This window comes from Crinia signifera, chromosome 8 (genome assembly GCF_055691185.1).
Source record: "Crinia signifera chromosome 8, ASM5569118v1, whole genome shotgun sequence".
Lineage (NCBI taxonomy): Eukaryota > Metazoa > Chordata > Amphibia > Anura > Myobatrachidae > Crinia > Crinia signifera.
This window is the reverse complement of record NC_139224.1, coordinates 6,191,256-6,263,344: the sequence shown is the minus strand read 5'-3', so window position 1 is coordinate 6,263,344 and position 72,089 is coordinate 6,191,256. Positions and strand designations below refer to the sequence as shown.

Below are 72,089 nucleotides of genomic sequence, written 5' to 3'. Positions count from 1 at the left end.
TGTAATGTATGTGCTGTATACAAAGACAGACATGTATAACATATGTAGTGTTTGTGCTGTATACACAGACATGTATAACATATGTAGTGTATGTGCTGTATACACAGACAGACATGTATAACATATGTAATGTATGTGCTGTTTACACAGACATGTATAACATATGTAGTGTATGTGCTGTATACACAAACAGACATGTATAACATATGTAGTGTATGTGCTGTATACACAGACATGTATAACATATGTAGTGTATGTGCTGTATACACAGACAGACATGTATAACATATGTAGTGTATGTGCTGTATACACAGACATGTATAACATATGTAGTGTATATGCTGTATACACAGACATACATGTATAACATATGTAGTGTATGTGCTGTATACACAGACATGTATAACATATGTAGTGTATGTGCTGTATACACAAACATGTATAACATATGTAGTGTATGTGCTGTATACACAGACAGACATGTATAACATATGTAATGTATGTGCTGTATACATGTATAACATATGTAGTGTATGTGCTGTATACACAGACAGACATGTATAACATATGTAGTGTATGTGCTGTATACACAGGCAGACATGTATAACATATGTAGTGTATGTGCTGTATACACAGGCAGACATGTATAACATATGTAGTGTATGTGCTGTATACACAGGCAGACATGTATAACATATGTAGTGTATGTGCTGTATACACAGGCAGACATGTATAACATATGTAGTGTATGTGCTGTATATACAGATATGTATAACATATGTAGTGTATGTGCTGTATACACAGACAGACATGTATAACATATGTAGTGTATGTGCTGTATACACAGGCATGTATAACATATGTAGTGTATGTGCTGTATACACAGACATGTATAACATATGTAGTGTATGTGCTGTATACACAGACATACATGTATAACATATGTAGTGTATGTGCTGTATACACAGACATGTATAACATATGTAGTGTATGTGCTGTATACACAGACATGTATAACATATGTAGTGTATGTGCTGTATACACAAACATGTATAACATATGTAGTGTATGTGCTGTATACACAGACAGACATGTATAACATGTGTAATGTATGTGCTCTATACATGTATAACATATGTAGTGTATGTGCGGTATACACAGACATACATGTATAACATATGTAGTGTATGTGCTGTATACACAGGCAGACTTGTATAACATATGTAGTGTATGTGCTGTATACACAGGCAGACATGTATAACATATGTAGTGTATGTGCTGTATACACAGGCAGACATGTATAACATATGTAGTGTATGTGCTGTATACACAGGCAGACATGTATAACATATGTAGTGTATGTGCTGTATACACAGACAGACATGTATAACATATGTGGTGTATGTGCTGTATACACAGACAGACATGTATAACATATGTAATGTATGTGCTGTATACAAAGACAGACATGTATAACATATGTAGTGTTTGTGCTGTATACACAGACATGTATAACATATGTAGTGTATGTGCTGTATACACAGACAGACATGTATAACATATGTAATGTATGTGCTGTTTACACAGACATGTATAACATATGTAGTGTATGTGCTGTATACACAAACAGACATGTATAACATATGTAGTGTATGTGCTGTATACACAGACATGTATAACATATGTAGTGTATGTGCTGTATACACAGACAGACATGTATAACATATGTAGTGTATGTGCTGTATACACAGACATGTATAACATATGTAGTGTATGTGCTGTATACACAGACATACATGTATAACATATGTAGTGTATGTGCTGTATACACAGACATGTATAACATATGTAGTGTATGTGCTGTATACACAAACATGTATAACATATGTAGTGTATGTGCTGTATACACAGACAGACATGTATAACATATGTAATGTATGTGCTGTATACATGTATAACATATGTAGTGTATGTGCTGTATACACAGACAGACATGTATAACATATGTAGTGTATGTGCTGTATACACAGGCAGACATGTATAACATATGTAGACATGTATAACATATGTAGTGTATGTGCTGTATACACAGGCAGACATGTATAACATATGTAGTGTTTGTGCTGTATACACAGGCAGACATGTATAACATATGTAGTGTATGTGCTGTATACACAGGCAGACATGTATAACATATGTAGTGTATGTGCTGTATATACAGATATGTATAACATATGTAGTGTATGTGCTGTATACACAGACAGACATGTATAACATATGTAGTGTATGTGCTGTATACACAGGCATGTATAACATATGTAGTGTATGTGCTGTATACACAGACATGTATAACATATGTAGTGTATGTGCTGTATACACAGACATACATGTATAACATATGTAGTGTATGTGCTGTATACACAGACATGTATAACATATGTAGTGTATGTGCTGTATACACAGACATGTATAACATATGTAGTGTATGTGCTGTATACACAAACATGTATAACATATGTAGTGTATGTGCTGTATACACAGACAGACATGTATAACATATGTAATGTATGTGCTGTATACATGTATAACATATGTAGTGTATGTGCTGTATACACAGACAGACATGTATAACATATGTAGTGTATGTGCTGTATACACAGGCAGACTTGTATAACATATGTAGTGTATGTGCTGTATACACAGGCAGACATGTATAACATATGTAGTGTATGTGCTGTATACACAGGCAGACATGTATAACATATGTAGTGTATGTGCTGTATACACAGGCAGACATGTATAACATATGTAGTGTATGTGCTGTATACACAGACATGTATAACATATGTAGTGTATGTGCTGTATACACAAACATGTATAACATATGTAGTGTATGTGCTGTATACACAGACAGACATGTATAACATATGTAATGTATGTGCTGTATACATGTATAACATATGTAGTGTATGTGCTGTATACACAGACAGACATGTATAACATATGTAGTGTATGTGCTGTATACACAGACAGACATGTATAACATATGTAGTGTATGTGCTGTATACATGTATAACATATGTAGTGTATGTGCTGTATACACAGACAGACATGTATAACATATGTAGTGTATGTGCTGTATACACAGACATGTATAACATATGTAGTGTATGTGCTGTATACACAGACAGACATGTATAACATATGTAATGTATGTGCTGTTTACACAGACATGTATAACATATGTAGTGTATGTGCTGTATACACAAAGACATGTATAACATATGTAGTGTATGTGCTGTATACACAGACAGACATGTATAACATATGTGGTGTATGTGCTGTATACACAGACAGACATGTATAACATATGTAATGTATGTGCTGTATACACAGACAGACATGTATAACATATGTAGTGTTTGTGCTGTATACACAGACATGTATAACATATGTAGTGTATGTGCTGTATACACAGACAGACATGTATAACATATGTAATGTATGTGCTGTATACACAGACATGTATAACATATGTAGTGTATGTGCTGTATACACAGACAGACATGTATAACATATGTAGTGTATGTGCTGTATACACAGACATGTATAACATATGTAGTGTATGTGCTGTATACACAGACATACATGTATAACATATGTAGTGTATGTGCTGTATACACAGACATGTATAACATATGTAGTGTATGTGCTGTATACACAAACATGTATAACATATGTAGTGTATGTGCTGTATACACAGACAGACATGTATAACATATGTAATGTATGTGCTGTATATATGTATAACATATGTAGTGTATGTGCTGTATACACAGACAGACATGTATAACATATGTAGTGTATGTGCTGTATGCACAGGCAGACATGTATAACATATGTAGTGTATGTGCTGTATACACAGGCAGACATGTATAACATATGTAGTGTATGTGCTGTATACACAGGCAGACATGTATAACATATGTAGTGTATGTGCTGTATACACAGGCAGACATGTATAACATATGTAGTGTATGTGCTGTATATACAGATATGTATAACATATGTAGTGTATGTGCTGTATACACAGACAGACATGTATAACATATGTAGTGTATGTGCTGTATACACAGACATGTATAACATATGTAGTGTATGTGCTGTATACACAGACAGACATGTATAACATATGTAGTGTATGTGCTGTATACACAGACATACATGTATAACATATGTAGTGTATGTGCTGTATACACAGACATGTATAACATATGTAGTGTATGTGCTGTATACACAGACATGTATAACATATGTAGTGTATGTGCTGTATACACAAACATGTATAACATATGTAGTGTATGTGCTGTATACACAGACAGACATGTATAACATGTAATGTATGTGCTGTATACATGTATAACATATGTAGTGTATGTGCTGTATACACAGACAGACATGTATAACATATGTAGTGTATGTGCTGTATACACAGGCAGACTTGTATAACATATGTAGTGTATGTGCTGTATACACAGGCAGACATGTAAAACATATGTAGTGTATGTGCTGTATACACAGGCAGACATGTATAACATATGTAGTGTATGTGCTGTATACACAGGCAGACATGTATAACATATGTAGTGTATGTGCTGTATACACAGACATGTATAACATATGTAGTGTATGTGCTGTATACACAAACATGTATAACATATGTAGTGTATGTGCTGTATACACAGACAGACATGTATAACATATGTAATGTATGTGCTGTATACATGTATAACATATGTAGTGTATGTGCTGTATACACAGACAGACATGTATAACATATGTAGTGTATGTGCTGTATACACAGGCAGACATGTATAACATATGTAGTGTATGTGCTGTATACACAGGCAGACATGTATAACATATGTAGTGTATGTGCTGTATACACAGGCAGACATGTATAACATATGTAGTGTATGTGCTGTATACACAGGCAGACATGTATAACATATGTAGTGTATGTGCTGTATACACAGGCAGACATGTATAACATATGTACTGTATGTGCTGTATACACAGACAGATGTAGTGTATGGCATACAATCAGCGATACGTGCGATTTCGGTTTTTAAATCGCATGTATCGTATGAAAAACAGTAGTATAGTAAGCTACGATGCGTGCGATGCGATGACTGCGATGTATGCGTTTAAATCGCATGCATCGCACTCATCGTTTACTTTATTCATGTGCGATGTACGATGTACGCGATCCGTGCGATGATTGTATGTCGAGTCAATTGTATGGATTGTATGTAGTTTTATATGTACAATGAATGTGATGGGTGTGATGCAAAATACTAAAGTGCATAAACTTTGGTGTATGTATGCCCCCTATACGATTAAAAATTGTATAATCACCCTAAAGAGTGCTTTTAAGCACCCAAATGGGTGCTTGCGATGTTAAATGCAGCCCCCCACCAACCCCCCAATATAAACGTGAACCCGAAGCGTGGCGAGCGCAGTGAGCCCGCGAGGGGCGGCAGTACGCGTCCTACGACCTTTTCATACCCCCACTATCCCGAAGCGTGGCGAGCGGACGCGGATACCTTCACAGGTATCTGCTTCCTCTTGCGGGCTTCACAGGTATCCGCGTCCGCTCGCCACGCTTCGGGCTCGGCGGCTCGCTGCACTCGCCACACTTTCTATTCTCAACTCCACACCGACGTGGATAGTGGGGGTATGAAAAGGTCGTAGTACACGTACACGACTTTTTTAATGCATCAACCTTTTGACTGACGATTGACTATCAAGATACAGTCTACGTAATAATCCACACCCTGTTGGGCCAATATTAGATATTTGTCCAACATGTTCCACCCCCCCCCCCTACCCCCCATTTTATTGTACAGTACAAAATGGCTGCCTAGCTGCATGTAGGGAACAAGAGCGGGTTTACTGAGTTTTTAGTAGTATCGTTCCGAAATGGAAGAGCACTTTCTACAGAAACCCCGGGTTATTCATCTTATTGCAAAATAAAGAACTTTCCAGTCACGCTAATGGAAACGAGAACTCCTTGCCCCGTGGTTTTTAAAAACCGTACAAACTATTCTGAGAGGATTCTGTCACAACACAAATACCTCAGTAAATTAGCGAATGTTACAAAGTGCTCTTTGTTGAAGGAACAATTTGTATTTTGGATTATTATTTCTATTTAAATGTGTAATTAGAGAGGTGATAGAAAGGATTAGGAATGTAACTTTTAATGGACCGGTAAGTTCTAATGAAACCACAAAAAGTTTCATTGCAGCAGCAATAAAGTTCATTATCGCTCCTCTCCCCTCAGCGTACTTTGTGGCATATTTACCTGCAGGGTATAAGGTGCCAGTGTGCTGTAACCACTAGTAACATGGGGGGTTATTCTAGTCCATTCTTTCTGCCAAAATCCTTCTTAGATGGACAAAACCATGTGCACTGCGGGTGGGGCAGATGTAACTTGTGCAGAGAGAATTAGATTTGGGTGGGGTTTTTCTTCAATGTCTGTTGTTTTGTTGATGTATTTCTATTTATTGCCCTCCCCTTATATGTGTCTGTCTGGTCAATAAAGCTTCGGGCATGTGATTCTACCCTCCACACCCATAGTCTTGTATACTGTTGTGTAAATGTTACCGTTAGAATGCATAGTGCATAGTATAGTCTATAGTGTGAGTTTATCTTGTACTGTATTTTATAATATGTACTATACTGTATGCATGTGTACTGTGTTTTGGCTGTGCTGCGACACGGTATATGTGTGATATTTGTTATCGTCTGTTTTTTGCATTCTTTATGTACAATAAAGACCTGCTTTTTCAATCAAAAAGATGTAACTTGTGCAGAGAGAATTAGATTTGGGTGGGGTTTTTCTTCAAAGTGAGATCTATATTAAAGTGTAAAATCATGCAGTCAGTATTTTCCCTGCACATAAACAAAATAACTCACCCAAATCTAATTCTCTCTGCACATGTTACATCTGCCCCCCTGCAGTGCACATGGTTTTGTCCATCTAAGAAGGATTTTGTCAGAAATAATGAACTAGAATAAACCCCATGGACACACATATTTTTAAAGCGGCAATCATTTACAATTCAAAAGCACACTGGATCGTTGTTAAACATATAAAGAGAACAGGGGCTTAATTTGATGTAACAGGTGTTGGGGTTATTAGTCATTAAACTAGTTCCACCTCCATCATGGCCTTGCACAATAATTCAGACAGAAAACAACGCCTCAATATCCTGGTCTGGAAATGATGCCGGCGGCGCTAGTGGCGCTGATGAGCTGCAGCCACCTCCCCTTTCTTCAGGTCCTGATGGCTCCACGGCCCTCCTCCAAATGTGGCCCGCCTCTCTGGGTACTCACACATACTGTGCCTGTCAGACGGCGTCCCAAGGTTCCACTGGCTTTCATTTTCATCTTGGCGTATCTTATGTCATGCCATCACTGCCACGGAGCCACTAAGAGTCTCTGTGCATACTGACGACAAGGTGAGAGGGGGCTGGAGGGACACAGAGAGGCGTGAATCTGCTTGAGGGTCATAGGGTATGCAGCTTGTGGAGGGCCATGGGTGGTGAGCTGCTGGTGTGACAGAGGCAAAGATGTGTATAAGAGGCACTACTGCTGGGGCATTATATGTATAAGGGGCACTACTACTGTGGGCATTATATGTATAAGCAGCACTTTTGTGGGCATTATGTGTTCAAGCAGCACCTTTGTGGGCATTATGTGTAAGGGGCACTACTGTTGTGGGTATTTTGTGTAAGGGGCACTACTGTGGTAGGCATTATGTGTATAGCCAGCACTATTACTGTGGGCATTATGTGTAAGGGTCAATACTACTATAGGAATTATGTATAAGGGGCACTACTGTGGGCATTATGTATAAGCAGCACTACTGTGGGCATTGTGTATAAGCGGCACTACTGTGGGCATTGTGTATAAGTTAACTACTAGGGGCATTGTGTATACAGGACACTACTTTGTGTCATAACATGTATAAGCAGAACTACTGTGTAGCATGAATAAGGGGCACTACTGAGTGGTATCACTCCGGTAATGTTGGGTTAATGGCTACTTATATTTGCAGTCAAATCAAAGAACCCTTAATTTTCTATGTAGGATTTACACAAGTGAATCTTATGAGGTTACTGACTCTACCCAGGTTTAAAATTGGTAAAGAGTGTAATAACAGGAGATATTTTGGAGTACAACAAAACAAGTAGTTATGTGACCGAGTTGGGTGTGCTAGTATAACATCTAGATAAAAAGGGTACTCATTGAATTGTTTCTTCAAAAATACTGTCTCAGAAGCCATGGACATTACCAACATGATTATATTATATTTACAAACTTAAGGTTTCTAAATGGTTACAAAAAGGATCATATGGTATATTAAAGAAACACACTTATTTACATTATCCCAAGTTTATAAAATTGTGTTTGAATTTGTGAATATAATTAAAATATGGTACAAGCATCACAAATACTAAACTGATGGTGACGTTGAAAGGAAAGTTGAATTAAATTATTTGGGTTGAAAAAAATGTAGTTTATTGAACAGGTGTGAGTGATGTGATTCCCTACAGTTGGTTTATTTGGTTGAACCCCAATAACTGGTTCGCATAAGTCAATGTTAAGAAGTTTAATGTTTAATGTTTTTGCCAAGATAATATTATTGATTTTTCTGTATACTAGTGAAATGCTTCAAGAAGGTTTTCCGATGTATTAAGAGAGAAACAAATGATGCGTTTTGCAAGAGATATGAACTTTCTTTGGAGTTCAGAGGATGGACTGTTAAAACAGAAATAACGTATCAATAATTCTATACTTTTGTTATACTCTGTTTTCTCAAATATTGTTATTTATTGCTGCAGGTGACTTTAGCTTGTTGCACATGTACTATTCACTGCGTATGAGGCCTTCCCTTTGCGCTGAACAGTTATAATATGTCAGAAACGGCAGCCATTTTGTTAGGCATGACTTGCATAATAACATTATAAAATGGCTGATCATTCAGAACAGTGCTGTAAAAGTGATTTCTTATAGAGAATTGTTTTTGGTTTTAGAAGCTTAAGAATGTGATGTTAACATTATAATGGAGCAAGGACAGAAAGCTAGACTCCACAAACATCAACTATATGGGAACAAGGCCACACATGCGTAGACCCCCAAGGCCACTGAAGTTGGGTGTTGGGTTAATTATGACATCATGATTGAAAGCAGAGCTTGCCAATAAGACTTAATGCTTATGAGTAATTAATTAATTAATGTGATTAAGGTTTAAATATCAGAGTTAGAGAAGGAGGAGGGAGGCAGTTGAGGAAGAACAAGGAAGCACAGGGGGCTGGAGGTAATTATGAAGGAGGGTTAATCATGGCTGATCACTGTCCTTGAAAGGTGTCCATTTTGATTTGATTTAGAATTACTGTTTAAGTATTAGCTAATCAATTTTATGTTTCTTGTGTTAGTCTGCATTTGCAAATACCTGTAATGAAGCTATTCTTTAAGTAAAGCATTGTCATACATTTTATAACAAGGTTGTGTGTGTGTGCAATCATTTCAGCGTTGCCGTTATATTTAAAGGTAATAAAGTAAATATATACAGGTTTGGGTTATCAATCATATCTAATCTTATCAAACAAATCTCTGCGTTATCACATGAATAAGGGGAAATGAGTCGCACTACCTCTCTAGAACTACTTTAAGTCCTGCATAGTGCAGCATAATACATAGCGCTGGACGATTGAAATAAGACATTTTTCTAAATCACTATTCCTGGCTGCCACTTGGTACCAAGGACATCATGTTATTTCCATTTTTTTATCTAATGTTGATTTATTTTATTAAATTATTTTTGACCAAAACTGTGATTATGAATGTAAATGATTTAACAACAAGCCACTGTTTAAATATCTCAATACTTTATTTTCTAAATACATTATTTGTCCACTTCCTTTATAACCTGAAAATATCCTGGACAGCGCAGCGGCCTGCAGTTACGCGAGGAATGCCGTGCAACATTCCTGTCCTGCCGCTACAATGGCTCCGGAGGTCTCTGTGTGCACCCTCCTGCAACTCTCAGCTCGTTCTCCATTACTGTAGGGTTCAGGGCTATTTCAAGATTCCCTCCAGACCTCCAGTATGGGCGCAGCCATGTTGGACTTTGTCACCTGACTCAGAGCGCAATTTACAATCAGCTGATTGCAATGGCCAATCAGCACAGACTCTACACTATAAATTCCATTTTCTGGCTGGCTCAAATTGCCAGTATAACATCGCTACCACAGTGTTTGCCCCCATGTACTGAGCTCCACGCTATTATATCCTCAACTAGGATTCTACAGCTCCCCAGTCCGGTTATTCCATTGCTTCGGGTCGACTGCTAATCAGGCCTTCTACAGCTCCCAAATCTGGTTATTCCTATGGTTCCAGTCCGGCTTCTGTGCAAGTCTTTATTAGATCTTCCTATTTCCAGTCCGGTTACTTCACTATTCCAGTTATCCAGTCTTCAAATCAGCTCCCAATTCCAGTTGATATTGTGAATCCAGTGTGTTCTCCATTCCAGTGCCCCATTTATCATTTCAAGTAACCATTTATGATATCAAATATTGATAATTAAGATACAGACCTTTCACACTTTTGGGCCTGTTATTATTCCAAAGGCCAATTCACCATCTCTAGTGTTCCGTACTCCATGAGCAAGAGTTGGATCAAACCACCTCGCCTACTACTACAACCAGGGGTGCCGACAGCATCGCTGGGCCATGGTAAAGAAGGGGTGTGGCCTATGCCCCTGGCCTACAGGAGGGGACGTGGCTACGCCACTGTAAAAAAAAAAACTCAGAGAGAGAGCTGCAGCTGCCGGAACTGTAATTGCACCAATAATTTTAAGCCGTTTTTGGTAGCCCACTCACGATTGATGGGGATAAGGTCCTGCGCTGAATTGCAGAAGATGATGCGACCCTTTGGAGTGGTGCCAATTGCTCTTGGTCCTTTTTTGCAAACAGAGTTTTCTGAATGGTGCAGGTGCAGTCCTGGTTCAGGAATCCAATTTGTAATCGACAAAGATATGATGGAAGAGAGGTGTCTATAACTGACGCATTTCGCTGGGTTCATACCATCTTTTTCAAAGGTGGTTTGAGATGAATTGAGGAGGAATCCCAAACTGTTTTCTCGCCTAGGACCCCCGGTGATCTTAATCCTAGGCCTTATACTAGACAGCCTGACAGTCTCAGTTTCCCTAGAACTTGGAGAACCATTTATGGACAATCAACGCTGTAATATCTTTTCTACCATTTCTACATCTGCTACAACTTTGAATTCACTGTTATCTCTTGAATTGCGCTGTCAGTTTTGAAAATGACCAGCTGTACCTCTAATGCCTCCACCTGTCCTGCTCTTCCATTGATAGTAGGTGTCCCCCAACACTTTCTTCTTGCTCCTCTTCTCTCTCTCTACATGTCCTCTCTGGGTGAGCTCATTTGCTCACTTGACTTCCACTATCACCTCTATGCTAATCATACTAAAATCTACTGCTCCTTTCCTGATCTCTCTCCTTCCATTCTCACTCATATCTCCAACTGTCTCTCTGCTGTCTACTCTTGGATGACCCAGCGCTTTTTTAGACTTAAAATATCAAAGACTAAGCTGACCTCTTCCCACCCTCCTGCATAAAACCTGACCATCTCTCATCCTAACCTGTTTATGCCCTCTTCTTTCCCTTCTGTGTCACCACTGTCTGTCTAACCCTCCCCTTTAGAATGTAAGCTCTCCCAAGCAGGGCCCTCTCTCCTCATGTGCCTTTCTTATAAAACCTCTGCCACCCTGATAATTGCTTCAGTGTCCTGTCCCCTGATACAACTATCCTTATTTACCATGTACTTGTCCTAAACTGTCTTGTAATTTAATTTTTTATCTGTTTTTGCTCACTTGTGTATTGTTAGGCGCTGCGGAACCTTTGTGGCGCCATATAAATAAAAGATAATAATATGATAAAATGTCTTTATTGTACAATTCTATCCCAATATGAAGCAGCAGCAGCGGTGAAATGGTTAATGCAATCTAATTGGCGACGCTTACTGCAATAGTCAGAAATTTGCAAAGTCAGCCGTAGTGCAGCTTCTGTTTATTTAGCAAAATGGGGCCAGAGGCGAATGTTTTCAAGTTAAAATTCAGTTAATTGCAGCTAGTAAATATATGGCTTTCAACGTAACCTTGAAATGTTCTCATTATCTAGTGTTGCTTTGATATTTGTTTGGAATAAAATTAAAATATCAAATTTAGATTTCATTTTTTTACCACCTTCTTTCCTGCGGCATCGCTGCACGAAGTGACTTATGTTCTGTACCTGTGTTATGTATTATCGCTATGTAGGAATGTGAGCGAATGTAGTAATGTCCGCCGCGGATACTGCAGCTTTGCCCTCAGAAGTGTTTCTGTAATCTGCCTTAATTACAACGAGCATTTCTGGGATTTAGTGTCTGTGAAGAGGACGACATTTATAGGTGGTGTTATGTCTCGTCAGCAGGGGCCCGGGCCCTTATACACAATTTAAATGATGCATTTTTTAGAATTAGTATGTAGCAATGAGGTCCTTAATGGAATTTTTCCACCTTTGAAAAAAAGAAACTGCATATTCTGTAGTTATATAGCAGGGGAACCTGTATGAATTGAGCTTCCACAATGCAAGGCAGGTGACATAGGCGAATCTAGGGGGGTGGTCCGGGGGTGCACCGGACCACCCATTAGACTGCCCGGCGTCTTTTCCTTTAATAATTTTCATACCCTCTAACAGTACTGAATTTGCCGGTACAGTACCGTTTTTTAAAGGTCTGTACCCAGGGCCGGTGCAAGGCATCTAGGCGCCCTAGGCAAACCTACAGGATACCCCCCCCCCCCCCCCCCCCCCAAAAAAAACAACCACACATCAAATCCTGATAACACAGTCAGAATGAACAAAACCACCTTGTAAATGACTGCCACCATATATGATGCAGACTGTCTGCATCATGCAGACACACACCGCACCCGGCCACCCCCATGAGCAAATGCAGGTTCTTTTAAAATTTTAGATCCACTGACTCACTGTTTAACACACAGAGCCGGGACTATGTAAAAACCGGACCGGACTAAACTCCGGACCGCCGGACAGGACATCAAAATCTGCAGTCCGGAGCTTGTAGGGTCCGGTCCGGGGGGTGTCCTCTCCGGGGGGTGTCTTGTCCGGGGGGCTCCCTATTATAGCTATCACCAGGGACATGGGGTAGGGGAGATTACAGCCTCCCCGTGTGGTCCGGACCGTCCGGTTTTTGCTACATGCCCGGACCATACAGGGAGGGTTTATTCTACCCCCTCCTCCTCTACTTGGTGACAGGTGTGACAGGCAGCCCTCCGGACAGGACACCCCCGAACAGGACACCCCCCGGACCGGAGGCTACAAGCTCCAAAATGCAGAGTTTGTTGTCTGGTCCGGTGGTCCGGGGTTTTGTCCTGTCCAGTTTTCATCCATACCCCACAGAGCCCGCCCGTGTACCAGCTAGCCGCTGCGCTGACAGACAGACAGTTCTGAATCCCCAGTTATCAGGCCTGCCTGCTACAGCGGGAAACTTTGTTGCCCCTGTCAGTCAGTCAACTGCCTGTCAGCGTTACTTAATCCCCTGGCCGCCTCCCCACCCTGGACGGTCTGGACCGGACACCGACACACACAAGCGGGCGGCTGAGCAATGTACTGACTCCGGCAGGTGGAGGAGCGCCCGCCCACCCAGCCAGCTACTTAGTGAAACACATTCGCTAAGTAGCTGGGTGGGCGGGCTGCGGCGGCTCCTCCACTCGCCAAAGTCAGTACATTGCTCTGCCGCCCGCATCATCATGTGTGTCGATGTCCGGTCCAGACCGTCCAGGGTGGGAAGGCGGGCAGGGGATTAACGCTGACAGGCAGCTGACTGACTGACAGGGGCTACGAAGTTTCCCGCTGTAGCAGGCAGGCCTGATAACTGGGGATTCAGTTATCAGTTATTAACTGGGGGTCTGTCTGTCAGTGCAGCAGCTGGCTAGTACGCGGGCGGGCTCTGGCGGGGGGACGGGCTGGGGACGGTGGGGGTCCAAATAAGTAGAGTTACTCACAAAATGCTTTGTCTCTGCAGGCCTGGCAGCCTCTCCGTGCTCTCCTCTGCGGTAGCGTCAGCAGCATAGCTTCCTGCTGGCTGCTGCTGCTGCTTCTTCTCCCCGGCTACAGCTCACTACCGCCCCCCAGTGGCCGGCGCCCTAGGCAAATGCCTAAACTTGCCTAGTGGTGGCGCCGGCCCTGTCTGTACCAGCAAATTCAACCTGTACCGAATGTACCGTTTTTTTTAAAGAATTGACAGCCGGGCAGAGAGCACTGTCTGTGCGCTCTGTGGCTGGATCCAGTCTCTACCTTTTAGTCAAATCAGCAGCAGCAGCCTGGGGACCGTGCACTGCTCTGTCGCTATAATCATTTCTCCCTAGTCTGGATGGCCGCGAGCCAATAGGAGCTTGCGGTCCGGTAGCCAATCAGGTGCGGCTGCCGGATCATGAGCTCCTATTGGCTTGTGGCCGTCCAGTGACGGGAGAATTGAAAATGAATACACCCCTGTACTGCCTCCTGCCTTGGAGCCCTCTCACCTGCTGCTGCCCTGTGACGCCGGGCCCCCTGGGATAGCATAGTATATAGCATATTTCTAGATTCGCCTATGGTGAGAGCAGGGGCAGTTTAAGAGAATAGTGCCCTTGTGCTCTCTGTTATTATAATCTGGGGTGAACTTGGGGTTAACCCTTGCTCTCTCTCTGGCAGGTCTGTAAGATGTTGACTTCAGCCTGATTTGTGCTTCTGCGGCCGAGGTGGTGAAGCCACAGCAGCACCTGCGCCTGACCCTGGCTCTATTACTATACCCTGAGTCGGCTGGCACCTGCGCAGGTCTTTGACTTCGCCACTAATAGCCGCTTTTCCAGGGCAGACTAGCTCCGCCCTGTACTCGGATGCCACCTGGTCTTTTGCGGTGACACAAGTCCCAACCGAGTCAGGCTACTAGTAAGAGGAAATACTGACTAGACAACACAAAGATAACTAGGCTCTGCACATGGACATGGGGGGTTATTCTAGTTCATTCTTTCTGACAAAATCCTTCTTAGATGGACAAAACCATGTGCACTGCAGGGGGGGCAGATGTAACATGTGCAGAGAGAATTAGTTTTGGGTGAGTAATTTTGTTTCTGTGCAGGGAAAATACTGACTGCTTTATTTTTACACTGCAATATAGATCTCACTTTGAAGTAAAACCCCACCCAAATCTAATTCTCTCCACACAAGTTTCATCTGCCCCACCTGCAGTGCACATGGTTTTGCCCATCTAAGAAGGATTTTGTCAGAAAGAATTAACCAAAATAAGGCCCATGGAGTGGAATATGCAACCTTGCAGACAAGGACTGAATGCAGGATTTGCGGCCTTTACCGCTATAATGCGAATACGTCGCAATAAACCAAGCAAAAACTATAACCAAGGTATTGCGGATAGGTTTGCAACCTGATCCGCCGAACACATAAAACCCACCCATAACATGAATAACAGTGGCTGCTGCGGTCGCAGCCCATGACACTCTCTCTGGAGTTAATTTTACTAAGTGCTAAATAAATAAAAACTAGAATCTGATTGGTTGCTATCAGCAACACCCCATCCTTTATAAAATTACAATCTAAGTACATTTACCCCTAGGTTTGTACCAGAGTCTACTGCACACTTGCAGGTCTCCGGGAACATGATGTTCCCACCATGTTCCCACAATGTTCCCAGTGATTCCTCCATTGCATGTGAGGGTGAGGCTGAGAGACACAATGGGTGGGGGAGGCTTAAGGCTCCCTTACACAATACTGAGGGAGAGACAAATCATATAAGTAAATGGTGGGGCCTATAGAGATAACCGGGATGGGATGAGGCTGGAGATGCTGGGATGGTTCTGGAGAGGAACAGAAGATGAGGCTAGGAGGTCACCATTGGGATAGTCTAATGGCTGACCTGCTTGTACCTACAAAGGCATAGGAAGCCCCACAACAGTGATTGCACCAGGCTCCAAAGATTTCTGTTGCCAGGCTCCAAGATTTCTGTTGCTGGCCCTGATTGGGCCTCTTGGGTTGCCTACTTTTCATGTCCCATACGGGAGAAGCCGATGGTTGGGGCCTAGCGCTCAATGTTTCGGGCATCAAATAGTTTTCAGCCATCCATGTTGATAACCAATGGAACCAATGGTCTTGTGGCTTGAATTGCAGATCATCATAGTCTGGGGTCTGCAGCGCATGTGCCAAAATCGCTGGATCGGCACACACAGCAGACAGCCGTGGACGGCCCAGCAGGAGGTGCGCGCTTGCACAGCAAAAACTTTGACTTTATCCTTCAAAGGTTCTCCTGCACATACGAGGTTATTCAATAGAGGGAACCATCGATGATAGATGATATAATGCTTTATCACCATTGATGGTTCCTGCTTAAAAAGCCATCTATGGCAACCATCAATGGGGGATGTGTCAATGGCCACCAGTAGCCTGGAGAGGAGACTCTCTTCTACATTTCCTGGGGCGAGGTCCTGGAAATCAAGCCCCTTGTTATTTGTGTAATTTTGGCCCCTCCCCAAAGAGTCCCGTCTACCGTATTTCACTGGTAGAGGAGGGGGCTGCCGGGGGGGGGGGGGCAGCTGAATGTGGGAGGCTTGCCCACCCTTCCGGGGGTCCAGAAGAGGGACCCAATTTTCTGGAACCTCCCAGCCATTCCAAATGGGTAGCAACCCTGTCCTAATCTCATGGACCATGCCGCTTCTGGGGATCTAAAGTCTGGATTTTTCCTGCGAAAACATGATTGTTTGGTTGTTTGTTTGTTGTTTGTTTGTTGTGATGGTTCTACGTCGCAGGATTTGACAGCCTGTGGTTCCCGTGAAATGTAAATCTGTACTTAATAAGGACGATCTGATTATAAAAAAGCTTCCTATAAACCTTTCTGCTGCGGAACGCCTGAAGCGGGCTCATGTGTGCCACGTAATTATGCATCCGAATGGCTTGTGTATGAAGAGTTTGCTATGCTAAGTGTGTAAGCAGGGAAATGGCAGTGCTGCTGTCAGGGGTGACACTTCTCCTTGTTGTAATACTCCCTGTAACGTGCGAATGAAAGCTTTGTGTTACCTTTAATTAATCCACATTACATAGTGACTTGCATTGAACGCTCTTAGGGAACCCGTACATCTCAGGCTGCTGTGGAACTGCAAGTTCCAGTCAAGGGGCTCGGTTTTTTGGGGGGTCGGTCCCAGCCCCTGCCTGGGGCCGGCAGTGTCCTGCGGTGATGGAGGGGGGGGGGGGGGAGTCCCCCAGCCTGAAGGAATAGACGCTGTGTACATTTGCATATGACATGCCTTCATTTGCATAGGCCACCCACCCTTTTCGGCGCGGCTACGCCTCGCGAGGGTCCCGCTTCCTGTGTTCAAGAAGTTGGGAGGTATGCAAATGAATAAAGATCAAATAAAATAATACGCAGAAGTACAATAAACAAAACATTGCATGACATTAAGTTTGGCGTATACAGTCACCCTCCCTGCACCCCACCAATACAAACAGACATCATTTCTTTCCAGCGTTGCATAATTCATAGTAATAAACATTGTACCATGGAAAATGGAAGTAATTTGGTGCTTTCCCCATAGAAACATCAGCTATACATTAGTGAGGAATCTGTAGAGCACAAATTGTGATAAATGGTCAGCTCTGCGTTTCCCAGCAGCTTCTGTGGGACTTATACTCAGCGGGATGATGATTCTTCCCCCGTTTTCCCACCATTGTCCCGCCCAGGGAGAGATACTGTATGAGAGAACAGTTTTATGTTGTTTGTGTTCACAGAAGACCCGTCCTTGTGACAGAGATCCGACCTGGGATCGCAGGATCTTTGTGCAAATGTGAGTAAGTCAGACCCTTCCACAACTCTATTACAGGCTGATCAAGGCCGGCGCTGATGTCATAGATCTTCCCTTTAAATGCATGGGCACGCCTGCTGTTTTCGGACACTCCCTGAAAACGGACGATTAACACCCCCAAATGGCGACGTCCTGTCCGTCAAATTGGCGAAGGAATTGCAATTAGATATTTTCGTAAATTCAGCCTTATTTTTGCTCACGCTGCATCAATAAATGAATGGATTGCAAATTCACACAACAGCGATCAAGTCTGAATTACCCCCCTGGCGCGTTGGAGCATTTTATTGTATTCCAACATTTTAAAACAGTGTAACGGGTCACTGTTACTGATCATCACAATTTATTATCATTATTATTATTGTTGTTGTTGTATCTATAACGCTACCAATTCCACAGAGCTGTAAAGGAAATATGTGGGAATATGTGTCCTGTTACCTAAAACTTTTTGTTTGCCAACCACGGTGAACTCTGTAACCCCGGCTTCCACTGGTTGCTGGACCATGCCTTGGCCTGCTGATAAAACATGCTGCCCTCTGACCTCCTGCAGCCGCTTCCAGCAAGCCCAGAGAGCACTATTATTTATTTATTTACCGATTCTTATATAGCGCAGCAGATTCCATCGCGCTTTACAATTGCACTACAGGCCATTGCAGGATACTTGCTCCTTGCGCATATATATATATATATATATATATATATATATATATATTTAGACTTAAAAAAAAAAGATTGATTCTCAGTTTGGAGTGGAGAAGGCAACATCTCCTGCTGTGGTTACCACTTCTCAAATATCGTGACGGATACCCCTGTCTGTGACCGTTACAACTTGGTTACAAGGTGGTTGATCCACTTTATGTTTTTATTTGATTTTATGAATTGATCTCTTAAAAGAACATCCTTAAAATATCCAGATTTTGTTTCTGATGACCATTATTTTTGCCATACCCCTGATGAAGTCGCTTGAGGAAACGCGTTGGGTATTTTTATACATAAATGGATTTACTGCAAAGCGGATACTGCGTCCTGCGTGAATAGGTGCTGACTTTGGACATTTGAAGAAAACATTGAATGAGATATTTTTATTAAGATTTATTATGTCATTATTCTATTGTAGTATTGCTGGGTGGTACTTTTAGGTCTAGTTTTAGTTTCATTTTAGAATAGAGCGCACCCTAATTATTATTATTTTTTTTTTAATGCCTTGTATGGGCTCATATGCTGTGCGGCAGGTCCCTGCATCTACTACCACTGTGTTAGTTTATCCTGCGTAGAAAGAACCAATGCATAAAAACAAATGCGCCTGAAATTGTCCAGGATAATGAATGGCTGTAGGCATCCATAGATCTAAAGTACAATGATAGTTTTCAGAAGACAGCTCCGTTCCTCCCAGAAATCCGATCCCCGCTGATGAGAAGGAGACGAGACATTATCTGCTTGAGTAAAAAACAAGTATTGCAGAACAACAACACAAAAAAAAATGAGACAATTAGAGTTTCATTTCATAGATTGCATCTTATCTATAATTTAAACGATCCTCTGGTGATGTCTCTATTGGTTTTGAAATAGGTTTATTATTATTTATTTATTTATCTTTATTACCTACTTTCGTCTTGTGTACGGCGTGTTGGTAATTTACAGCAATTACAGGGAATGCAGGATGCGAGTTGCACCCTTGCGTGGACACGGGGCAGCGTTTCGGGAGAATGAGGCTCAGATTTAGGGAAAGACTACCAGGCATTGGCCTTAGGCAGCAGGATTTGAGGGGAGACACAATTGATTAGACTGCGTGTATTTTTTTGTTTATAAATAGTTTTGGGCTTGTTTTAAATGTTTCTTGACATCTTCTACCACCAACAGTTGCAGTGTTTTATGACGGCCAAAAGGGCCAAGGCCCGTGACTTTCTGTACCACCCCTTCCTACTCAGTAAGAGGCCTGTCTTCTCAAGTATGCTTGTGTGGTTGGCCAGAGTAATGGTTTGTACACATTGGGGCATGTCTTGTTTGAAGTATGGGAGGAGCTTTTAAACATGTGATCTTGGTAAAATGTCACATGGCAGAGTGAATCGGGTTCCTGACAACTTTTTTTTAAACTTTTTCCTGGAATATTGAGCTACTGCTTTTTTTTAATTAGTGGAAAAAAATACCTTTAGGAACATTGATTGAGGTAGGATGAGCAACCATGTAAGAGAAAGAGGTGTGAAAGGATTGACAGAGAGGCGATATACAGCTCGTTAAATGCTCATTAAAGGCAAGACATTATGAACAGAACTTAGGGTACAAATGTAAATCCAAAAGCTGAACATTTGATTTAAAGTAAGGACCATGGGTAAAGAGGGAATGAGTTACTGGGAAAAGGAAGTGTTAAATGGTCTGTATGCACCGTGGCAATGTCTGCCAATGTCTACAATTATGCAGTACACTAGTAAGAACTGATTGCCAATGGTGTAAAGCAATCTTAGGCGATGTTCCAGAATATCCATTAAATGCTGGATTTGCAGAATAATAAGTCCATGAGATATGGGTAATATGAGAAACATGAAGCCAGCTCCACGTAGTTATAGTATAAAGTATAAAGATGATCACAGCATTGGTGTGCACGCAGGGTGCACCAGCCCTTAAGTGGCCCCAAACCCTACTGAACGTATCTATTCACATAGAGTGCCAACAATGCAGAGAGTGCACAAGTTACATCAATAAGCACTCAACTTTGGCACTACGTCATCAGCCGGCCACCAGGAAACACAACTGCAAGTGAAGAGCAGCCTACAGCTCAAAAGGTGGCCATCACCCAGCAGGGAGGAAGGTCCAGGAGCAAGGAGAAGTTCTAGTAGCAGCGAGAAGGCCCAGGAGAAGGTGTAGAAGTAGGGGAAAAGTCCAGGATCAGGGATAAGGTCTAGGAGTAGGGAAAAGGCCCAGGAGCAGGAAGAAGGTGTAGAAGTTGGGAGAAACTCCAGGAGCAGAGAGAAGGTCTAGGAGCAGAAATAAGGTCCAGGAGCAGGGAGAAGGTTCAGGAGCAGGGAGAAGGTCTAAGAGTAGGGAGGAGGTCCCGGAGTAGGGAAGTCTAGGAGCATGGAGAAGATCAATCAGCAAGGAGTAGGTCCAGGAGCAGGGAGAAGGTCCAGGAGCAGGGAGAAGGTCCAGGAGCAGGGAGAAGGTCTAGGAGCAGGGAGAAGGTCCAGGAGCAGGGAGAAGGTCCAGGAGCAGGGAGAATGTCTAGGAGCAGGGAGAAGGTCCAGGAGCAAGGAGAAGGTCCAGGAGCAGGGAGAAGGTCCAGGAGTAGGGAGAATGTCCAGGAGCAGAGAGAAGGTCCAGGAGTAGGGAGAAAGTCCAGGAGCAAGGAGAAGGTCATGGAGCAGGCAGACGGTTGAGGAGCAGGGAGAAGGTCCAGGAGCAGGGAGAAGGTCCAGGAGTAGGGAGAAGGTCCAGGAGCAGGTAGAAGGTCCAGGAGCAGAGAGAAGGTCCAGGAGCAGGGAGAAGGTAAAAGAACATGCTTCTTATAATACCCTGAGCAAGCCAGTGATTCACAATTCTATTATGTAAGCCAGCTACAGTATAATTAAAGCTTAACATAACATAACACATGCTCATGTCAGTGTGGACACTGCCCCACTATACAATGCCATGATTACAAACATTGAGAGGGGGGCTCCAGGAGTCTTGCCCCCTCCTCTTGGCATGCAGTTAAACCACCCAAGATTCAGGAGTCTCCCTGACCTTCTGACAGAGTAGGCAAGGCTACATGGGACACATGTAAACCCTGGCCTGCGATATACAATTCTATTTATGCAGATGTTTTTATGTCTACTATCTATATTTATCCTCTGTAGAAGAAAATACAGGGACCAGATTGATTGCAGTGAAAATAAAAATAAACTCATTTGTCCTTTGCTGGAATATAATCACTGTAGTAACATTGTAACACAGGTTGGAATCACATATAGGGATTTTCAGACCTTACCCCAAATTTTCAAACTCATAATTCATTATTTGTCTGCAGATAATAATACCGACAACAACGGGAAAATATCGTAGTCAACCCCTGGGCTCAAAGCTCAAAGTTTACCCAAATAAATACTTTTTGCCATTTTCGTTTTATTTTCAGTCGTAGAAACACGTACCCTCACCAACACCGAGAAAGAATACATATCAGGATGGAAGATTGATAGGACAGAGTTTCAGCGGCCACAGCGGAGAGGAACTGGGCAGCCGCTAATAGATGTGATTTACAGGTGGTGGAGTAATACAGTATAGCGGCTGCACAGCAGGTGTACAGGGAGATATTGCCGGAGAAATGCCAGGGGTAATATTGGCATTTCACAGATCAAAGTATCCTTGATGAGATGGCGGTCAGAGAGCGGAACCTGGCTGCTACTCCTGGTGACATATCCTTCCTCAGTCTTCATTCAGTGTCCCCTCACCAGCTTATTATTGACTTAAGAAATGAACGAAGATGGAGAAGTTGAAATTAATAAAGATTCTAAAATGATTTTATGTCGGACTTTCCAAAGTTTTTTTCCAGCTTTCTCACAATGGCGAGATGTACTAAGCTGCAAGAAGTCATAGCCAATCAGCTCCTACCTGTCATTTTTTTTAAAACAGTCTGTGACATGGCAGTTCGAAGCTGATTGGCTGGTGGTTTTTCACTCTCCATTTTATCACTTTTTAAGCTTAGCAACTCTATTGCTCCCTAGAAAATGCTTAACAGAATGTGATTGGTTTCTACGGGCAACATCACCTTTTTTTTTCATTTTTAGAAGTTTTAGTAAATCCCCCCCTCCCCCTAAAATGGTAGTTCTATTTCAGATGGGATGTTGCTGTTGGCAACCCATCAAAAAAAATCTCTAGATCTCTAAATAAATAAGTAAATTCTGATTGGTTGCCCATAGCAACATCCCATATGAACTTAAACTCCCACCTTAGTAAATTCCCCCCTTAGTGTGTTAAAGGCCTCATTTCTTTGGAAATTCTATTGAAGATGTGTGTTGCCCATAGCAACCGATCAGATTCTATCTATAATTTCATAGAAGGTGCTAAGTAAATAAGAACCTGATTGGTTGCTATGGACAACGCCTATACTTGCCTACCCTCTCAGAATAGCCGAGAGGCTCTTGAAAATCGGGGTAGCCAAGTTAATATTTCACGTCCTTTTGCAAATGTTTAGCCCCGCCCCCTCTCCTAAGACTAGCAAATCGGGGCATTTGAATGGTATGGGGGCGGAGCTTGGTGATGTCTCCTGGTCCCCACACCCCTGACCGCTGCTGAGTCTCCACTCCACAGTCCAGGCATCTACCAGAGAGGAGATCTCAATAGTAGGTAACATCCCATCTTCAATAGAACTCCTACCTCAGTAAATACACCCCATGCAGTTTGCATTGATGCCTTTAGATTGTCAGCTCCTGGGGAAACAATATCAAACTCTGTCATCGGAGCAGTTTCACCAACGGGAACAACTTTCTGGCACAGCGGGATGTTCCATCTCCATGTTGGCACGTCGTGATACCCCGCAGAAAGCTCCGGGATCTGCTTTGTTCCCCCATTCCTTCTCCGGATAGGTACAGACCAGTCACCCCCTCGAGTCCAGCACAGGGGGCACGTGTTGCAGCAATGTGAATTTGGGAGAACTGGACACCTCCCATCCGCATCGTAGACCGTGATCAATATGGCCCTAAATAACACTGATCATCTACATTGTTGGACACAGTTGGATTTTTTTTTCAAATACCAAATTGTTCTGTATAAATGTCAAACTGAGATTCTAGCAATGTGTGTAACTTTCTATTATGTGCATGCCAGTCACCTGGGAATGTCAAGATCTTCTTTCTCTGTCTTCAGGTTATTTAAAAGTGTTTTATGACCGGCACTTCCTCTATCGTGATTTGCAGTTGTAGCCTAAAGAGGTAACATGAGCTATGAGGACACCGCCTTCCCTGTGGTGTGATTTATAGATCATGTTCACACAGGGCCGGGGTGAGTAACTGATACCTATTCCGCTGAGTCGCTACCACCGCCAGGTTTGTTACAGGCGGCAGGCTCAGGGGCAAACAAAATGACCTTTCACATTTTGGGGGATCACTGTAATCCGTACCCCTACCTACAAATGTCAACAGCTTATCTATTAATATCTCTGCACAAGTCTATTCGTACCTGACCTGTCCTGGGAAAATCCCGCACTTGCATTAATCTTCAGGCCTGCAAAAGGCTTTATAGCGCAAGCGCCGCTTTGTAATGTGTCTCTAATGTGTCTGATTTTGGGGCTGATTCAGCGATAAACAAACAAAGGGTTAATGTTAGTTGTGCATGCATGGCACACGTCTGCCCACATGCTTAGCTGTGTAACCCATGTCAAGTTGGCATTTGCTGCAAAAAGTTCCGGGATTCCGGGGTCTTGTCCATGAAACTCTGCATTCCAGAGCTTGTAGTGTCCGGTCTGGGGGGATGCCTGCGATGGCTTTCACTAGAGACATGGGGAAGGGGAGATTACAGCCACCCCGTGTGGTCCAGACCGTTCCGGTTTTTGCTACATGCCCGGACCATACAGGGAGGCTTTATTCTCTCCCTCCTCCACTCCCTGATGACAGCTGTCACAGGCAGCCCCCCCACCCAACCCTCCCTATATAAGACACCCCTGGACAGGACACCCACCGGACCGGACACTACAAGCTCCGGACTGCAGAGTTTGATGTCTGGTCCGGCGTTCCAGGGGCTTGTCCGGGTCAGTTTTTTTTACCCATACCCGCTTTTCACAGCAGTCTCTGGGGGCAGCAGTGAGCGGGTTAAAGCCAGCGAACCCTCTGATGGCGTAACGTATGGTCAATTAAACAAAATCGTATTTGACGTTTTACTGGTGATGATGGCGATCGATGGTTTGAAATGATCATTGGTCTATGACTAATGGTAATGACTTTCACCATCGATGTGTCGAGACTCGGAGACTTGCTCCACCGCTGACCCATCCATGGGCCATAATTGCCGTAAATCTCATTGCATGCTAAAGCAGAGGTGACCCTCGGTGGATGAAACAATCGATGCTTCTCTTACAGATGGTTTCACACAATCAATGTTTTTCATCACTGATACTTTTGTTGGTGTCCACTAACAGATAACCATCGATGGCCATCACCAGTCACTGGCTGAGAGGTGATTTTTCTGTTGAAGTTTATCGGCACCTGTGCAGTCCCTACATGCTCACATGGGGCCAGATGTACTAAGCTTGACAGCGATCAAATGGAGAGTGATAAAGTAGCAGCCAATCAGCTAATAACTGACATGTCAGACTGTGTGTGTGTGGGGGGGGGGTGTTCTAACATCCGTGCCCCCTTACCGCCACCCATCGCCGGCTACCGCTAACATAATTATCGCATATGCTATAACATATGCAATGATTATGGCAAAGGACAGCTCTTGTGTTAAGGTGAGAGACAGCGGGTCCCACATGGACCTGGCGGCTTCCTCCTCCCTCCCTTACCCGGCGCTGCTGCTGCTGCGCTAGGCATTCCTCCTCCCTGCACCCGGAAGAGGATCACAGTGCAGGGAGGAGCGGGTCACAGGCAGTGTTCCCTCTAAGCTGTGCGCACGTGCGCGCGCACACAACTCGACGAGCATGCGCACAGACATTACAACAGAGCGCACAAAGCAACAGTGGTCCCTTTTTGCAGTTGTGGACTCAATTAGTGTGTGTTTTACCCATTAACTACATTTTGTGCTGTGTTTTAAATGTTTAATATCATTTTGAAGTAATGTTAACACAAATGCTGAACGTCATTTTCCAGTTATATATAAGTGACGCACAAAAATTTTAATTTCCTTCCAGAGTTGCACAGCCAAAATCTTTTGCCGCACACAGACTTCGTAAAATTAGAGGGAACATTGGTCACAGGTCCGGGCAGCACAGCTCTGTGTGAGGGGGGGTCGGTGCGGGGCGGCGAGGGGTTGGTGTGGGGCGGCGGTGGGTTGCGGTAGAAGCCCATAGGCTTCTATGGGGCATCGCCAGATTTTTCTGGTGATGCCCCCCGCCACGGTAACCCGGTGGGGGATGCTTAGAGCATCCCAAATTGCTGTAAAAACCCTGATAACGGGGTTTTTACCGCATTTTTAGTTTAGAGAATCTCCCCCTGTGTTAGAAAAATGACAGTGATGAGCTGATCGGTTGGTGGTTTATCACTCTCTATTTTATCACTTTTCAAGCTTGGTACCTCTCTCCCCTGCGTTCTATGACCCGCTACTCAGATTTATGGGTTATACGCGTAAATATACAACACACAGATATAAAACACGCGGCTTATGAGAACAACCACCTGTCCGCGACTAGTAATACATTACAATATCGCTGTCTCTGCTTTACATCGGAGTTTTGTGACGTCCGTGTGTCATGTTTGCTCGGATTAGCAGGCGAACCAAGTTATTTGTGCCATTAGACTGCGCGATAGCGCCCTCACCCATTATCTGCCTGTATAAATCCGAGGAGCGGGCACAGGCCTGGCATTCTGCTTCCCTGTCAGCTGCTGATGGTGATATATGAAATGCAATGTTTTCCCAGTCCCCCCTGCCATCATAGCGACACGGATTACACGCACACGGGGAGACAGGCGTGTGCGCAGGGGGGGGCCTCTAAAAGCCTTGCACTGTGCAGTGGGCATACTGTCAGGGGGCACAGAACCGCACAGAGGTCACCTTTTGATTAGAGATGCCAAACACTTTCTGACATGTGCAGAAAAACATCTGAGAGTGAGTGATCAGCACCTTATAATTATATTACATTTCCCTCTTGTATTACTGGATCACATGGTTTTGGTTTAAAGGGCAAAGCACTTTAACCCTTAAATAGCCTGAAAAGGAACCATAGATGTTTATTAGTAAGTAAATAGAGATCTATGATCTCCTGACATTCATTTGACCAATTGTGAGATGTTAGATAAAAAAATAAAACTATGCCAATATTTCCATAGCAACCACAGGCGAATGCCCTTGGGTATATTTACTGAGATGGGAGTTCTGGTGATTGGCATGTTGCTATGGGCAACCAATCTGGTTCTATGTATTATCTTCTAGAAGGTGCTAAATAGTTAAGTAGATTCTGGTTGGTTGCTATGGACAACATACCATCTTCAATAGAACGCCATCTTAAATAAACCTGTGCGGGTTTTCAGTGCAACAGCCTGTTGGAGTCTCTCAGTACAGTGCCCAGGGCTGTTCCTAGCCTTTGAACTAGTGAACCCCACTGCCCCCTAGTGGTGGGGTGGAGATCTGCTACATGTGAATAAAAAGGTTTTTCCCGGGCCTCATCCAGGGGGAGATCTATCAAAACTTAAAGAGAGATAAAGTTGGGATAGATAAAATACCAACTAATCAGCTTCTCCTACAACTTTCACACCAAGCGGAGAACCTGGATAATTGCTGATGCAATCCAACGTGACCCAGAGTAAGACGGTGTGAAAGGGTCAATCCAGGTTGTGCATCTTGGGTCTGTCCATGGTCCGTTACCCGGGTCTTGTCCAGGGTTGTTTCCGGGGGTCCAACCCAAGTCAGCTGTAGCGTGAAAGGCATGATCTGTAATTTAATGGGGGTTAAAGGATACTGAATGGCGGACTCAGGGGTGCTTAGAGATTACATCATCTCCAAGCGACCTGTGTGAACATTGACATCCCGGCAGCGATCTGAGCCAAAGCCTCGGCTCTGACCCATGAGTTTGAAGAAACTCAGGAAGGCCGAGGTGTGCTCCCACCATCAGTGCAGTGACTAAAGCTGTGCATAGGGGGCGTGCGTTCGAATGGACCCTCTCCCAAAGGAGAAGGGCCCCGTTACTCCCCTAACCCCTCTCAGTCATAATGCCGAAGGGAAAAAAGAGATCGGTGGGTCCTCTTTGCCGAAGTTTAGAGGGACCCGCTTTCCTCAACCTCTGGAAGGGTTAGGACGGTGGGTCCTCCGCACCCGAAGGTTTGGAGAGACCCGCATTAGGCTTCCCTCTGCCTTGCGGCTCGGGGTCGCCCTTGAGGGACCGAAGCTCTCCCCAAAAGGATGAGAGCTTCGGTACATTAGGGAGTGAATGGCCCATAAGGGTCAAACACATGGCCCAAAAAAAGTGACACACTACAGAAAGCAGAAAACGTGAAAAGTGAATGAACGTGAGAAGAAGAGAAATAAATAAGGTACTTATGTATTATCTGGGCACCTGATTTTTTCATTGCATGCCACTACTTAAGGCATGCGATGCGATTTTTCATTGTAAAGACCCGATTTTTAATTGTATAGTCACCCATGGGTGGTTTCATACCCCAACTATACAACTATGCATGGAGTTGATTTTATATAGTGTGGCGAGCGCAGCGAGCCACCGAGCCCGAAGTGTGGTGAGCGCAGCGAGCCCGGCGAGGGGACGTGGATTACTTTACATGTATTCTGCGTCCCCTCGCGGGGCTCGCTGCGCTCGCCACACTATGTAAAATCAACGCCATGCGTAGTTGGATACTGGGGGTATGAAATCACCCATGGGTGACTATACAATTAAAAATCGGGTCTTTACAATGAAAAATCGCAAGGACAAGGTAAGGACGTGCAGCCTATCCTAGAGGGGAAGAGCGCAGTGCTAGTGCTTACTAGTGCATGGTGATTTTGGGATCACCCGTGCAGGTTCAGCACCCCTGAGTTTCCCCGGGGGCACAGTGCAGCCTCGGACTCCAGGCAGCTGACCAATCACCGTCTGACCAAGTGTTTCTCTGCTCCCATCATAGGGCACTTTCCAGCCCCTGGCATGGGAATGGGTACTCCACTGGGCTTTTCGAATGACTCCCTTAGGGGTTGAGGCCCCCTCGGAAGAGCAATCTACTCAGTCTCAGTGTTTCTCCGATCCCAAGGTTAAGGTACTAAGCTGGGCCTTTCGCGGTCTCCCCATCAGAGGCTACGAACCTCTGGAACAGGAGCCATCTACTCAGTCCCAGCGTCTCTCCGCTCCCTGGGAATGGATACTAGTCTGAGCCTTTCACTGTCTCGTCCTTCGGGGGCTACAAAACCCGTCAAGAGAGTGACCTACTAGGCCCAGTGTCCCCCCCCCCCCCCTCCTACCAGTGGGTTTACGGAAACAACACCTCCTACCACTGGCAGAGGTGAAGGTACTCAGCCAAACTTTTCACCACTCCCAGGCAAAAAGGAGGGGTCCCACACCCTCCGCCCATCAGAGCAGCTACTCAGTCCAGCCTTTCTCTATTCTCTGCCAGAGGCCAGTCCATACCCACTGATAAGAACAGATACTACACTTGATCTTAGCCAAAAGGCCGAGAAGCGATACTCCTAAGTGATAAAATGGAGAGTGATAAACCACCAACCAATCAGCTCCTACGTGTCATTTATCAAACAGTCTGTGACATGTCAGGTAGGAGCTGATTGGCTGGCTGTTTATCACTCTCCATTTTATCACTTTTGAAGCTTAGTGCATCTGGCCCTGAGGCTTAATACTCTCCCCATCACCTCCCAAAATCACCCTATATTTACAGTACATAAAATACTGTAAGAATTAGTTATTTTTCTATTATTATATTACTTATGAATGATTTATGTCTGACTGGGCGGCTGGTCATTCTCATGCTGTCATGATGTTGGGCCTATTTTTATGTGGAGGCCTGGGGCTGCAGCCCCACCCATCCCATTACGAATCTGGCCCTGGTCACCCCCATTCATCTCACCTGTCTTCAGTTCTGAGACATGTTCTATATACTGTTTATTGGTGAATATTTCTAGCAGCCTTCTCATATAAATGGTTCGTGTTACCGTTAATCTCTTCCCAGCTAACTATACTCCTGCCTTGTGTACTATGGAAGAATGAGGGCTGTAATTAAAGGTGGCCTGCCGCCAACCGCCGCATGACACAGTGAGAGCGCTGTACATACGCTGACATTCCTCGCTTGCAGACATAAAAAAATACTTGAAATAGTTTTGTTTCAGGGACAAAGATAAGATTGGGTTGCCTTGACTTATGAGATCATGTTTCTGTCTCAGGTTTTCATACAAAGTGCTCCAAGCACAAAAACGGCCTTGATTACAGCGTAAGATTAACTCAGCGGCAGACCGGTGGAGAGACTTGTAAATCTATGCTTATATACATGTGTCTCTGGATACAGGTGAGGGGCTGCATTGCAAGTGTGTGCGTTCGCTCTGATTACATAGAAATGTGTCATTTATAAACAGATGTGGGCATTAATGAGGAAAGAAATAAGGTGATGTTGGCCATTGCAATCAGGTAAAGTCTGTCAGAATACTAACGTGGTGCTCTCCGGTGCCATTACCCTACTCACTGCTCCGGGAGGCTTCTGAAAATCAGGTGGCTCTCCTGAGCCCCTGGAAAGGTGAGCAAGTATCCCGCTATCCCTGCCAGCCCTCTGAGCCCACCTGGACTGCCCACAACAGAGTACAAGTGGGAGGTCCAAGGGGGCTTTGCACTGAATTGTGTTATCGTGGCTCCCGCAATACGGCACTGTAAAGCAGGGGCGGACCCACTAGGACGTGACTGTGATGCCACGCCCACCAGCTAGCCCATCTTGACACTGACTACGCCCCCTATGCACGTTACACCTCTCCTACAACTATTGGGTTAAGTTGTGGAACTACAAGTCCCAGCAAGCCTCCCTCGCATGCTGGGACTTATGGTTCTCCAAGTCCCTGCATGTGGACGACCCTTGGTTGGACTTGGTAGTTCCACAAGTTAACCCAAAAGTAATTCATTCTACTTTTTATTTATGGTTATCAGCTCGATGCCCACCACCCAGAGGTACCGGAGACAGCCCCAGGCTCCAGTCCTGGAGGAGTGTGCCATCTTTATTGGGGGTCCCCAATCCCCTAGGGTCCCGGCCCGGGCTGACCAGCCATGGGTTAATGTTTTGGCCGGGGGAGCTTGTATAAAACGTCTCCCCCAGCTGTGGGATTAGCCTGCTGGGTGTTTGGGCCTGGTGTTGGTTTACAAAATACGGGGGACCCCTATTCACATTGTCCCCCCATGAGCCTGGTACAGGTTATAGAAATACATGGCGACCCCAACTTTTCCCCCCTGTATTTCTGCCACCAGGACCAGGCTCAATAAGTTTGGGACTGGTTACTGCCGGGTGGGGGACCGCACGCTGTTTTTTTTCTATTTCTTTTTGCACAGACTGATCCGTGCAGCTCAGATCCGTGCAGGCTTCAGCCAAATACGCCTGGAGAGTGAGGAGTATTTTCCAGGCGTATTTTTGGCACAATTACTGTATATAGCATACGGCCTGATAGTAAATTTGGATTCATCATTCGAATGAATGGTGAAATCCATTCGTATTCTTTTGATGGTGTATTCATTCATAAAACAAAATACGCATGAATATACCATTCGTAAAAGCATACAAACAGCCATATACTGGCCTTTGTAAATTCGGAACTACGAATTTACGATTTATATGGCTACGAATACGCCTGTTCGTAGCCATTCAATGTTAGTAAATTTCCCGCATAGTATACTATACCCCCCTCTTTAGAACTCTATTGCATTGTCACTAACCCATATCATAAGGATCCTTTTCATCTTTCATTCAGTCCTGTTGCGCAGGCGAACACTGTAAAATATTCCAGCTCAAACAGGAAAAAAGAAACTGGCAACTCCCCTACTCTGTCCAGTCTGTGCTTGATCCACGCCCATATTTGGTGATATCACACCTGTGTAAACCCCACCCCTTCCGGGTCCTAAAAATGATCTATAATTTATTAAACAACATTATATAGTGTACCTTTAATGATATCTCAATAACCGTTCTGCCTACGCTTCAAGATCAAGTTCCTCCGAGGGTTAATATTAAACCAAATAATAGAAGTATCACGACTCATATTAAAGTTACTGGAAGTTACTTTAGTTTTTATAAGGTGCTCTCTCTTTTTTTTCTCTTTCTAATGTAATAAAATACTGTAAGATATTATTCAATGTCCTCTGTGCAGAATTGCTCTTTTATTTTGTTGTAGCAATAAAGTTGGTTAGGGAAGATTTTGTTACGGAGCTTAAAAATGTTCTTATTAAAGAGTATTCCGGGTCTGTGAACCCTGCCGTGCTCTTCTGCAATAGTAATGCTGTAAAAACAGAATGATTGCATTGAGTCCAGACGGCTTTGTCTCAGAGTGTTTAGAGGTCGCAGTTATTTGACCATTCGAAGTGCATCCGCTATCAGTTATACCATAGTCAGATATACACCTAAAATGTTCTCCCAAACTTTTTGTGAGCCCTCTTGTAATGGAAATGATGCTTGGCTGGCTGGTGACACCAGCAGTGACCCCGCGGTCTGCAGACCCTGTACACTACTCAGCTCCCAGCCTGTAATAGGGATGGCCATTGTTGCCATTACCATCGATGGTTGCCATCGATGGCAATTATGCAACTGGCCATCAATAGTGCTTAAATATGCAATGGATGTCCATCGATTTTTTTACATATCGATGGTCATCCATTGTGTTTGATTGATTGGCCTGTGGGCCAATCAAAACACAGGGGCGGGACTTCGCAGGTGTTGGGGGGCGGAGCTATGCCCAGTGTCCCGGCACTTTGAAATAATAAATAAAAGCAAAACATCGTTTTGCTGTTCCATCGATGGAGGGAAACCAACTTTTTCTCCCCCATCGATGGCAAAAGTATTCAACATCGGCCATAACCATCGATTGCCATCCCTAGCCTGTACACCATAGGTTTCGGGCAAGTCTGCTGATCCCCTTTACAGAGTCTGCAGTGCTATTGCAGTTCCTTTACTTGTGATGTACCAGTCTTTAGGTTTTCCAAATTGGGAGGGGGTGGACGAGCAGGAGAAAGGGCCAGGTAGCACTACCAGAGGTGCTGAGAGGGTATAGGTATAACGTACCAAGCTTGCCTTGGGCACTTATCAGTCCATGGATGCAGGGCATGTGTCAGCGGCGTAACTATAGCACCGCAGCCCCCACCACCGAGGGGGGGCGCTGTGCATGTGGGGGCGCCGGGGGCTGCGGTGCTATAGTTACACCCCCCCCCAATCCCCCGCAGACTTACCTATCTCGCTGGTCCCGGCAGCTCCGTTCTTCTGCTGAGGACCACCACAAAATGGCCACCCCCATATAGCACACAGTTCTCTGAAACTGTCTTCTGTATGGGGGCGGCCATTTTGTTGTGGTCCTCAGCAGAAGAACGGAGCCGCCGGGACCAGCGCGATAGGTAAGGCTGCGAGGGATTGGGGGGGGTTTGCATGGGCGGCGGGGCAGCGGGGGGGGGGCTTGGCGGCGGTGGTGGGCGCCCAAAACTTAGCTATGCCACTGTAATGTGTCATATGTGATGTGCAAACTACTGTAGTGTGTCATATGTGATGTGCAAAGTTCCATAATAATGTGTCATATGTGATGTGCAAAGTTCTATAATATTGTGTCATATGTAATGTGCAAAGTTCCGGGATGATATATCATATGTGATGTGCAAAGTTCCGTAATAATGTGTCATATGTGATGTCCCTGACACAATACTGGAGACACTACTGGAATAATGGAGGGCCTGCCTTTACCCCCGATACTATGCGCTTACCTCCCAACCATCCAGGGCCGGATAAAAGGGGGGGGGAAAGGAGGTCAGTACCCCAAGGCCCCTCTCTAGCTAGGGGCCCCCTGTGGTTGGCATGTATTTAAAATATATATATATATATAATCCTTGCGGACCGGCACTCCAAAATCTCCCAATGTGTATGCACCGGGGTGCTCACAATAAACAGCATACAAGCAAACTCGCACACAGTGTGCACTCCCGCGGACTTCCAAATGATAGACTCAGACACAAAAGCAACGGTGCTGACGTTTCGGGATTTAATTCCCTTTTTCAAAGCTTAACTTGCACCAGTTATGCTTTGAAAAAGGGAATTAAATCCCGAAACGTCAGCACCGTTGCTTTTGTGTCTGAGTCTATCATTTGGAAGTCCGCGGGAGTGCACACTGTGTGCGAGTTTGCATATATATATATATATATTATTATTATTATTTTTTAGCTAAAGGTTTTGTGCATGGGAGTGTGGTAGTGCTGCAGCTTCACCTATCTGCCAATGTGACAATGATTAATGGTGCTGAGCATGGGGTGCCATGGAGCTGACTAAGTCCCATGACACTTTGCACAAGAAGGCAGAGGCTGAGAGGTTTGTGTTAAACTGTGATTGTTGGAGCTCATTACATGCTTCTCAGGCCCATGGAGGACAGCAGCAGTAGCCTAGTCATGGGAGGGTTTTTAAACAGAGGAAGCAGAAGCAGCACTGAGCCTGTGAGTCCTACAGTCCTACAGAGTAAGGTGCAGAGGGACAAACACAGGCTTTTCATGTGGTATGTATTCTCCCATGCAGTTTGCGGCCAGTAACAACAAGTGCAAAGAGGCTCCCCTGTCTAAAGTGCCCCGGGCCATCCGAAGACTTAATCTGGCACTGCAACCATCTCACATATGGCAGAACAGTCCCAGTTGTGAAGGCCGGTCCTATATTTGGTTGGGTGGTGTTAAAATTCCTCCTCAGCATGCAGCATGAAAAATTGTTATTTCAAATAATAAAATAAAACACCCACCAGGTGCATTTCATCCCTTAAGTCTAATAATAACACATAGTAGTTGTCCTACAGCGACACGGACTTCAGAGACTGCTGTAGTTTCTGGCTGCCAGCAACCCCACTTCCTGTGTGTGATGTCACTCCTAAAGAAGGCGGGGCCAGCACAGGGTGCTTGATACATCACTGTCACATAGTATTATTGGTTTTTGGATACATAAAGAGCATAATACATCTCTCAGGGCGATGTGACTATTGTTACATTCTGTACGTCAGATAGACACACGTACCAAGTAATTAATGATGCCGGGATGTGCCAATGTCTTCGCTGTAATATCTACTTTTCACAGTAACACTAAATGAATCTGAATAACACTAGGGGGGGATTTGGTGTAAATCTGTAACATGAACTGAGATTTGCTGTCTAAACGTAAGAAAAAAAAATAAGGGATTTATGTGGATGCAGGTTCCATATTGATGGCTGCGGTGCCAGTGGGCTGGTGTGTCATGCAGATAGCGGATTAATCACACCTCGGCTGTCCATTAATCCCCAGTAATCATCCTCAGGAAAGTCTGCCGTTATTGATCGCGGAGAATGAAACCTTCTCAATGGGACAAGTAGCTCTGTACAAGGGTCTGACAGGCGCAGAGAGAGGAGAAGATATGTTTGTTCAGCTGTCTGTAATGTGGCAGAATTACATTTGATGAAGAAGTGGCAGAGAGCGGGCATTGTGCCCCACTTACAGTACAAGACTTTATGTGATTAGTAAATGAGCTGTGTATAATATAATGGGGTATAGTAACTAAGCCTTGGAGAGGGATAAAGCGGACAGGGATAAAGTACCGGGCAACTAGCCCCCAACTGTCATTTTTTTCAAACCCAGCCTGCAACTTGGCAGCAAGGAGCTGATTGGCTGGTATGTAATCTCCATCCACTTTGTCGCTCTCCAAGGCTTGATACATCCCCCCCCCCCCCTACATGCTGTTTTTGCTACAAAATGGGTTACCTTCATTCAATAAATGGCTTTAAACCCACAGTGTAGAGCAGGGATTCAAGGCACAACATCAGAACGTCGCAGGGTAAAACACACAAAGCCGCTGGCTTCCATAGGAAAAACAATCACACTGGTCCCTACAGGTAAAAAAGAATAAAGTACATTGGCATACCTCCCAACATTAGACCTATGGGAAGAGGGACATTGCTTACGCCTAAGCCACGCGCCTGGAATTTTGGGGACGTGGCCGAGCGAGAAGGGGGCGTTGCCTATACTTACAACGCACCCGCAAGGCCACGTCACATGACAGATCGCTTAGAAATGGAGTTTTAATCACCACATGTGTATGCCCCATTAGATTTGGGTGGGGTGCGTTCAAACTGAAATCTAAATTGCAGTGTAAGCATAAAGCAGCCAGTATTTACCCTGCACAGAAACAGGATGAAGGAGACTAGAAACAACTGTATGGGAGGTAAATACACTGTACCCAGAGCCTGATTTAACTTTGTTAGCAAGGCGAAAAAGCACACAACTGGGCAAAACCATGCTGCACTGCAGGTAGGGCAGAGATCTTTTGATGTGGGTGGTTTATGTTTTTTTTTCTGTGCAGTGTAAATACCGGATGCTTTTGAATGTAGCCCAAGAATGTCAGACAGCTTTATTTTTACACTGCAATATAGATATCAGTTTAAACAGATCCTCACCCAAATGTAACTCTCTCTGCACATGTTACATCTGCCCCATCTGCGCAGCAACACGGTTTTGCCCATTTTGAGTTTGCTGAATAACGCCCACAGTCACGTGGAGCCCTAGACAATTCTGTAGCCTAAATTATATATTTACTTCCGTAGATGTGTTGCATGAATTTTCAAAATGAAAAATAATCTGAAGTCAGTAAATTTGAATCTTATTGGTTGCTATGGCAACATCGACTCTTCAATAGAACTCCTATCTTAGTAATTGTTACCACAGTGTGTCCAGATAGTAAATATCCAAGTGTATTAAGAAATGTATTATCCCATCTTCTGAGCCAGTCCCTGCTGCCAGGTATAATAACAGGTGACTGGAGGAGAGAGGTAAATGTAGAGTCCGTACACCACAAGGCCCAGAGAAAAGAGATGAATGGATTACTTCCAAAGAAGAAAAACCAAACTTGATTATTTACCGGGCGACAAGAACGGCGTCAGCTGGAATTTGCAGCCTGGAGATAACGTCTAATAAGCCTTAGTTGATTTTTGTTTTGACTCAGTGACTTAAGCGATCGATCGGGGTGGCTCAGTGGGTATAGCTTGCTTAGAGTTTAGCAGGGCGATCTGACGCAGTATCCTAAAATAAATTAATTAGAAACAGAAAATCTTTGGGTTTAACGGAAAGATTGAGGAAAGGATAAAGATTTGGCGAAGGGACAGGGCTGCAATCAATGGTGTAAGCTCGGATGAAGGTCCGCTGACCAGCGAAGACCCTCAGGGAACAGCCCTGGGTCCTCGCTCTGTACTCTAATATATTCATCATTAGTGGCATTACTTGTTGTATACAAGCGGAGATGTGTCTTTTGTAGCTGATACCAAGTAACAAAGTTGACATCCCAGAAGGGAAAACGCAAATAACGGGTGATTTAGAGAACACAGAAAAAAACAAATCGGTAGAAACAATTTAGTTTCTTATTGAATATAAGGGTTACACAATGCACCCGGTGCAAAAAACTATCGATGGTAAGTCCCAGCCGAACTGCAGAAACCACCGCAGTGATCACTTTCCTGGCGTTTCACGCATGCCCTTAAGGAAAATCACTGGGACAATGGTGCGACGGCCATTTTTCTGGAGACCTGCACCTACACACTAGACTCTGGGACAGTATTAGGATCTCCTAATGAACGCAGTGTCCAATCGCTATTGTTTTGTTGGGTAGAAGTGGCTTCCCGGATCAGGACTGCACACGGTCCTCCTCTTCTCTTGGGGGGTAATCCAGAACTTGAATGAAATCCCAACCTTGTGGGGAATTAATGTGCAAATGGATGTGTATGGATACAAATCTGTTTGCAGCTGTGCGAATATGTCCCAAATCCATCGTAACAGGCTCACCATCGGATGATTTTTACACTGGGCACCAGTCATCACAGGCCCTGGACTTACTCAGCAGCGGCCTCCTCTAGCATCCTCAAACACGGTCTGCTGTTAGGGGGCGGCCATTTTGTGAGGGACATTTTTCATAAGGAGGCTGAGTCAGGAGGAGCGCTGGGGCTCGTAAATCTGCGGGTCCCGACTCCCGGCCACAGCAGATGCGGCGGCAGGCCAGTGTCACAGCCACAGACCAGTCGGGGAGGGGTAAGGCAGGGAGGGGGGGGTTAACTGGGGGTGCTGCCTACAGTAAATAGGCCCCCTCAAGCATGGGGAAGCAATCTTTAGCAAAACCCATTGGATATTATGGCCAGCAGGGTTTACTTCCAAAAGCAGTTGTCAAAGCCCTATCTCCAAAAACACCTCTTAAAAAGGTAATTGAGATTGATTTTTTTATATTTCAGGGTTTTTCCATTAAACAAGTGCACCCGCATTCTCCAAAAATGTTTAATTCCAAAGTTACTGTTCACAAAGCTGACCAGCAGATGGCACTGTCCTGTTAGTGTCTATGGCAGAATTAGGCACCCTGTGGGCCTCCTGCTGTTTTACAGGTACACATTCTGCCAGCCTACAGGTATGCCAGCAGGGCTCTCTGTGTATGGGGGCAGCTTACAATACACAGGGCTATTTCATTCCTGCTCCCAATATTTAGAAACAGAGCTTCATGAAGAAGTTCTCCTTGGAAGAATGAACGGTCCCTTTCTTTATGCATACGCTGAGGGGATACGTCGTCTGGGTTTCTGAATTGTCCCTATTTGCGTTGCCTGCAGTTCACTTCCGACCCAGAATTGGACTGGAAGTGACCGGTTCTTTTCTCCAGATATCCAAATCCACCTGAATTTCATTGATCTGAACACCTGAGGAAAATAAATTGAAACCGAGGGCCACGATTTGGAATTCACACATTAAAATCAGGATTTGGGGTTTTGGATTGCAAAAAAAATCACATGATTTTATTTGGTTTTCGATTTCTAACGATGATTATGGATTTTTATAATCAATTTTAAACCGCACCGAAATCTAAATCCGAACCAAGACACATACCTCCCAACTTCTGTGTTGATGAAATAGGGACACTCGCGCGAGCGCCAGAAAAGAGGGTGGGGTGTATGCAAATGAGGGCGCGGCTTATGCTAATTAGCCGCAACCTCATTTTCATACGAGAATAGATGCTGTGCGCATGCGCACAGTGTCTATTCTATTAGATTGGGGGGGTCTCCCAACTGCCACCCCCCGCAGCGGGACAATGCATGCCGCAGGCAGGCAAAATCGGGACTGTCCCGCTGTAATCGTGACAGTTGGGAGGTATGAAGACACTTGATGGCGGTTTTGCTAAAACCAAAACGCAATGATGAATTAGAATCAAAACATGGATTTCCGTACACATATCAGACCCCAAATCTTAATTTAAGAAGATATCTGCGTATGCTGTTCAGTGTAAGCCTGTGTAATAATCTGCTATTAGTAAGTATGTTGTATAGCATAGTCTGTCATATAAAGAGAGACCTCTCCAGTTATAGGGTTACCAGAGGCCAGGAATGTAAATGTAGAGACAATGGCGCTAACTGCATTAAGACCACACAACGTGAATATTCCTTGTGGGCCCAGTGTTACATAAGTACCGCTATATAAATGCTGGATCTAAAGGAAATGGCGCGTACAAGCTTATCAAGGACAAATGATTTTCTTACCATCACAGAAAGTGACCAGCCAAACCAAGGTAAGAGGTGGTCATCATGTGAGATGCCCAGAGCAGAGATGTGGGGTGATGGCGATAGGGGCGGGCCCGGGCTATTCACATCATCAGGCCCCAACCCATCACAAGTAACATGTGTTATTTCATAGGGCTAAAATGACACAATAAGCATAGACTTGCATAACTAGGCCCCGCCCCCACCACAGGGATCATTCATGACGTCACCACCTTATGACCTATGATGGCAGGGGAGGGGCGAGGTTTGTGGGCTTACACTTTTACTCTCCACATGCTAGGGATGGCCATCATTGTCATTGCCATCGATGGTTGCCATCAATGGCAAAAGTGCAACTGGATATCGATAGTATTAAAATATGCAATGGATGACCGTCAATGTTTTTACCTATTGATGGACATCCATTTTTTTGGTCTGATTGGCCTGTGGGCCAATTAAAACATGGGGGCGGGGCTTCATGGGTGTCGGGGGGCAGAGCAGAACACTTTGAAAAGAAAAAAACAACATCCGCAGCACATCGGTTTTGCTGTGCCATTGATGTAGGGAAACCATATGGTTCTTCCCCATCGATGGCAAAAGTATTCAACATCCGCCATAAACCATTGATGATTTAGAATCATCGATGGTCGATGGCCATCCCTACCACATGCTCATCTATTACGAAAAGCACCATGTGGGGAGCAAAGCGGACGGAGCCAACATTCCCCAAGTGTGGCTAGGAAAGTGAGCTTGTGAGGGTACACCTTGCTCCTCCACCTGATGTCTGAAGTCACATGTTTGTGATGTCACAGGTCCTCTAGACCAGATGAATTGATCCCCAACCTAAGGATTGCACATTCCCTGTGTTTAGCTCAGGATTCTACTCACTGGCCTAGGAAGTGGGCAGAATGCAGGAGGGGTGCCCACGCTGGGCAGAATGCAGGAGGGGTGCACACACTGGGCAGAATGCAGGAGGGGTGCCCACACTGGGCAGAATGCAGGAGGGGTGCCCACACTGGGCAGAATGCAGGAGGGGTGCCCACACTGGGCAGAATGCAGGAGGGGTGACCACACTTTGTGTGTCACCAATAGGAACCGGGAGAGTAGGCAAGTATGCATTCTGCTCACAGTGGGCCACCTTGTGATGAGTACAACGTAACACGTGAGTTCTCAAACAAGGTACCTTATTCAGCCCGGTACACTCGCATGCGCATTCGCAAGCGAGTGCGATGGTTTTGAAATGCGCATTTCTGTGCATGCACCGGGTGCGCGTGTGGCCACTGCGAACAATCACCCGGTGCACGCTCCCAACATTGCAGCCTGTGTGTGTGTGTGTGGGGGGAGGCGGACCGGTTGACAAGACCCTTGGGAACGCCCAACGTTTCATGGGCGTTCCCATGGAAATCGCCCAGTGACATGGTCACCAGGGGCGGGTAGCTGGCATCACCCATTTTCTTCAGAATGTGAGCGTACATCTAAGGTTGCACTGATCAACCTTAGATGACCTTGTGCCTTCCACATCATTCGATGGTCGGCGACCATCGAATGAGGTGGGTGTCCCCCCCCCCGCAGGCGGCGACATACATCCATTTGCAGCCAGTGCGTGTGAACGCATGCTGCGAATGGGCGGTTGCCAGGCCACAATTCGCAAGGCGGGGTTTGGTGGACTCACAAGGCTGCGCATCAACCAGAATAACCCCCAAATTGTGGCCGGGTGATAATACGGAGACCGTCAGTGTTAGACAGTAGAAGTCTTAGATGCAGCAAGTAGTGAAAGAGGAGACGATGGAAGATTCAGTATTAGAAATATGAAGTTGTTCATTATCGGACACACATCGATTTGCTGTGCGCAGAGGGTGTGGTTTTTGAACTGCGCAGGATAGATGATTATATTTGATTTTAAGTTTTTTTTGTTTTCGACTATAACCACTTTTCCACCAAAATCCTGGGTCATGCCTGGGATTTTTGGCCCGGGATTCTGCCATGTCTCCACTGACTTGTCCCCCGTTTCCACTGCCCAGTTTTCCTGTATTTTTTTCTGGATTTATACTGTTTCCACTAAAATCTGGGAAGACAGATAAGTGCCAGGGGGGGGCATTACCAGTGGGTGTGCGGTCAGTGACGGGCAATGGCCAGCTTCCCCTGCTGGGGTTGAAAAACCCAGGAAAGACCCACTAAAAACTCTGCTCCTTACACGGGTAAAAAATCCCAGGTCCCGCTCTTTTCACCTTGTCACTATTTCCACTGAGCCGAGTCCCGGGTCGCCCGGCAGTAACCCGGTTTTTGTGGCCGCAGGAAAAGGGTGACTAAGTCACAAGATAGATTAATAAAGGATCAACATTAACAGTACAGCAATAGAAAGTAGAGAATGATACCATAGTAACATATGAAATAATAGCCAGACGCAGTCCTCCATAAGGTGAAGGACATAGGGAAACTCTGGTTAACAAAAGATTTATAAACTGACGGAATTAAAGGTCGTACTGCACTGTATTTGTTTCTGTTGTTCTAGAAAGGAAGAACAGGGAAAATGGGAAGGGAAAACATGGAAAAGCGGATGACGGAGTCTGCAGGGTGAGATCAGGATCATCCTTATACTTGAGTTAAAGGAAATTTTATTCCTGCATTTCCTCTGGGGCCCTTACGTCCTACTGATTTACCAACCAAACTGCGGAAAGTTCCAAACCGGGACTCTGGGCCTGATTCAGAACTGATCGTTCCTGTGCAAATCCGCAATCCGAGTATGGATCTAACCGCAGTCCCCTCACAGTTTGACTGACAGGAAGCCAGCGTTTGGAGGGGTGGGGTAACCGGCCATTTTCTGGGAGTGTCACAAAAAAAGGCAGGCGTTTTCTGTCTGGGCGGCGGCTATCTACTTGCATCATTGCAACTTTTACACTAGACCAATCAGGTCTGAATCAGACCCTTCGTCCGCATCCGATCTACTCGAAGATCCAGGTCGGGTTTTGGTTTGCTTCGGACTTCTGGGGAGCCCAACCGCCATAGTTGCCAAGTCAGCTTGAAACAAGCGGATTTGGGCTTGTTTTTTTTCGTGAGTCGCTTATTTTTTTTGATGGTTGCTTGTTGCTTGTTTTTGGGCTTATAATTTTTTTTAGTAGCTTGTTTTGGGCTTGTTTTATTTTGGGCTTCTCTGTAATTCAGTTATTCAGCACAGAGATAAGGGACAAACACAGGTGAGAACTAGGCTTATAGAAATGGTAATAACTCCCATTATCTATGTTGCGGCTGGTGTGTATTCTCTAGGGCTAATCTGATTTTAGCAATGATGCTTGTAGTAAGATTGTTCTGTCTTTTCTTAAGATGTCCACACCTGGTACAATTTATCCCGCTCACATCGCACAGCACAAAAAGTATGTGCTCACTAGATTGCATTGCAGCGCATTCAAAACGCATGCGATCTAGTACAAAACGTACATCGCCTGTCGCACCATGTATGGTAAATATTTCTCAGTGCGTACAAAGGACAATGTTCACTTGAGATTTTTCTTTAGAGAAAAAAATGAAAGTAAAAGATCTCATATTGGGGCAGTTATATGAAGGCGCGCTATGGGGGAGAAGGGGAAATCAGTGCATGTTATGTGCACCGATACCGCTTCTCCCCCATGTAAGAAGGAGCCGGTGTGCACAGGCCGCTATGTAAGGTAAATGTATGAACGGTCCACAGCGCTGACTGTTCCATCCCCTGCCGCTATCCGCTTCAACAGCTTCAGGGTGACGAAGCCCTATACCCAAACCAGTGACATCACTGTCCCTGCTGCTGGCTTCGGGCTGCGCTGGGATCTCACGTGAGTAGCGAGATCTCACGCATGCCCAGTACAGCCGGCCATGGGGAAGGAGTCAGCGCGCAAGTTTGTGTTCGCCCGCTTCGGCAGACAAGATGTTAATACATCTTGTCGATGTCCCTTCCTGCTTTGCCTCATCAATGAGGGGAAGCAGGAAGTGTTATAGTATTCTTTAAAAGCCAGTTTTGTGCTGATAAAATATCATTGTAAAGAAATTACATGTAGATTGTATAAATAATACGTAAAATATCTACCTATCTATAGTCAAATGTAAGTTGGGCTTGTTTTGGGGCTTTTTAGGATTAGATTGGGCTTGTTTTGGGCTTGTTTTTTGGTCATCAGTTGCTTGTTTTACATTTCAGAGTTTGCAACACTGCCAACCGCACACCTCCAGCTGGGATCCCATCGCAGAGAAGCTGCCTTTCAATTCTCCTGGCTGAACAATGTTAATATTCAATGTCCTATGTCAGGGACCGGCCACTGGTGGACTGCGGTCCACCTCCGGACTGCAAAGGATAGAAAAGTGGACTGACTAAACTCCTGAAACTAGCGCTGTTAGTTTCAGGAGTTTAAACGGCCCGCTTTTCTATCCGCCTGCAGCGGTCCCAGGGATGCATTGTGGCTGGTGCGCGGGTGATGTCACCGCGCACCCACGCGCAGATCAGTCGGCGCCATGGCCCTTATTCTAGTTCGTGCGGTACGGCCCGCGTGCGGCCGTACCGCCGATGTTTTTACACTGCACATGCGCAGAGGTCAATCTGCGCATGTGCAGCCCCCTTCGCCGCAGACGTATTTCGTCCGCCGCAAAGGGGGCGTATAGGGGCGTGAGGGGCATCATGCCCTCATTTCCCTATGTGTACGCCCCGCGTTTCATGGGCGTTCCCATGCAAACGCGGGGCGTATGCATGGTAATGAGGCCATGACGCAACTCATGGGGGCGGAAAGCTGACGTCGCCGGATGTCAGCTTTCAGCCCCCATACAAGCTACCACACGGACGATTGTCCGTGTGGTCTCAGCTTGCGGGAGCTGCCGCGGCGTGCGGACCTGCCTTCGATGGTCGACGACCATCGAATGCAGGGGGCAGCTCCCACCATGGTGGAGGCGTACGCCTCCACCATTTTTATGCGGATCGCCAGCCGTCCGTGTACGGACGGCCGTGGCGATCCGTAGGGTGGGCGGGGATTGGTTTGTGCGGCCGGAGCCCCGTGTGCGGCTCTGGCCGCACCAACCAGAATAAGGGCCCATATGCTGAGGCTGCCGAATCGCTGGGAGAAGACAGCAGGAAGGACCAGTGGGAGCAGTGATGGCATGAGGACCCGACAGGAGCAGCCGCGGTTGCAGGGAGTAGCGACGATGATGAAATATGAATATGATTTTCTGGACCCTGATTAAAATACTTTGAAATATACCGACTCCATAAGAAATTACTTGCCTACCCCTGTCCTATGTAATAATGGCTTTTTCCTCATTAACCAGCATCTGCCCAGATAGTGGAAGATACATGGAACAGCCGCCCAGCAGAGGTGGTCGGGAGTTATACAGCAATACAAACAACAGCACAATATGTCAGTGAATCCTTGGTAAGGATGTGAGCACACACCGTGGGGAGCGCTGCGGAGGTGGGTGGGCCTGATGGCTGCTTGCTGGCATTAACATGTCATATTTCTTTGTTACTGTATATTTACAGGGAGCAGTGGTGATACTGGGGGCGAGGACGCTGCTGGAGGAGTGACTGGCTGCTCTCCCCACTGTGACTGCAGACACTGGGACGTCAGCATCGCGAACAGCCTCAGCCGCTGATAATTACATATTTTATCCCCTCTCTTTCGTGCTCTCCTCATGCAGGTCGTAAAGCTGAAATCAGATGAGCCAAGTGTGGCACACGGGTTATTATTGGCGCTGAAGGGTGCGGCGGGCGACTAGGTGGTTAATCCCACCCGCCATTCCCTCTAGTGCCTTGTCCACACCCCCCCCCCCCCCCCCACTCAATGGAATACACCCCCCGGGTGAATGATAGGTCAGCGCCACTTTCATTTATTACCCCTGCTCTGAATATTTGGCACTTGCTGGGTGTTTTGCTGATCCGGGAATGTCATTTCATTCTGCAGCTTTTAAGATTATTATGATGGTTACAGGGAAGAAAATCTCATACCTTCCAATTGCCACTTATGCCGGATGGTCCCTTGTCGGCCCCACAAGACCGGCAGCTCCGGAGCAGATTTTTGTCTTTATGAGCCCTTGATATTCATTGCTTGCTGTTAGCGGGAACAGATTGCTAACGCTGATGATGTACAAAATGAACCAGGTCCTAATTATAGATGTAGTACTGTAACCTCCAGGGTGCCTGCGAAACTGCGCTAAGACATAGACACCAATCCACCTGACCCTGCGCCCAATCCACCTAACCCTGCACCCAATCCACCTGACCCTGCGCCCAATCCACCTGACCCTGCGCCCATGGTAGATATGTACTCGTGGTCATTTACCCTCATTGTGGCCTATAGATTGTAAGCTTGGGAGCAGGGCCCTCCTGCCTCTATGTTGGTTTACTGCCATTTGTTTTATCACTGTTTCCAATTGTAAAAACTGAATCTGCTGCGCTATATAAGACGCTGTAACGGAATCTGCTGCGCTATATAAGACGCTGTAACGGAATCTGCTGCGCTATATAAGACACTGTAACGGAATCTGCTGCGCTATATTAGACACTGTAACGGAATCTGCTGCGCTATATAAGACGCTGTAACGGAATCTGCTGCGTATATAAGACACTGTAACAGAATCTGCTGCGCTATATAAGACGCTGTAACGGAATCTGCTGCGATATATAAGACACTGTAACGGAATCTGCTGCGCTATATAAGACACTGTAACGGAATCTGCTGCGCTATATAAGATACTGTAACGGAATCTGCTGCGCTATATAAGACCCTGTAACGGGATCTGCTGCGCTATATAAGACCCTGTAACGGAATCTGCTGCGCTATATAAGACACTGTAACGGAATCTGCTGCGATATATAAGACACTGTAACGGAATCTGCTGCGCTATATAAGACACTGTAACGGAATCTGCTGCGCTATATAAGATACTGTAACGGAATCTGCTGCGCTATATAAGACCCTGTAACGGGATCTGCTGCGCTATATAAGACCCTGTAACGGAATCTGCTGCGCTATATAAGACACTGTAACGGAATCTGCTGCGCTATATAAGACGCTGTAACGGAATATGCTGCGCTATATAAGACGCTGTAACGGAATCTGCCGCGCTATATAAAACACTGTAACGGAATCTGCTGCGCTATATAAGACGCTGTAACGGAATCTGCTGCGCTATATAAGACGCTGTAACGGAATCTGCTGCGCTTTATAAGACACTGTAACGGAATCTGCTGTGCTATATAAGACACTGTAAAGGAATCTGCTGCTCTATATAAGACACTGTAACGGAATCTGCTGCGCTATATAAGACACTGTAACGGAATCTGCTGCGCTATATAAGACGCTGTAACAGAATCTGCTGCGCTATATAAGACACTGTAACGTAATCTGCTGCGCTATATAAGACACTGTAAAGGAATCTGCTGCGCTATATAAGACACTGTAACGGAATCTGCTGCGCTATATAAGACACTGTAACAGAATTCGCTGCGCTATATAAGACGCTGTAACGGAATCTGCTGCGCTATATAAGACGCTGTAACGGAATCTGCTGCGCTATATAAGACGCTGTAACGGAATCTGCTGCGCTATATAAGACACTGTAACGGAATCTGCTGCGCTATATAAGACGCTGTAACGGAATCTGCTGCGCTATATAAGACACTGTAACGGAATATGCTGCCGCTATATAAGACACTGTAACGGAATCTGCTGCGCTATATAAGACGCTGTAACGGAATCTGCTGCGCTATATAAGACGCTGTAACGGAATCTGCTGCGTATATAAGACACTGTAACGGAATCTGCTGCGCTATATAAGACACTGTAACAGAATCTGCTGCGCTATATAAAACACTGTAACGGAATCTGCTGCGCTATATAAGACACTGTAACGGAATCTGCTGCGCTATATAAGAGACTGTAACGGAATCTGCTGCGCTATATAAGACACTGTAACGGAATCTGCTGCGCTATATAAGACAATGTAAAGGAATCTGCTGCGCTATATAAGAACCTGTAACGAAATCTGCTGCGCTATATAAGAGACTGTAACGGAATCTGCTGCGCTATATAAGACACTGTAACGGAATCTGCTGCGTATATAAGACACTGTAACGGAATCTGCTGCGCTATATAAGACACTGTAAATAAACAAATAAATAATACCATTGTCCATCGTTTCCTGGGATCAGAGTGCTGGACTTGTACATTTCCTGCTGTCGACGGGGTCTTCGTTGACATTTGTCTGGACCACAGGAGCGCATGGATTGTGGGGGATGGAGAAAAAGGACGGTACTTGTGTATTATCACAGTGCCCACTTTAACTATGTACGTTAACGTACTGAAATCGCATCGCATGCCATACATTTATGACATGCGATGCGATTTTACCCTTCCCGCCCCGTGATATTCCCGCCCCCTGGCACATCTGGCAGAATTTCACTCTGAGGTGATTTTGGAGGTTATTCAGGTTGGTGCGTAAATTTCCGAAATCTTTCGGAGCGGTCCGCACGCCACGCTGTGCGGACATCGTACAAAGAAACGCCCACCGGACCTCCGCATATGGACGGACTCCCACTAGAAGAACAGGGCGTGTTTACGGACGACATCCAATACTTGCGTGTGCGGTGGAAACACACATATTCTGCACGGTCTTACAGCGTATGCACGGTCTTACCGCGTCAGAACGGACGGGAACCTGGCCGTACGCACCGATTCGGTGTATTTTCGCAAAACTCACCACTATTATCTGAACTCCGAAATCGGTCACATGACCCACTTATGCAATTAGGCAACCTCATTAAAAAGTGTTTGTTTGGAATTGAAATCAATTAAATCCTAATAGATACTTAAACACATTACTACCACATTCATTACAGACATTAACCCTTACATCATGTGAAGTGCTATATATTCATTGTCAGCCCTTTATCTAGGTTTTATGTATGCATATTATATCATAATTGCACGTGAAATGCAATATTCTACAATGTATGTAGGAGTGGATTGTATTGTGTTCAGCTGACATTGGTTCAGGTGCGCCCGTACTGATTGGGCGTTCCGAATGCCTAGCGCATGACCGAGTGGTGTCCGCAAAGCAATACTTGCCTTTTTGTTCGTGTGCAGTCGGTGTGCTGTCCGAATGCACGCCTACCAGAGTTAGTGCACTCCCTCGTGTACGCCCATGTTTACGCCCAGTTTAGCCCACTTTGAAACTACGCCCCTGTGTAGTTCCGAATGACGCCCATATTACGCCCATATTTCCCGAGTGAATGCGGTGCACATTTCTGTACGGTATTAGTGAGAACGAGTACGGAGACCTTGCGTGGCACATGCGCATAGCGTTGCCCACGCATGCGCAGACGGCTAAAAAACGCCATCCGAAAGAATTCGGAAAATTACGCATCGACCATAATAAGGCCCTTTGTGAGGAGATAAGAGGTGTATTAGAGAGCTGTAGTGATTTCGAGGTGTTTCAGTGATTTTTGAGAGGATTTTATCGTTGAAGTGTTTCCTGCGAAGGCAGCATCTTCTGCAGCATCTTCTGTGACCCTGTTCACACTGCCCCAGAGTGAGGAGGATGCGGTTCGCTTCTTACAGGAGCGTCACCTGCTGCCAGTGACGGCGACGTGCAGCAATGGACACCCCATGTGGTTGTCCATGAAGGAATGTATGTGGAGGTGCCACATCAAGAACTGTCGGCAAAAGGTGAGCCTGAGAGCGGGGCATTTCTTTCCGGGGTGCCGCTTGCCATTTGTCAAGTTGGTCAGGTTCATATACTCCTGGGCAGAGGAGATGGCCTCCATTGAGTTCTGTGACAGGGAGCTCAACATGTCGAACAAGACTGTTGTCCTTTATAATGGTTGGATGCGGGAGGCATGCCAAATGGATTTGATGGCACAGCCGCAGCGCCGCATTGGGGGCCCCGGACAAATAGTCGAAGTAGATTAAAGTCTATTTGTAAAAAGGCAAATTAACGAGTTTTACCCCAACAGTGGGTGTTTCGAGAAAGTCGGCTCCTGATTGGCCTGCTAGGCGGCCAATAGAATTCAGTCTGAGGAGAGGCGCCGAATATGAAAATCTCAGCATCTCTCCTCAGCGCGATGCAGAGACAGCAGAGACAGCGGGGAGCGCCGACAGCATGAAGATTACCTGGATTACGTCGGATCAAGAGAAGACTTCTTCAGCGCAGGAACAGGTGAGTAGGATTTCCTTCCACAGCTCCTTCCACAGATTTCTTCGGACCCGGACACCGCCATGGACCTGGAGGACGACACGGACCGTCGACATGGACCTGGAGGACGACGCAGACAGCCGACATGGACCTGGAGGACGACACAGGACATCAGGACCAGGGCTACCTACGGGATCAAGAAAGGTAAGTATCAGTATGTATGTAATGTGTGTATTAAACTTTTATTTAAAATGGGTGTCAGTGTGTTTTATTTAACTATTTTTTTTACTGTGGCACTACAAGACCCAGCGGGCCCTTTAATGCCCAGCAGGCTGGGACTTGTGGTTCTCCAAGTCCCAGCTTGCTGGGGAGGCTTGCTGGCACTTGTAGTGCCACAGTAAAAAACAATAGGTTCATCTTTTTTTTTACACGATAATCAGCTCGATGCCCACCGCCCAGGGGCATCGAGGACAGCACCAGGCTTCAGCCTGGTCAGGTAAGTCCTGGAGGGGGGGTACCCCTTCATTGGGGGGGTCCCCACTCCCCCAGGGCCCCTGGCCAGGCTGACTGGTCGGTAGGGATGAATGCTTTGGCCGGGGGGACTTGTATAAAAAGTCTCCCCCCGGCTGTGGCATTACCCTGCTGGCTGGTTTTGTCTGGGGCTGGTTCTTAAAATACGGGGGACCCCTACTCATTTTGTCCCCCGTATTTTGGGAACCAGCCCCAGAGCAGGAGCCTGGGGCTGGTTGTTAAAAATCAGGGAACCCCTATTTGTCGGGTTCCCTGATTTTTAATTACCGGCTCCAGGCTCTGTCAGCCTGGTGCTGCTTTCGGCTGTGGGGGGGACCCCACGCCGTTTTTTTTTTATTTATTTAATTTTTCGATTTTTTTACACTGAAGCCTGCATGGATCTGACTGATCCGTGCAGGCTAAAACGCAAATACGACATGAAAATGGTGTTCTATTTTCCTGTCGTATTTGCGTGGGTGTTTTACACCACTAAGCAGCCGTATTATCAGTACGGCTGCTTAGTAAATCAGAAACCACCATTCTTTTGAATGGTGATTTCTGTCGTATTCTATCGATGGTGTAGACATTCGTATTTGTAACTACAAATACGAATGTTCCATCTTTAGGACTACGAATTGTTGTATTTTTGGGATTGTAAATCCCGAAAATACAAATTCGTAAAAAAAAGGTGTATTTCTCCCTACGAATACACCTTTTTTCTACGAATCCATTTTGGTAAATGTCCCCCTAAATGACATGATTGTATGTGCAAATGTGCAATCAGCATTAAAAAGATAGGATGCGATAAAAAAATCGCATCCCATATAATAATGGCATGCGATGCTTGAGTGTATGTGTAATCCGAACATTACAAAAGATAGGGTGCGATAAAAAAATCGCATCCCATCGCATCGCATGCCATACAATAATGGCATGCGATGGGACGGGATGCGATTTTTTATCACACCCTATCTTTTTAATGTATTCACTGACATACAGCTGTGAATACATTACATACAATAATTGCATCGCATCGCATGCCATACAATTATGACATGTGATGTGATGCGATTTCAGTACCCTGAATAGCCCACTACGCAAATAACGTAGTGGGCGCCGTGATAAAATAATTCACAAGTACCAAAAGGACACTTTGGTTTACCATATACTTGATACAAGCAGTACCTTTTATACCACTGCTGCTCCTCAGACATCAGAGATGTACTAATTTAGTTTTACAGTGTGTGTGTGTGTGTGTGTGTATGTGTATGTGTTACAAATAGAGTAAGAAGGGCTTCTTTGCAATGGGACATTGTAAGTGGTGTCTGGATATCTCGTAGATGGTGGTGGGCTGCGAATTCGCAGCCCTGATGATTATGGAAAACCATGCATGCACAAGCAGTCCCTGCGAAGACCTGATCGCAGGACAAATTTGTTCTCAAAATGGGCAAAAACCCTGCTGCAGTGCAGATGGGGCAGATGTAACATGTGCAGAGAGAGTTACATTAGGGTGAGTTATTTTGTTTCTGTGCAGGGTAAATACTGGCTGCATTATTCTTACACAGTAATTTAGATTTCAGTTTGAACACACCCCACCCAAATGTAACTCTCTCTGCACCTGTTACATCTGCCCCACCTGCAGTGCACCTGGTTTTGCCCATATTGAGAGCAAATTTGTCCTGCAATCAGGTCTGAATTAGGCTCAGAGTACAGTGCATAGACCTGGAGAGAAAACAGGGGTGTAAGTGCATATTTGGGGGGAGTACAAGGATGGAAACACAAGTAACGTTCGGATCATGAAATGTCTGCAGATGAAATTCTGGAAATGATTTAGAATTTTTCTGGTAATAATTATTATTGCTGGAACCAGAAAGGGCTATTTTTCATCTGACGTTTCTGGGCCTGTCCAGGTCTAGCTGTGGTAGGACCAGTAATGTTCTCCACGTTCCTAGGTCTTCTGTCCACTGATCTGTGACCACATTCCGCACCACAAGGACCGGCCTCGGTTTCTCATCACATATCACCGGTAAACATGATTTTATTTTTGGCTGGGAGCTCATACACCTTTCTGGGATGCCAAAGTTAATAAAATGATATTTCCAGTGGCAGGCGAAAATTTATCTTATTTAAAAAAAAATCATTGATTCTAAATGTGATCATGGGAACTAATTTGATAAATGTTCCAATTTATTACAAAAGACATTTTATTTCACAGCAGCAGATGGGCCCCTGGAAATCATTATCCCTGTCCTGTCGGCAACAAGGGTTAAGTCGTGTAGCGTAACCGTATTATCCACCCAGATTACAGCAGGCGGGAGACACTCAGGTGTTGTTTGTAGACAGGCCTGGGGAGAACATGATGCGCCTGGTAATAATACGGGAGGGCCCTGCTCCTCTGTGTACAATGGGGATTTGTAATCAATGGGGAATGAAGAAATTGGATTTTGAAACGGTGGAAACAGTAGGGTTATTAACATACAGCGCAGTTCATGTGTCATACATGCATCTCATTTACCTGTCTAAGGTCATGCAATCACTGCCCCGGCAATGGCGTCTGTGGTCTGGATTTTGCAGCTCCCACAAACACAGGGAATTTGCTGTAGGGCGAAGAACACAATTTCCAATTACAATATAACGGTATATGTGGGTCTATGTACTAAGCGTTGGAGAGATACAATGGACGGAGATAAAGGACCAATCAGCTCCTAACTCATTTTTCAAACACTGGGGCAGATGTATTAAGCCTTAACAAGAGATAAATGCCAGGGTGATAAGGAGAGATAAACGTCCAGCCAATCAGCTCCTTACTGACTGTTTTCAAACACAGGCTGTAACATGGCAGTTAGCAGGTGATTGGCTGGACGTTTATCTCTCCTTATCACCCTGGCATTTATCTCTTGTTAAGGCTTAATACATCTGCCCCACAGTCTGTTACAGTACGCAGTCTCTGGTCGGCAATGTCTACGTCGACCACTAATGGTCCCCAGTGACTAGGTTGACACCTTGAAATGGTCAACATACTGTACCCTATGTCGGCATTGACAGAAGTTCAAAACATGCTTAAGGTCGACATGGGCATGGTCAACACCCACAAGGTTGACCTGCGTTTTTCACATGAGCTGCCATAGTCCTGTGGCTGGGCGACGTGAGCTGGCGAAGGGGGAACCAAACACAACTGATGCAACACAGCTTTGCCCTGTGCTGGCTCATTTTAACTTCTGCCTATATACACACCACCACATATAGCAGTACACAGTACACACACATACACTACACACACACACACACACACATATAGTACACACTACACACACATACAGTACACACACACACACATATAGTACACACTACACACACATACAGTACACACACACACAAACATACAGTACACACTACAAACACTACACACTCATAGGTGTGCGCACATTGAGTCTTATGGGTGCATAGGCACCCCCTAATGCAGTGCCCACCCTTATGAACACCTCCCTGCCAGCAATACCTTTTACCAAAGACTTTTTAGAACTGTATTCCATTGAAAGAAGCGCCCATCAATAAATTCTGTGTGTTTTGCATTGTTACTTGTACCAGACCATTGTCATATCACTACATATCATCCATATATGTTTTTTACTCTATTGTATTTATTATTATACTGAGAGACATTTTATATTGTAGCGAGTACCAATAGATGATGGTAGACACGCCTGATTTGCGCTGTTAGACACACCCAATGGGCGGTGTTATACATGCCCAATATGTGGTGCTAGGCACACCCCTTTGACGGTGCATCCCCTAATAAAATGTGCTGCGCACGCCTATGTACACACTACATACACTACACCACATACAGTACACACTACACACATATATACAGTACACACAAACACACACTCATATATACAGTACACACACATATATACATACCTCCCAACTTTTGCAGCTCAGCAGTCGGGACGCTGCTGCTGCGCGCCGCAGGAGCGCAGAAATTGTCGGGGGGGGGGGCGTGTCCTAATTTGGGCGTGGCCTATACTCGCGGCTCTCCCGCGAGGCCATGCCCCCATTTTGGCTCTGTGAGCCTCTAGCCATGCCCCCAGCCCCCTGGCTGCGGGAATAGACGCTGTGCGCATGCGCACAGCGTTTATTCCCCGCTGCTTAGCAGCTGACAGGGGGGACTCCCAACAGTCCCCCCACACCGCGGGACACTGCCGCCCGCGGGTGGGACAGCGGGACAGGCCCTGACAATCGGGACTGTCCTGCTAAAATCGGGACTGTTGGGAGGTATGCATATACAGTACACACATACTGTATACACAGTACACACACACAGAGCTGAGGGGGGGGGGGGTGCACCACGCTGCCTGCACGCTAGGCTCTGCCACTTATATGGAATAGGGGGACATGGGAGAGAAAAACGTTTTTTTTCCTGTCAAAGCTGTCAGTGTCCTGCGGGCCTATTTTCAATGGGAGGCCTGGAGATGCAACCCCATCTGTGTTATTGTTAATCCGGTCCTGGACACATGGATATACAGTAGGGAAGGTCTTTGTAGCCGCATTCGCAGATGAGCCGCAGACGCTTCTGCCACTCCGAATCAGGCCCGAGGCCTATCTGACTTTGCCACATAGTAGCGCTCTTTTTCTTGAAATAGCTGCCAGGCTGGCATTGGTGGCTGCATACCATGATGCCCGCGCTATACACCTCGCACCTCTGAATCTGCACCATGCCGCGGTTGCAAGGCTGATATGTGTCGTTTCCCAGCCTCTGAAGTGTTCAGTTGAAGAGATTCTGTCACTCTACTCCACACAGTGTTTGGGGGGGACGAGGATGTGACTTGCAACTTTCCCAAATCTAATATTCTCTTTCAAGCACATGTTACTGAACTGGTGTCATTACATTGGGTGTATGCAATAGGGATGGCCATCGGTCGTTGATGGTTAAAATCATCGATGGCCTATGAACGATGTTGAATACCTTGGCCATTGATGAACGAGAACCAGATGGTTTCCCGCTACCAATGGTACAGACCATGAAATAGGTTTTTTTCTCTTTAAGGCGGAACAAGGATTCTAGCTCCGCCCCTTGATTCACCTGCAAAGCCCATGCTTGGGTTCTGATTAGCCCACAGCCCAGTGAATGGTAAAGCAGAGGTGATCTTCAGTGGGTGAAACCATTGATTGTTGCATTGCAAATAGTTTCACGCCATCAATGGTTAACCCAGAGATAGCCATCATTAGTATGCCATGCAGTCATGGGCAATGGATTTAGGAGTGGAGGAGAGAGAAAAGGTGTAAGTGAGGGAAAAGGTGGAGAAGAGAGAAAAGGTGGAGAGAGAAAAAAGGCGGATGAAAGAGAAAAGGTAGAAGGAGAGAGAAAGGTGGAGGAGTGAGAAAGGGTCTAGTAGAGAGAAAGGTGGTGGATATAAAAGGTGGAGGAGAGAGAAAAACGGTGGAGTAGAGAGAAAAGTTGGAGGGAGAGAGAAAAGGTGGAGAGAGAAAAAAGGCGGAGGAGAGAGAAAAGGTAGAAGGAGAGAGAAAGGCAGAGGAGAGAGCAAAGGTGGAAGAGAGATATTGGGTGGAGGAGAGAAAAGGTGGAGAAGATAGAAAAGATGGGGGAGATAATGGTGGACGAGATAGAACAGATGGAGGAGAGAAAAAGTGGAGGAGAGAAAAGGTGGAGGAGAGAGAAAAGGTGGAGGTGAGAAAACAGGTGGAGGTAGAGAGAAAAGGTGGAGGTGAGAAAACAAATGCATGGAGAGGGAAAAGGTGGAGGAGAGAGATAGGGTGGAGGAGAGAGAGAAAGGTAGAGGAGAGAGCAAAGGTGGAAGAGAGAAAACGGGTGGAGGAGAGAAAGGTGGAGAAGATAAAACAGGTGGAGGAGAGAGGAAAAGGTGGAGCAGAGAAAGGTGGACCAGATAGAACAGGTGGAGGAGAAAGAAAAGGTGGAGGTGAGACAAGTGGAGGGAGAGAGAAAAGGTGGAGTAGAGAGAAAATGGGAAAGAGAGAAAAAAGGACAAGACGAAGAGAGACAGCCAGTGTATACATCATGAATGTCAAAAATAAATCCATGGCCAAGATGATTCTGACATTCTTGCTGTTGCTATTCTCAATGCTGACAAACTGCCTTACAGTGTAGTGTGTACCCTCCCTGCTGCAATATATATAACATGGTTCTGAATATAAAACTAAGTGTAGGCAGAGGCAGTGACTGCTACAATACAGCAGCCAGACCCCCATAACAATGGCGGACCAGTGTTTCCTGTGAATGACGTGCCCGCAGTATGCATGCTTTCCTATATATATATATAACGTTTCAAATGTACTTTCATTTCATTTATATCCGACTCAGAAAACATATAAACTATCAGATACTTTGTTAATTCGTTTCTCTGGCTTGGAGGTATAGATAACCAGCATCACACGGTAATATCTGTCACACGTCAGCGGGTTCTGTCACACACTAATGTTCCGTGTTCCCCAATATCCTGTGTAGCGGGCCCCAGTTCCGCCCAGGCTCCTGCTGTCTAGAAGCTGCCTGGAGTCCATATGAAGAATCTCCGTTAGGAGGTGCACTGTAAGTCACGGGGTGCAGTTTTGATCTCATTTTCTTCTCCAAGATAGAGGCGACACATGAGAGCATTTAAGTGCAGTGGGGAACGGCAGAACAGTTTGTGCATTAATAAGATGGCGAGATAGACTTTTCCCAATAACGTAGCTTTACTACTGCCATTATTATTGCTGAATTACATTAACCGATCGTTCAGATTCATTCCCACACGCATACGGATGGTGTCTTACGCCTATCTTTTTGTAAAAGCGTATTGAGTATTGATGTAGTGCTGCGGTATACTGTGATGTATAGAACCGATGTTCTATACAAGGCTGACCTATTGCTCTATTACTCTGTTTCACCCTGTCTGTATTGGCAGATACCTACAAGTCGGTAGGTGTGCAGCAGATGTAAGGAAGGAGGTTAGTCCACATGGTGACTCCAAACTAGAGTAGGCTTTATTGGAGATGAAAAGACACAGGTGATAGAAGATACACAGCAGTCAATATGATAAGGTATCAATCTTTCCAAGGCTAAGTGCTAGCACTGTGACGCTCCAGTCACACAGTGACAGGCTTGGACATATTCAGACCCATTTATAGAGGCAAGTAAACAACATGCACCTGTGGTCTAATCAGCCTGACCTTTAAGCCTGATGATTAAGACATGTGATGTTATTGTGGCTAATTAGTCCTGCACACTAACACTTAGTTAAGAAACAGCTTGTAGCAGTTAACCATTTATGTGAACATTCTTCCCCTACCTTTTAGATTGTAAGCTCTCACAAGCAGGATCCTCTTCCCTCATCTGCCTTCCCTCTCTCACTTATATCATAATCTTGTCTACACTGCCTTCTCACATTAACTCATTAGCAAGGCCTTCTCACTCCTGGATTAGTTCCTCTTTATGGTATACTTGCCTACTCTCCCAGAATGGCCAGGATGCTCCTGAAAATCGTTGCAATAACGTGAGTTGCTGTCATCAGCTTCATCATAGCCCCCCCTTTGCAATGCTGTAATGTGGGCATTGCGTTGTAATGGTGTTGCTGCAATGATGTGATTGCGGCTCTATACCCCAAACAAATCCTTTTTCAGACCCCCACCTCATGCTTTAAGGGGTTTCTAAGAACAGAAGGAGAGTCAAATTAACAGCGGACAGCCCCCCTGCAGTGCACATGGTTATGTCCATTTGAGAAGGGATTAGCCTCTGAGAGTGAACCAGTATAAGGCCCCTTATCCTGACCCCAGTCACTGCACAGAGGGACAATGCTGATGCCCGCCCATCACACCATGTAATGCCATTCCATTTTTTTTGTCTTCAGTTTTGAATAAAAGCAAGAGATTAATCCTATCTGCGGCATCTATATCAGATACACACAAATTATCTGCACCTCAGCTTGTTGGGGGGCTGGTGGTGTCCCAAGTCAGCAGTCCTACTGAGGCGGGCAAATGACTACATGGGAAGCTGCTGGTGCCACCACTGCTGAATATTTTTTCCTAATTTGTTTTAAGCCGATGAGACCACGCCTCCCTGGATTTGGCCACCCTCCCCCCCCCCAATGTCCTGCCCATAGCCGCTCTCAGCATCCATGTAGACCAGTGGTTCCCAACCGTGGTCCTCAAGTACCCCCAACAGTGCATGTTTTGCAGGTCTCCACACAGATTCACAAGTGCTATAATTAGCTCCACCTGTGGATCTTTTCAAATGTGCCTGAATAATGAGTGCACCTGCTGGGTGACCTGGAAAACGTGCACTGTTGGGGGTACTTGAGGACCAGGGTTGGGAACCACTGATGTAGACCATGGACACTGTCTGTCTACACCAGGGGCTGGCTGGCTACTTTTAGCCTAGGGGGCAAGTCCAGAGCACTGGCCCATAAGTAAGAACGCATTGCCGATTCCTGGAGATCCACTCCCGCCCCCGAAAAAAAAAAAAATATATTGCCGCAAAGGGTGGAGAATAATTCAGTGATGGGGGGGGGGGGGGGGGGGGGGGGGGGCGCTGAAGGCACAGAAAACCCCCTGCTCCCCCTTTATAATAACAGCAGTACACCACAGGCTGCTCCTCCTGTATAATCATAACAGGGCACCGCCGGCAACTTCCCCTGTATAATTATTATAATAATAATAATAAGACACCATAGGCTGCTCCCCTTGTATAATAATATCAGGACACCACAGGCTACTCCCCTGCATAAGAACCAGCACACCACAGGATGTTCCCCATGCACAATAACCAGGACACCTCAGGCTGCTCCCCCTGCATAATAACCAGGACACCACAGGCTGCTCTCCCTGAATAATAACTAGGACACCACAGGCTGCTCCCCCTGCATAATAACCAGGACACCACAGGCCGCTCCGCCTGCATAATAACCAGGACACCATAGGCTGCTCCCCCTGCACAATAACAGGAGCACAGGCTGCAAACAGCAAAAATAATTTGGGATTTCAGAAAAATCCCAAAACCCAGCATATAAATATAGGCAATATGCAATATACTGACTATATATATATATATATATATATATATATATATATATATATATATAAATAAAACACATATGTGTGTATTAAAAAGTAAAAAGGGTGGCTACCTATTGTATGTGCACCAGGCTGAGTGCGAATAGAGACTGGAGGGAGGCTCAGGGGGCCCTGGCACGAGCATTACACACTGTTTGTAGGGAGGGAGAGAGGCTACTCACCGGATGGTGGGGAGTAGAGAAATAAAGAGCCCTGATATGGCAACGGCCGTGAAGGAGAGGGGAAGCCGCTCTGCAAGCTGCCGCCTGCGCTGTCATACAGTCTGACAGGCACGGCAGTAGCAGTTAAAAGGTCAGCATGTAGGGAGAGCGCGTCTCCAGCGCAGCGCCTCCCTGCTTTGTAGGCTCTCCTGAGCGGGCCGCGGCTAGCGCCGGAGGCTGGTGGCCATGTTCCTGTAGCCGCGGCCATGTTTTGAAAGCCGACGCTGCGGGCTACAGGAACATGGCCACCGGCGGTGAAGGATGAGAAGGTACGGCCGCGGCGGCCCGCAGCAGCACCAATAGAGCGGCCTGGGGGGCATATGGCACCCTGCCCCCCGGCCCAGCCCGCCCCTGGTCTACACTGTTCTCAGTACTGGATTACCAGCAGGGTGCTGGGCAGCTCAGTCTCCACACAGGAGGGTCTCATGAGGTTTTAGATGGGACAGAAGCATCATGGGTGCAGTGAGAGGCTGCCTTCCCTACATCATAGCATACTTGCCTACTTTTGAAAACTAGTTTCAGGGAGATTATAGTTGGTAGCAGAATTTTGCACAGTGCCCCATTGAGGGGGGCATGTCATGCTCCACTTTAAGGGCGTGGTTAGTTCCATATATGGAGAGACTGTGAAAAGAGATTGTGAACGTGGCACCTAGAAGCGTGGGTGTGTACTGCTACATCTGAGAGGAATCTTGTAAAATGACTTATATCCAAATGTAGATGAGCCACAAAGCAGTTAGTAAGAGCTACTATACTTGGTAAAGTGCTGGGAAATGGTGCTGATGATTCAATGTAAATGTATCTGTCTCTCATTCCCTTTTTCCCCAAAAAAATTTAACAGTGTAATGTGGGATAGGTGAAATGAGGGAGATTGCTAGACTAATGAGGGAGAGAGGGAGATTGCTGCTATTTCAGGGAGCCTCCTGCAGAATGCAGGAAGGGAGGTAACTATGATGTAACAGTGTAATGTGGGCTAGGTGACATGAGGGAGATTGCTAGACTAATGAGGGAGAGAGGGAGATTGCTGCTATTTCAGGGAGTCTCCTGCAGAATGCAGGAGGGGAGGTAACTATGATGGAACAGTGTCATGTGGGCTAGGTGACATGAGGGAGATTGCTAGACTAATGAGGGAGAGAGGGAGATTGCTGATATTTCAGGGAGTCTCCTGCAGAATGTAGGAGGGGAGGTAACTATGATGTAACAGTGTAATGTGGGATAGGTGAAATGAGGGAGATTGCTAGACTAATGAGGGAGAGAGGGAGATTGCTGCTATGTCAGGGAGTCTCCTGCAGAATGCAGGAGGGGAGGTAACTATGATGTAACAGTGTAATGTGGGATAGGTGAAATGAGGGAGATTGCTAGACTAATGAGGGAGAAAGGGAGATGCTATGTCAGGGAGTCTCCTGCAGAATGCAGGAGGGTAGGTAACTATGATGGAACAGTGTAATGTGGGCTAGGTGAAATGAGGGAGATTGCTAGACTAATGAGGGAGAGAGGGAGATGCTATGTCAGAGAGTCTCCTGCAGAATGCAGGAGGGGAGGTAACTATGATGGAACAGTGTAATGTGGGCTAGGTGAAATGAGGGAGATTGCTAGACTAATGAGGGAGAGAGGGAGATGCTATGTCAGGGAGTCTCCTGCAGAATGCAGGAGGGGAGGTAACTATGATGGAACAGTGTAATGTGGGCTAGGTGAAATGAGGGAGATTGCTAGACTAATGAGGGAGAGAGGGAGATTGCTGATATTTCAGGGAGTCTCCTGCAGGAGGGTAGGCAACTATGCTTCATAGTAAGCCCCCTCAACACCCACAAAATAGTTTTCCTGCACCCCATACAAGCCTTAATCCAGTCCCATGTGTTCTATACCATAACAAGATTGTTTCAGTTTCAGAGAAGTCTTGAGACCCAGCAGATAAAATCAGTATATTAGATGAGGTTTAATGGCCCCTACCAATTTCCTAACGACAGGTCCTTATACATTTTCCTGTAATATGTATAGGTGTGAATGTTGTATTATTATACTGTATTTCTATGATATTCTGAAAATGTTATTTATAAACATTCCCGAACAGAATAGAGTATTGTATAAAGGACTGTAATAATAGTCAGTCCGTGCAGATCAATATGTAATGGATGTTCCATGAATTTTCCAATCTACTGAAGTATATTCCATGGAAAATACACAAGATTCCAGTTTCTGTTGATATCTGTTTTTTTTTTCCTATGAACTTCTTCTTTTAATTAACCCTTCCACACCCACATACCAGGGATGTCTGATGGAATATTGTCTGTCATTGTACACCTACATCCCGGAGTCTCTGGTAGCGTGTTATCTTATATACTGCTGGCAGTGTAATCTCTCCCTGTACTGTAATCAATCACGCTAAATTAGTTCACTTTTCATAGTTTCAGTTATTTAACGTATTTTGCTGCCTTTGACAATTTGCCATCTATTTATGTCATTATGCGATGGCTGTAAATGGAAGGAATGAGGCAGCGGGAGTCCTTCAGACTAGGAAATATATAGAGATTTTTACATACTCAGGATCAAATGGAAGCGAGATTGTGCACTACAGCTACAGATTTCTCGCTTTCCACATATGACGGTTTTTGTTCTGCGTGGCGCCTCTGACGCCGGTGTAAGAACGGGGACGATTTATTGATGTTTACAGATAACGAGCAGCTGAAATCTTGCAGATACAAATCAAAGAGTATCGCTAGCTTCAAAGGACTGTCATTGATTGGCGTGCATGTGTTCACCTGTAATATCTACTACACATAGGCCCTCATTCTGATTCACGTCGCGACATATAGCCCCTTTCGGCAGGTCCCGCGTGACTCAAATGTCTTTGTGGCTCAAAATGTGTGTTTTATTTACATAACTAAAACAGAAGTCCGGAGAGGATGCGCTGAAATCCACGTTGGGGGTGGGGCCGAATGAACTTGTCATTATGCCCCGCCCCCAACACAAGGAAAGACCTGCAATTTGCGCGTCAGCGGTGAGGAGGTGGAGCCCTATGACTCGATTACAGTCATGTAGTTCCCCCCTTTTCCTGCAGAACAGTGATTGTCCATTATTATTATCATCACTCCATGCTCTCACTAGGAAGTGGGCAGGATATGGGAGAGCCTTCTACTCTCCCAGTACTGCGGGAGATTACACTACACATCTGGAGTCTCCTGCAGCTTCTGGGAAGGCAGACTAGTATGGCTCGTATGGAAGTGGTTACGGCTTTTGCTCATTCATGCCCGTGGGTTTTATCCGTATACGCAGTTGTGCATTTACAGTGGCATCCGGCTGCTTGTTTAATCCCAGAGTAAATAAATAACAATTCTTCCTGTTAATATACAGAAGTGTCTCACGTTACAAAGTCAGCATATACAATAACCTGTTATATTCATATCTGACTATTCACTTATATGACTGGGAGGGCCAAACATTTCGGGAAGGCCGGGCCATCCTCCCAAATACAGCAAATTGTCCTAGAGAAGTGAGTGTGGCTGAATGCTCCAAGCCATGCCCCCGAACCTGGGTCAAAAACTTTGATCGCATTTAGTACAAGTAATAGGAGCAGAGGCAATGGAGTCATCTGCTGCTGGGCTCCTGCTCCGAAGGGGGAAGTTCTCCTACTCATCGAGTTTGAATCAGTTAATTGAAAGCCGTTATTATCGCTTCTGTAGATGACTCCCCATCCTAGCAGGACAACAAACATGACACCATCCTTATTCTAAATATAACTTTTGCAAGTGTCTCACCCTGTATTAGAACCTGTGAACCTCCCTCACTGGAGGCGCACACCTTACTGGTAGAAATATTTGCTCATGCATAAAAAGCATGCAAAATGTAGCACTATGAAGTTACAACACAACATAGCTCTGCCTAATAGTAATGGTAGTGAACAAACAATTATATAGTCAGAATCTGCACAATTACATTGCAGGCGGAAATAGATCTATCAGTATGGTGTCTGCCTCCAGTGCAACAGGTCCCAGGTTCTAATCCTAGGTATGACTGCTAAGCAATGTATTTGTTTAAAGTGGATAAATGTGGTGCAATGTATCAAATATATATAGATATTTTTTCTGGATTGCCAGACAACTGGGACGAATATATGCCACTAATTAGTAGTGTTTAATTATATTTCTAAGCCGGTAATTTCTAAGCATTCAAGGATAGAACATTCCCTAAAAAGATAAATATTTTTACTTTAAACTTAACCCCCCACCTAGAAATACTGTACAGGGGCCATTAGCGATACACATTGAGTTAGTACTGGTTTAATACATTACTCAGCATGAGTGCAGTCATTATAATAGACCTGTCACTACATAAGATGGGGGCATCCATTCTTTGGGCTGAATCATCAGACAGAACATCAAATTCTTTTGCAAATTGCTCAAGTACATGCACTGGCCGCAATATTTGTTCTGTCATCTCCGTCTCAGAATAGTGATAACAAAAAGGAAATTACCGATGTTTCTCTGCAGTATTTCAGAAGAATGTACATACAGTACTGTTCAGTGATGTTCACAGGTTGGGGCAGTGCGGATGGTGTAGTGGTTACATTACTGCCTCACAGCACGGAGGTCATGGGTTCTATCCCTACCATGTGTTATATATACACGGGGCAGTATGGACGGTGTAATGGTTACATTACTGCCTCACAGCGCTGAGGTCATGGGTTCTATTCCCACCATGTGTTATATATACAGGGCAGTACGGACGGTGTAATGGTTACATTACTGCCTCACAGCGCTGAGGTCATGGGTTCTATTCCCACCATGTGTTATATATACAGGGCAGTACGGATGGTGTAATGGTTACATTACTGCCTCACAGCACGGAGGTCATGGGTTCTATTCCCACCATGTGTTATATATACGGGGCAGCACGGACGGTGTAATGGTTACATTACTGCCTCACAGCGCTGAGGTCATGGGTTCTATTCCCACCATGTGTTATATATACGGGGCAGCACGGACGGTGTAATGGTTACATTACTGCCTCACAGCGCTGAGGTCATGGGTTCTATTCCCACCATGTGTTATATATACAGGGCAGTACGGATGGTGTAATGGTTACATTACTGCCTCACAGCACGGAGGTCATGGGTTCTATCCCCACCATGTGTTATATATACGGGGCAGTACGGACGGTGTAATGGTTACATTACTGCCTCACAGCACTGAGGTCATGGGTTCTATCCCCACCATGTGTTATATATACGGGGCAGTACGGATGGTGTAATGGTTACATTACTGCCTCACAGCACGGAGGTCATGGGTTCTATCCCCACCATGTGTTATATATACGGGGCAGTACGGACGGTGTAATGGTTACATTACTGCCTCACAGCGCTGAGGTCATGGGTTCTATTCCCACCATGTGTTATATATACGGGGCAGTACAGGGCGGTGTAATGGTTACATTACTGCCTCACAGCACTGAGGTCATGGGTTCTATCCCCACCATGTGTTATATATACGGGGCAGTACGGATGGTGTAGTGGTTACATTACTGCCTCACAGCGCTGAGGTCATGGGTTCTATCCCCACCATGTGTTATATATACGGGGCAGTGCGGATGGTGTAGTGGTTAGCATTACTGCCTCACAGCACTGAGGTCATGGGTTCTATCCCCACTATGTGTTATATATACGGGCAGTACGGATGGTGTAATGGTTAGCATTACTGCCTCACAGCACGGAGGTCATGGGTTCTATCCCCACCATGTGACGTTCTTTTATTATGTATACATATTACTAAGTAGGACAGTTTACAGGGGCAGTATCTGCATGTCCTATCATTTACACTCTATTTAAGATGGAATATAGTACAGTACAGTGGATATTTTGCAGTTATTGGTACACTTTGGGCTGACAGTACCATCACAGGCATCCAATGCCGCCCCCAAACATGTGCCGCCCCTAGGCACGTGCCTCACGTGCCTAATGGGAAATTCGGCTCTGGGTGTAGTGGTTACATTACTGCCTCACAGCACGGAGGTCGTGGGTTCTATAACCACCATGTGTTATATATGTACGGACGGTCTAATGGTTAGCATTACTGCCTCACAACACTGAGGTCATGGGTTCTATCCCCACCATGTGTTATATATACGGGCAGTACGGATGGTGTAATGGTTAGCATTACTGCCTCACAGCACTGAGGTCATGGGTTCTATCCCCACCATGTGTTATATATACGGGGCAGTACGGATGGTGTACTGGTTAGCATTACTGCCTCACAGCACTGAGGTCATGGGTTCTATCCCCACCATGGCTGTAACTGTGCAGAGTATGTGTGCAGGGCAGCATGGATGGTGTAATGGTTAGCATTACTGCCTCACAGCACTGAGGTCATGGGTTCTATCCCCACCATGTGTTATATATACAGGGCAGTACGGACGGTGTAATGGTTAGCGTTACTGCCTCACATCACTGAGGTCATGGGTTCTATCCCCACCATGTGTTATATATACGGGGCAGTACGGACGGTGTAATGGTTATAGCATTACTGCTTCACAGCACTGAGGTCATGGGTTCTATCCCCACTATGTGTTATATATACGGGCAGTACGGATGGTGTAATGGTTAGCATTACTGCCTCACAGCACGGAGGTCATGGGTTCTATCCCCACCATGTGTTATATATGTATGGACGGTGTAATGGTTAGCATTACTGCCTCACAGCACTGAGGTAATGGGTTCTATCCCCACCATGTGTTATATATACGGGGCAGTGCGGATGGTGTAGTGGTTAGCATTACTGCCTCACAGCACTGAGGTCATGGGTTCTATCCCCACTATGTGTTATATATACGGGCAGTACGGATGGTGTAATGGTTAGCATTACTGCCTCACAGCACGGAGGTCATGGGTTCTATCCCCACCATGTGTTATATATGTATGGACGGTGTAATGGTTAGCATTACTGCCTCACAGCACTGAGGTAATGGGTTCTATCCCCACCATGTGTTATATATACGGGGCAGTACGGACGGTGTAATGGTTAGCATTACTGCCTCACAGCACGGAGGTCATGGGTTCTATCCCCACCATGTGTTATATATACGGGGCAGTACGGACGGTGTAGTGGTTACATTACTGCCTCACAGCACTGAGGTCATGGGTTCTATCCCCACCATGTGTTATATATACGGGCAGTACGGACGGTGTAATGGTTAGCATTACTGCCTCACAGCACGGAGGTCATGGGTTCTATCCCCACCATGTATTATATATATATATATACAGGGCAGTACGGATGGTGTAATGGTTACATTACTGCCTCACAGCACTGAGGTCATGGGTTCTATCCCCACCATGTGTTATATATACGGGGCAGTACGGATGGTGTAGTGGTTACATTACTGCCTCACAGCGCTGAGGTCATGGGTTCTATCCCCACCATGTGTTATATATACGGGGCAGTGCGGATGGTGTAGTGGTTAGCATTACTGCCTCACAGCACTGAGGTCATGGGTTCTATCCCCACTATGTGTTATATATACGGGCAGTACGGATGGTGTAATGGTTAGCATTACTGCCTCACAGCACGGAGGTCATGGGTTCTATCCCCACCATGTGTTATATATGTATGGACGGTGTAATGGTTAGCATTACTGCCTCACAGCACTGAGGTAATGGGTTCTATCCCCACCATGTGTTATATATACGGGGCAGTACGGACGGTGTAATGGTTAGCATTACTGCCTCACAGCACGGAGGTCATGGGTTCTATCCCCACCATGTGTTATATATACGGGGCAGTACGGACGGTGTAGTGGTTACATTACTGCCTCACAGCACTGAGGTCATGGGTTCTATCCCCACCATGTGTTATATATACGGGCAGTACGGACGGTGTAATGGTTAGCATTACTGCCTCACAGCACGGAGGTCATGGGTTCTATCCCCACCATGTGTTATATATACGGGGCAGTACGGACGGTGTAGTGGTTACATTACTGCCTCACAGCACTGAGGTCATGGGTTCTATCCCCACCATGTGTTATATATACGGGGCAGTGCAGATGGTGTAGTCAGGGGCGGATTTAGGGATGACGGCGCCCCTAGGCACAACAATAATGCTACCCCCTGTCTAATTATATTATTTTTATTGATTACTTATAAACCCTCATTTGATAATAGCCAATATAATGGATTTATTAAAAAAAGCCACTAACTGTGACGTTCTTTTATTATGTATACATATTACTAAGTAGGACAGTTTACAGGGGCAGTATCTGCATGTCCTATCATTTACACTCTATTTAAGATGGAATATAGTACAGTACAGTGGATATTTTGCAGTTATTGGTACACTTTGGGCTGACAGTACCATCACAGGCATCCAATGCCGCCCCCAAACATGTGCCGCCCCTAGGCACGTGCCTCACGTGCCTAATGGGAAATTCGGCTCTGGGTGTAGTGGTTACATTACTGCCTCACAGCACGGAGGTCGTGGGTTCTATAACCACCATGTGTTATATATGTACGGACGGTCTAATGGTTAGCATTACTGCCTCACAGCACTGAGGTCATGGGTTCTATCCCCACCATGTGTTATATATACGGGCAGTACGGATGGTGTAATGGTTAGCATTACTGCCTCACAGCACTGAGGTCATGGGTTCTATCCCCACCATGTGTTATATATACGGGGCAGTACGGATGGTGTACTGGTTAGCATTACTGCCTCACAGCACTGAGGTCATGGGTTCTATCCCCACCATGGCTGTAACTGTGCAGAGTATGTGTGCAGGGCAGCATGGATGGTGTAATGGTTAGCATTACTGCCTCACAGCACTGAGGTCATGGGTTCTATCCCCACCATGTGTTATATATATACAGGGCAGTACGGACGGTGTAATGGTTAGCGTTACTGCCTCACAGCGCTGAGGTCATGGGTTCTATCCCCACCATGTGTTATATATACGGGGCAGTACGGACGGTGTAATGGTTAGCATTACTGCCTCACAGCACTGAGGTCATGGGTTCTATTCCCACCATGTGTTATATATACGGGGCAGTACGGATGGTGTAATGGTTACATTACTGCCTCACAGCACTGAGGTCATCGGTTCTATCCCCACCATGTGTTATATATACAGGGCAGCACGGATGGTGTAATGGTTAGCATTACTGCCTCACAGCGCTGAGGTCATGGGTTCTATCCCCACCATGTGTTATATATACGGGGCAGTACTGATGGTGGAATGGTTAAATTACTGCCTCACATCACTGAGGTCATGGGTTCTATCCCCACCATGTGTTATATATACGGGGCAGTACGGACGGTGTAATGGTTATAGCATTACTGCTTCACAGCACTGAGGTCATGGGTTCTATCCCCACCATGTGTTATATATACGGGGCAGTACGGACAGTGTAATGGTTACATTACTGCCTCACAGCACTAAAGTCATGGGTTCTATCCCCACCATGTGTTATATACGGGGCAGTACGGACGGTGTAATGGTTATAGCATTACTGCCTCACAGCACTGAGGTCATGGGTTCTATTCCCACCATGTGTTATATATACGGGGCAGTACAGACGGTGTAATGGTTAGTATTACTGCCTCACAGCACTGAGGTCATGGGTTCTATTCCCACCATGTGTTATATATACCGGGCAGTACGGACGGTGTAATGGTTACATTACTGCCTCACAGCGCTGAGGTCATGGGTTCTATCCCCACCATGTGTTATATATACGGGCAGTACGGATGGTGTAATGGTTAGCATTACTGCCTCACAGCGCTGAGGTCATGGGTTCTATCCCCACCATGTGTTATATATATATGGGGCAGTACGGATGGTGTAATGGTTAGCATTACTGCCTCACAATACTGAGGTCATGAGGTCACAGTACTGTGCGGAGTTTGTATATTCTCCCCGTGGTTGCATGGGTTTCCTCCGGGTACTCCGGTTTCCTCCCACAATCAAAAAATATACTGGTAGGTTAATTGGCTCCCAACATATTAACTCTAGAATGTCTGTGTGTGCGTGTACATGTGGTAGGGAATATAGATTGTAAGCTCCACTGGGGCAGGGACTGATGTGAATGTTCAACTATCCTCTGTACAGCGCTGCGGAATATGTGTGCGCTGTATACCGTGTGCGGTCGAAACGCACAGTCTTACTGCTTCCGAAAGGACGACCAGCCGACCGTACGCACCGAGTTGGCGTTTTTCCGCCCACATCACAAATCTATTCGGAAGTCCTGCGTCAACCACATGACACAATTATCCAATTAGGCTAACTCGTATTATATATATTAGTTTTTATTACAATCAATTAAATTCTATTTTAGACTTAAACACATTACTTCCAATTGAGATTAAACCTTACATCATGTTCAGTTTCATTATTCAATTTGTACAACTTTACCTGTGTTTATGTGTGAGTACTATATCTTTTTTGCAATCCAAATGCAAGCACAACAGAAGCCAAATTTGAAACAACACATAATAAATGTGGGGCTATTGTTGGTATCTGTGCAACATTTACACTGTACTAAATGGACATAACTGTGGGCCTTATTTTGGTTCATTCTTTCTGACAAAATCCTTCTTAGATGGACAAAACCATGTGCACTGCAGGGGGGCAGATGTAACATGTGCAGAGAGAATTAGATTTGGGTGAGTAATTTTGTTTCTGTGCAGGGTAAATACTGGCTGCTTTATTTTTACACTGCAATATAGATCTCACTTTGAAGTAAAACCCCACCCAAATCTAATTCTCTCTGCACAAGTAACATCTGCCCCACCTGCAGTGCACATGGTTTTGCCCATCTAAGAAGGATTTTGTCAGAAAGAATGAACCAAAATAAGGCCCACAGTTATGTCCATTTAGTACAGTGTAAATGTTGCACAGATACCAACAATAAAATTAAGTTTATTGGTCCATTTTTACAGATAGTGTTTTTTTGGCCCTTTACCCTGCAATGAATTCATAAGTTACTGCATCCAATTGAACATGTGGAATGTGTTTATTAATCACCTCATACTGGATTGTATTGTGTTCAGCTGGGAGTATTTAAGGTGCGGGCGTACTAATTGGGCGATCCGAATGCTTAGCGCATGAACCATTGCTCTCCGAGATGTGAAAGCTGCTTGTTTTCACCGAAGATTTCTGTTGTGTTGGTTCGCATGCACTCGGTGGCCAGACCGAACGCACGCCTACCACTGCTCGTGCACTCCCACGTATACGCCCAGATTTACGCCCAGTTTTTCCTACTTTGAAACTGCTCCCATATATACGCCCACATGATGCCCATATTTACCAAGAGTGTCCGGTCAACATTTTTAGACTGTATTGTTGAGAACGAGTGCGGAGACACAGCGTTGCACATGCGCATTGCGTTGCTTACGCATGCGCAGTAAGCTAAAAGTTGCCTTCCGAAAGATTGCAGAACGCACCGCACCAACCACAATAAGGCCCTATATGACAGTTATTTTTGTGGACACTGAGCCAGGGGTGTCTTCTATCTCACCCTCTTTTTAGGGTTATTTGTTTGTCCTTACAATGAGAGGAACTGGGGGTTCCTGACTACAGCATGCGCCCTAATATAGAGGGAATGCAGCCTATGCAGAGATCCACAGGAACACAACTCTCAGTCGATTAAGCGAGGGCTGTATAGGCATGAGGGCATTTAAGAGCCTGAGAATTTTGTGATTGTCCCGATAAAGTTATGTTGAAAAGTTTTTACCCATAGAAGTCATGCATGGTTTGTGTAGCCAATCAGGTGTAGAATGGGTGGTAGCTTATGCAGGGGTATATAAGGGGAGTCAGATGATACTGCTTCCTCTTTGAGTCTGGATTCCCACCCTCCCTCCCTTGCTTTTTCAATTGCTACCTGGCCTTTCGGCCTTCACCTAATTTGGCTTCACAAAAATTAATTTATAATTGGCGGGAGGGCGCTCTCGACCATCGGTCAATTTTGAGGTACAGGTGGTCACTGTGCGGTATTGCCCCCCTCTGCCAGGACGGCTGGTGAGTCCTGCCCCCGAGGGGGGACAATGGCCACTTCCTTGAAGTGTCCTCTCCATGCCATAGGAGGGGCGGTAGGACCGTCACAGTGCGGGCTGTGCCTTAAATTGGGGGCGGTTCATCGCCCTGGTTATAAGTTGGGGCGTTGTAGTCGCCGCCATTACTAACATTTTGTGACTTAGCTGGTCTCCAAGCGCTCTCCTGGCCATCCCTTTCCATAGGGTCATACCAACAATAAATACTGCTGACCTTTTATCTCATGCAGTTGTTGTTCATGTGATTTATTTCTAGAGGTAAATTAGAGTTAAGTTAAGGTAAATGTCAATCACGATAATTCAATAGGCGCCTTATTATTTACTATCACCATTACCCACTGTTCCGTCTTCCAGTCGTCTGTAATCACGCAGAAGGTGAGGGGGACACAAATACATCACTCTGTAGGATAAGGCATATGGCAGTAATAAGCATAAGGAGCATTTATACACCTCTACCGGTCATAACAATGCGATGATTCCTGTAGAAACAACCCATTATTCTGAGCAGTCAGGAGGATTTCCATTGTTCTCTAGAACACAATAGTGGCTTCTGAGATAAGCTTGCTGCTCTCCACATAGGGGCCCTTATTCAGATCTGAAAATGTGCACTGCAGGTGGGGCAGATGTAACATGTGCAGAGAGAGTTAGACTTGTGTGAGTTATTTTGTTTCTATGCAGGGTAAATACTGGCTGCTTTATTTTTACACTGTAATTTAGATATCAGTTTCAACACACCCCACCCAAATCTAACTCGCTCTGCACATGTTGCATCTGCCCCACCTGCAG

General features: G+C 45.4%; 1 pseudogene; it reads right to left on the bottom strand.

Moving 5' to 3' along the window:
* Nucleotides 1-29,143: 29,143 nt before the first annotated feature.
* On the bottom strand, nt 29,144-29,279 carry LOC146029942 (U2 spliceosomal RNA; annotated as a pseudogene).
* Nucleotides 29,280-72,089: the final 42,810 nt, after the last annotated feature.